Here is a 72089-nt window from a genome sequence, read left to right on the forward strand (position 1 = left end):
CAATGTTCAATAAACTCTCTATACAATTCTTACTGAGTATATCTGTAACAGCCTGTTGCATGCCAGTCAGGTTTGAATATAGTTCTTGACGAGTTTTTATTAAATTTAACTCAAATAGCTTTCTATAACATTCTTATTGAGTTTAGTCGTAACATCCTGTTGCGTATAAGTCAGGTTTGATAGAATTTCTGACCACTTTTTAGAACCTTTATGTCAATAAGCTTTCTATGAAATTCTTATTGAGTATGGCCATAACATCCAGCTGCATATGAGCTAAGCTTGAATAAAATTTAGAATGAGTTCTTGTTAGATTTATCTGAATTAGCTTTCTATAAAGTTTTTATTGAGTATAGTCGTAACATCCTGTTTCCTGTAAGTCAGGTTTTCTGGCGAGGTTTAACAGCGGCATTTCTTAGGGGCTGGAAATGTCCGACGGTAATGTCCATCACCCGAAGGGCTGCCTCTATTAAGTGCTCCCCAGACGAAGTGACGACCGTCCATCGCGCGATCTCAGGGTAATACGTTGGGACACGTGGCGCAATAGCACCACACATACAGTAGACTCCTGATAAACGGAACTTCAAGATACTGAAAAAATTAGTTCCGTTTGACAGGAGTTCTGTTATCTGAGATAGATGTGTGAAAGTGCAGAGTTATGTGCGTACACGCTCTTAATACCATTTCATGGAACTCTAAGCACTAGAAGGTGAATGCAGCTGATAGTTCTTCAGAATGCAAGAAAACTACAAGAGATTTAGGAACATCATCTACGAAGTTGAGTTGGCAACAATGGGTCGCTCTGCACTGCAAAACCCAATAATTACTTTTGTTTTAGTCCTTGCAACTGCATCTTCACGGAGGCTAGGGGCTTCAACTTCGCGAGTGCTTACGAGCCACCGAATTTAGAAGACGGCAATGCGGTAATGAAGCGCGAATAGCACCACGATGGCACGAACAAGGCGGCAGGAGCTGAGCCCCGTAACCTCGGCGTCTTGAATCGAGATCGAACGACTGGAACAAGAACTGCGATGCTGCATTCGTTGCGCTAACACGGCCGACCACTAACGAGACGAGGCTTACGAGTTGAACGAGGCTGAAAAAAAACATGGAGGGAGACAAAAACCAAAAATGAAACAGCCGGAACCGTAAACAGCTGATTGTCATGCCAATGGGTTTCACAAGAATTTACATTTTTGGTTCCGTTTACACGGTGACATGAAAATTTTAGTTCCGATTACCGAGAGTTTTTTTTTACATTATCTGAATACAAACCAACCAACAAACCGGGGCCCAATTCTCTAAAAAAACGGGCGTCCCTTTGAAACGACGCGGTAACGCCATGCAAATGTATGTGTTCTGGGGTCGGGGCCGTCGCTTTGAGCTGCTTCGGGATGGAGAATCCCTGCAGAGAAGCACTGTGGCAAGGGCACGAAGCGAGAAGCGAAGCGACGGGGGGCAGTGGGTGTCGCTTCGTGCCCTTGCCACAGTGCTTCTCTGCAGGGATTCTCCATCCCGAAGCAGCTCAAAGCGACGGCCCCGACCCCAGAACACATGCATTTGCATGGCGCTACCACGCCGTTTCAAAGCGACGCACCACCGTTTTAGAGAATTCGGCCCCAGGCTACTGTTTCGCTTAAGCGGCACTTCCGTTTCAGCGATTTCCGTTTATCGAGATTCTACTGTATATGCACCGATAAACTACTAGACCTCCATGGGTGAGCTGTAGAAACGCAATATCGAGTCTATTCAAACTCAACATACTGAAGGCAATAAAATGCTTTCTGCGTGTTCGCAATGAAATGTTTATTGCCTATCTGATGACCACAGTATGCCAACTAGCAGTTTGATTGACCCCATAGAAAGGCAATACAGAGTCTGCTAAAATTCAATATTGGCCGTGAGGGCCACCAGTGGGGAGGCCGGCGCTGCAATCGTTTTGATGTCACTTGTTGGATCCCCGTTCCTACCTTGCTGCGTAGTTGGATTGCAGCAACGTTACTAGATAGGTTCGTTGGATTGCAGCCCGTGACACTTCATTTAAGACGCGTTTCTAAGTGTATTTTCGTGTTATTTTCGGTGTTTGAAGTTACTTATCAGGGCGTGAAGCGTAATTTGACCTCATGGGGACTTCATAACCGTGTAAACTGTGTTTGCATATCCGCAAACGACTTGAGCGTGGTGGTGTATGCGGATGTATGCAACCGAACCCCGTGTAAGCGTAAGCTGCGGCTCGTTTCCCTGATCAACATTGTAGGCTACTATGATTGCCGAGCTAAATTTCTTGATTTCGCATTGTCGTTTGCAAGAAATGGAGGAAGCAGGAAATCATGATGTGTTTACTGCTCGCAGAAACGCTCCGCACACACGTCCGCCGTGACTGCCCGCCGTCGGCTCGAACCGATGCAGGTAGCGGCAGCAATACCTTAAAGGGGTTCTGAAATACCTTCCGCCGATGCGTGGATGTACATGTAACCAAATAAAGCAATGTATTAGCAATCTCCTCCCGCAATAATTTTGTTAAAGCGATGAGTATTAGCTGAGAAATCGTAAATCAAAAACCGCGCATTATCGTCGCGCCGCGTTTCCTCCTCCTTTCAACTTACTCTCCGCTGTTGACGGCGAGAGAGCCTTCCCTCCCATGATGCTGCGCTCCTCGGCGGTGACGTACTTCCGCTATTGCGCTGCTCGCACTGCCGTCCGCTACGGGCAAGCTTTGTTGACACCATGAATCCCGCACTCCGCTCAAGGCTTGAAAAGCGAACGAAAAATCTGGCCGCATGTGTGCGGCAGCCTGGCCTTGCCCTTTCGCGGTGTACTTGCTGGAGTTGCTATCGGCGGCACGTGACTTTTTATCGGCGGCGAACTCGCAGCCGCACGGGGGGATCGTGCGCTCGCTCCCTTGGATGCACAGCGCACTGTTTATCCAAAAAGCGCCGTATCAGATGTGGCCCCGCTGGTGCCTGGTCTTATATTGTGGCGGTGGTAATCCCTGCCGGCGGCATGTGAAAAAGACATTTTAAACCGATACAGAACCTGTGCACAAAACGCCATTTCAGCTTGGGGCGACGCGTGGTGGAGAGCGGCAACGGTGGCAAAACATGCTCCGGCGCGGTTCTGAGCTTTCTAGCGCTGGAGCGAGAGCCATTTCTTTGACAATATCAAACATCGGTTGCCCTGGCAACAAAGCACAAACCGCTCTAGAAGTCAGTTACGGTAGCGTGATCCCGGTTCAGTTTGGGGTCCCACCTCGCGACATGTGGGCACTGCAGGCATACTACTCACTCCCATTTGGAAGTGCGAGATGCGTTTGGCATTACAAGAGGCGATGGTGTGTGTGTTGTGGACGCCTTTGTTTCGCGATGAAATGCGACGTTGTGCTTCTGCGGGTGGATAGTGCTTCCCATGGTCTGGATTATCTTTCTCGAGCGGCCTACGACTCAACCTCGCATGGGGTATGTGCAGTGTGCGTGGCTGAAAGCCATCTCGGTTTGTGCGCCAGAATTAAGTGACTTGCTGTTCGTCCCCGCAAACCGCGCGCGAGGTGAGTGCCGAATTTACGAGGGGCAGGAGGAGGCAACCCATCATCTGTCAATCGCGGTTTGGACTTGCAACGCATGTTGTGACGTTGTGTTCGTTCGAAACGCATCTCTGGATTGTTTGGAAGTTGAATAAAATGTATGCGTCAAACCCGGGCATTCGGCTCAGGGCGTTCTGTGCGATTGCAAGAAAGAAGTGCCACGAGGCTTCAACGCTCTCTTTATAGTACGTACTCAAGTAAGAGAATATCCATGTCGTGTAATGGCCCTGTTGCATTCAATACAAACGGTTAAGCGTTTGTTTACACTTGTTTCGTTTGTCGTAAAATGTCCAAGCACTCCGGCACTCCGCTGGCAGATCAGCCGGCGAGCCGACGCTGAGCAGACGACTCATCTCTTTGCCGGAAGTGCGTGAAAAAGCCGCCCAATAGCAGGATGTCTAGCTCATGACGAACATCTGGGAATCGGTGACGTAGACATGTGAAGATGGCGGCGTCCAAAAACACGAAGGGAAGGGTGAGAAAAAAGCGACAAACTTTGCAACAAAAGTGTGAGCTTTCCGCTGCGCGTAAAAGAGTAATACTTGGCACAGATGATGTTGACGACCCAATCTAACGATTGCGCTAGTCAATTCAGTGTGCTCAAAACGCCTTTCAGGGCCCCTTTAATGCCGCTTTTTACAATCACAGTGATCGCGGAAAAGAAGTTCCACATTCGCGAAGGTGGAGACTAGTGCGGTGAAAAATTGTGCTAGGTGGTGTCGTCAGCTGTGATTTTCAAAGCGATGCTGAAATACCTGTCGCGATCTACGCCGTTCGGCCGCGGAGGTCGGTCCCGGCACCACGGACGTTGCGGCGAGCGGCCGAAGGATGACGATGCCTGGCGCGCAAGAACCGGCCGAGGCCGGGGCAGGAATCTTGATCATCGAACGCTTAAACGGCAATTACCGCGAATACAAGTTCGAAATACGAGAAAGGGGTGACAGTGTGGTGAAAAGTTGTGCTAGGGACTGTCATTCGCGACTGTAACAATAGCGGCGCTGAAATATCTGCCGCGACGCTAAGCCTTAAGTTTCCAACATCCGACTCCGCGCATACGAAGCTGGTTGCGAGATGTTGGAGAAGGCCCTCTTCTAAAACTCGCCGCGGACATGCCCGTTGCGTTTGGGTTCCCATAACTTCTTGAGAACCCCCAACGCTTGATTCCCTTATTCTAAAACTCCCCACCACGTGTTTCGCTTCGTACACAGCCGCGCCTTCTGTGAGCAGTTGTGAGTTCTCGAACTTGATGCTAGGAAAAGGCGGAGGCTCATTGTAAACAGACAAAATTCCGCTTTGCAATTATAAATTTCTACGGCGAGTTCCTAACCACAAGTAAACATAGGCATGTCTAACCGCACTCGAAGGCGTCGAAAACTCGCGTTAATACCATTCATACATTGCCGACAAGTTGTCCCGGAAAGTAAATATATCAACGGTACAGAATAGTGATCGTTAATTAAATCACGGCATAAATATAAAAACATTGGAGGGGAAATAGGCACTTCTTAAGACAAACGCCAGAACGTACCAGCACTTTTAGGAATGTGCGCCGAAGCAGCCCGCTCACCGTTCTAACGTAGGCATTCATTTACCAGGCAATGCGCGCAGTACGCGCCTTGAGATCACAACTGAGCGGCACGTTCCCGTCGCTGTTGCAAGATCTATTTTATTTGCACACACAGTATCGTACATGTCCCGTTGCAAGTATTTTATAATGAATTAACAGCGCATTTTTCTCAGGATGAGTTGCATCGTCCTTGGCGTTAGCTGGCTGCGTGCGATTTGTCGGTGGCGATGGTAGCAACTATAGACTCGGCTGTGTCGCTGGGAACAAGCGAGTCGCTGATTGCTTGCCCGGATTATTCGGTTTGTAGACAACTTTTTCTGTAGTTTGCATCAAACGAAGGCGGGGACGCATGGTGACCACAACAAAAAACACGCGGCCGCATACGTACAGGAAATGTGTTCTAGCAGACATCAACATAACCCGGCGTCCTACAAGTGACGTCACACTGCGTTTCTGCAATAAATAGTTTATTGAATTTTTATTCGCCGCAGCTTATTAGATGGGAGTTTTGGCTCACCCTATAGAAACGCAGTATGAAGTATATTAAAACTCAATCCCTTGAAGGCAACAGGATATTGGGTGAGTTTGTGCAATAAAAAGTTTATTGACTTTCTTATGACTTCAGTCTCTAAAGTATGAGTTTTAATTGACTTGTTAATAACTCTATAGAACCTCAATTCAAAATTTATTAAAACTCAAAGTCCATTTTCATGAGGGAGGCTGTAACGCAGAACACCGGTAAATAGCGCATTGCAATATCGAGGGAATAGAAACGCCTCACGTCTTTCCGGGCAGAAACTTTAGAAGCTGAACAATTCCAGTGAGCCGTTTTTATGGATGAGATTTGTGCAGTCGATAACAAGTCCCGATCGATGATTATTCCAAGAAAGCGGTGACTCTTTGCATAATAAATAGGGTGTCCGTTTGAAGAGATCCACTATTGCGACACTGTTTTCCGAGTAAATGCCACAACTTATCAAGTTGTGGCATTTCGAGTAAATGCCAAAAGTTATCTAATGCTGTTTTGAGGCCTTGTTGACGCAGAAACGCACATCGTCGGGTCGCAGCCTTCTAAAGGCGCGCCCGAACTTGAGGACATGAAACCCCTTATGCTCAGATGCCGATGTCGTCAGCTTATATGGGGACATGTACAGTGGTTGGTATAGCTTCTTTGCGTCCCATCAACGTGGATGTAGCAGTGTCGGAATAAGAACACTTCCTTGGTGGAAGTGCTGCGTAGTGCCGCGATGTTATGCCGGTGGTGGTCTCAACAAAAAAATGATCATCTAGATAGAAAACTTTGAATCCATCTGTAGATTTGGCGACTCACGCTCGCATACTCTGGGCTTTTCAGAACAGCGTCGCGTAGTGCGTTGTCGTACGCCTGTTTTATATCGAGAAATAGCGCTGCAGATAGACGTTTCAGTGATTTCTCGAGCTTCACCGGTGTCAGAAAGTCAGTAATATTGTCGAAGGAAGAACGACTTAGGCTTCGGAATCCAGCCCTAGCGTTTCGATAAAAATGGTGGTTATCAAGATGCCACTCCAGGCAGACCAAAACAATTTTTTCGATGAATTTTCCTATGCAGATAGCCAGGGCAATATATAGGGCGATATGACGGAAGGTCCAGCGGAGACTTGCCTTGTTTGATGACCGGAACAAGACGGTTAGATATACAGCTTGGCCGGGGCGATTCTGAGGAAAAAGTTCTCCGCAACATCAACTTCCCCGCGTGTCCCTAAAAATGTACGAACAGAAGCCGTGCCGCTCTTGACAAATCCTCCCAGGTGTTAGAAGCGTTATAAAATTCCGCCCTACACATAGAGTTTGGCGCATAGTGCTAAACCACGAATTTAATTTGACGTCATTGGGCGAATACTTTAGGCTACCTCTGCTGCGATAGTGGAATCCGGTGTATGTTGGCGCTAAAGGGTGGCTGTTTAGCCCTAGAACACCTTGTCGGGGCCACAAGATGCTTTGCGCTTCGCGCCGTTCGTCTACGTGGCAAAACACAGATGACCCAGGAGCTCTTCCTTTTACTTAGGTACGGAATTGCCAGCAACCCGCAGCCTTTTTAAAGCAAAGCTTTTTACCTCTACCCCCCAAGGGTTCTTTCGCGACCGTTGGTGTCACCAGAAAACTCCAGCGAACAAATAAAAGAATTTACTGGCATTGCCGGGAATCGAACCTGGAACTAATACACTAACCAAGCGAGAGCGCGTTGTCTTACCGATTAAGCTACGAGCCCACGCGAAGACGGAGAAGACAGGTGGTGTACTCACCAAGCACATCTACGGGTTTACCCCCTGCGTTCTCGCTGAATGCCACGTGAAAGCGTCACGCGACCACTCACGCCCGTCTAGCGGCCCTGTGCGCACCTTGCTCATGTGCTAAGAGTTACAAAAATTAAAGGAAGCTCACACCAATGCATAGCATCTCACTTCTAGTACGGCAATGTGCTAAAAACTGTGACCTCCAGTGTTCAGATAAAAAATCACAGTTTCTTGTCGTCCGCCCTGACGACAAATGAAGGAATACATTCAAATACTCCTTGATGGCCACGCCATCACCACAAGCACCAGCATCAAGATCCTGGGCCTACATCTGGAGGCTAACACCAAGAGTGACGTCTCCTTGCAGCGCCTCAAAAACAGCAATAATCAAATCATACACATGATCAGGCGAGATGCCACCAAGAAGCGAGGTCTAAAGGAATCCGGTACCTTTCGATTAATTGAAGCTTTTGTCCTCTCGAGAGTCACTAACGTCAACCCCCTGTCTTCTTCTCGACAAGGAAGACATAGACATGTGTGAGGCCGCGTGTTAAGCAGGCGGGTGTGAGGCTCGCGGAGGAGGATCAACGACAAGTGATGCCGTGGGCTCAGCACAAGTAAGAAACATATATTCTGGGAAGGACACACAAACACCCGAAGAAACAACACTAGGGATCTAACGGCAACAACAGAGAACAACACGCGGGCGACGCGGCGGAATGGCTAACACCAGTCCAAACCAAAGTTCGTGCGAAACGGAAAACGAGGGGACACGCTCACGTTCCCGTCTGCTCGACGCTGGGCGGGATTATGTCGATGGCATGTGTGGAACGTCGGGGGACCGTCGCCTGTTGAATCGCAGTGGTCGTCGGTCGGAACGCCGATGCTTGCGCTCGTGCCTGGCCCCTCTAGGCCTCGCCCCGAACCTCGGCCCGGATCACGCTTCGGGACCTCGCCAGCGGGAACAGGCAGCTCTCGTCGCGGCAGAGTAGTCCCGGAACAGCTCCCGAGACGGTTCTCCGAGCCCGGTGCACGAACGCTCCTGGCCTGCCTCGAACCGCCTCCCGAGAAGTACTGGCGCTGTCTCGTCCCTGGTTACCGCCGGCACACTCCCCTCTCGTGCTCTTCCCTCCGCGTGGACCCGCTAGTCGTCGTCTTCTTTTCGACGGCCCCCGTCGTTTCCTGGCGCACTCCCGTGGCCCGGGGATGGCAATCATCACACTCACCCCCCTTCCCGAGAGGTTTGTTTAGGAGAACAAAACTCGGCACAGAATGTCACAGAATGTCACTCGGCACAGAAAGTCTGAAACAGTCGCTAACACCAGAAAATGGAATCCAACGCGAGAAAGGAAAAGGGGAAAAAAAAAAAACTCACTCCGCTCAGATACGGCTCAAGTAGTCTGCACCTACATTTTCACTGCCCTTCACGTACTCTACTATAAAGTCGTACTCCATCATTGTGAGGCTCCAGCGAAGTACGCGGCTGTTAATGTGCCTGGCGGAGTGTATGTAAGCTAAAGGCTGGTGGTCACTCTGTAGGATGAACTGCTTCCCATATAGGTATATGTGGAACTTCTTAATCGCCCAGACTAACGCCAATGCCTCTCTCTCCACAGTGGAGTAGGATGCTTCTCGAGGTAAGAGACGACGGCTCGCGTAGGCCACTGGATGAAGAACCTCTGCATGCTGTTGCATGAGGACTGCGCCAATGCTTGTGGACGACGCATCCGTGCGGAGTACGAAAAGCTTGGAGAAGTCCGGCGCTTTCAGAATAGGTTCGGTTGACAACAGTTCCTTAAGAGTTTCAAACGCTGTTTGTTCCTTGTCACCCCAAATGAGCCTGTTGGGTGCCCGCTTGCGAGTCAGCTCCGTCAAGGGGTGACATACTTGAGCGTAGTTTGGCACGAACTGCCGGTAATAGCCCGTGAGGCCGAGGAAAGACCGCACCTGTCGCTTTGTCGTCGGTCGTGTGGCGTCGTGAACCTTTTGGAGCGTTTCTGCTTGCGGCCGTAGGAGGCCATGGCCAACGATGTGTCCCAGGAATTTTACTGAGGAGAAGCCGACTTCGCTTTTCTTAGGTCGAATCGTAAGTCCCGCCTTCTGCACCATCCTGAGGAATGTCTCGAGCGCTTCTAGGTGTTCCTCCCAAGTCTCGGTAGCGATGAGAACGTCATCGAAGTAATGGTAGATATGTGGAAGACCACCAACCACCTTACGCATAAGGCGTGTAAAAACCGCTGGGGCGGTCTTGATGCCGAATGGCATAAACCGAAACTGGTATAGCCCCGATGCAGAGGCGAAGGCAGTGAATGGCTTCGATTCCTCATCCATAGGCACTTGCCAATAGCCCTTAGTCAAGTCAAATTTTGAAAAGAACCGACTCTTTCCCAACTTTGCAAACATCACGTCAACCCTAGGTATGGGCTCATTGTCGGCGACAAGGACAAGGTTGAGTTGTCTGAAGTCAATGCAGAGCCTTATCGTTCCATCTTTTTTGTCTACTGGCAAGATGGGAAACTGGTACGGCGACTCTGAAGGCTCGATAATACCCATTCGCAGCATTTCCTGCACCTCCTTTTCCACGGGCTCTTGCATGGCAAATGGAATCGGGTACTGCCGCACTTGAACAGGTTGGTCTGTTGTAAGGCGCAGCTTGCAGTGGACCAGGTCTGTCTTCCCAGGGAGGTCTGAGAAGATCTTCTGGTAAGATGACAGAAGCGTACATGCCTGCGCGTGTTGTTCAGGAGTCATAGCCGCCGAAACGTCCACATCTTTGTAGGTCTCTTTTTGTCTTAGAGGGACACACGGTACGTCGCCTCCTTCATTTTCGTCGGATCTAAGGGCGACGGAAACATGTTGTGGATCTGGCTTAGACGGTTTTCGCTCTTCGTATCTCTTCAACATGTTGATGTGGAAAAGGCTCGTCCGGGTTCCAAGATCAATCACATAATCGACTTCGTTGCGCCTTTCCAAAACATTGAATGGACCTTTCCATGTGAGGATTAACTTATTATTGTCGGACGGGAGCAGAAGCAAAACTTTGTCACCAACGGCGAGGTAACGTGTCTTCGCTTTTCGGTTGTAATACTTTTTCTGCACCAACTTGGCCTTCCGGAGCTCTTCGTGCGCCAGTCGGCAAGTGTCTTCCAGGCGCTGGCGAAGCTCGACGACGTATGCATACGACGTTTTGACCTCAGGATTTACATTCTCTCCTGTCCAAAGTTCCTTCAGTATAGCCATCGGTCCTCGGACATGTCTGCCGTACAGGAGATCGAACGGTGCAAAACCCAAGCTAGATTGGGGCACCTCGCGGTATGCAAACAGCAGTGGTGCCAAGTAGCGGTCCCAGTTTTTAGGAGTTTCTTGGCACATCCGCCTTATCATTTGCTTTAGCGTGCCGTTAAATCGTTCAACCAGCCCGTTAGCCATTGGGTGGTACGGTGTCGTGGGCAGCTGTGCAACTGAAAGCAGACGGCTGAGCTCCTTCATAAGTCCAGATGTGAAGGACTTGCCCCGATCGCTGACGATCTCTCGAGGAAATCCCACTCGAGCAAACATTTCTAGGAGAGCTTCAGCGATCCTCTCGGTATCAATGCTTGGTAACGCCACGGCATCGGGGTAGCGGGTCGCGAAGTCCACCATCGTTAGCACATACCGGTTGCCGTTCTCTGTGGTGGGGGAGAGCGGCCCCACTATGTCGATGGCAACCCGCTGGAACGGTGTCTCGATCACAGGCATGTTTCCTAGTGGCACGCGGCCTACTAGATGTTTAGGTACAGTCCGCTGACAAATGTCGCAGGATTTCACAAATCTTGTTATGTCACCCTGCATGCCAGGCCAGTAGAATTCCTCACGCACGCGGTCCAGAGTTCGTTTAACTCCCTGGTGTCCAGCCAGGATTCCCTCGTGAGCCATTGTCAAAACAATGTCTCGAAGCTCGATTGGGACAACGAGCTGCTCTATTTCCTGTCTCGAGGGTAAACGGTACCGCCGGTATAGAACGCCATTTACCATTTCAAACTGGATAGCAGCCGAGTTCACCATTATCTTTTTCCCGACCTCACCGAAAAACTTTTGCAGCGTAGGATCATGTTGTTGCATTTGTCTTAATTCAGCAACGCTGATCGTAGAAGGGCTAACAGTAACCGCCGGTAGCCGCGGCGTTTTTCTCAACGCCTCGCGTCTTGCTGCACCCACGCGTGTTTCGGGCTTTGACTCCGCGTTCGTTGGTGGGCACGGCGGTTCGTTCCGGCTACACTGGACTTCTGGAACGACTGTTGGAACGCTTCCTGTTCCGTTCGCTGGGCCAATACTCGTCGGAAGAGATTCCGACTCCTGGGACTCCACCCATCTGTTTTCCGAGTAGCGGGTCGGCATGGATGCATCACGAGCGCCCTCGATGTTCCCTATGATAACGTCATAGAGAGGGTCCTCCATACAGGTGGCTAGTACTCGACCAGAGAAAAATGGAGACACGATCTCCACTTCCGCTTCCGGTAAAACGAGGCGGGTTCGGTCCAACAGATAGACAGTGCTGGTATTCCCCGTGAGCTTGGTATCGCGAACCAAGGACCGCTTCACGATTACGGAATTACAGCCCGTGTCGCGTAACAGTGTCACAGGTTGCCCTTCAAGTAATCCTTCGGCGGTCGGCATTTGCTCCCGGTTAACTCTCGGTTTCCTGTGTTTTGGATTCTGTTTCCCCTGCCTTGACAGTTCCGGCCAGGATGCGTGTCCAGTCAAGGAACAGGAAACTTGGCCCGTGTTTCCTGGTTGGTTGGGGCAAAGGTCAGATCGGTGTCCGTGTTTTCGGCACCGTCCGCAAAAGAGCGCCTTCTGGCTGGGCTGACTGGAACCCCGCGATTTACTCCAGCAGTCTGATGGCCGGTGCCCTAACTTATTGCATAAAAAGCAATGTGGCTTGGTCGTCTTGTGGTCCTGATGATCAGGAGCGCGAGGGAGTCCAGGGGGCTTGCTGCCCTCTTTCGTTTCCTCTCGGCCTTTACCCAAGTTGATTAAGCCCTGGGCTTCGAGGTATTGGTCAGCTGCTTCGACGAGCTGATCTAGGTTTTTGTAACCCCTCTCTTTGAGAAAAATGGCCAGCTTATTGTGGCACCTGTCGAGAAATTGCTCGGCCACCATTTTATCTCGGAGCGCGGCGTACGTCTGCTCCGTTTTGGCCAGCTCCTGCCAATTGTCAAAGTAGCCGCGTAGGCGGCCCACAAATTGACGGCCTGTCTCCGAGTTCTGCGGCTTGGACTCCCTAAATTTGCTCCTGTAGCCCTCCTCGGTGTACCTGAACCTCTGGAGCAGGGTCTTCTTTAATTTAGGGTAATCCATGGCATCGTCGGAAGACATGCGACCAACAGCACTGAGAGCTTCGCCAGTCAAGCACAAGTGTAGGGATAGCGCCCACTTGTCTGAGGGCCACCCTTGACTGGTTGCCACCCTCTCGAAACGTTGGATGTAGGCGTCAAGCTCATCCCGGTCCTCGTTGAAGGCAGGAATGAACTTGTGCGGGCTGTGGACGCCTTGTGCTGCATTAGGCGCGGGGTCACCTCCTACCTCGTTAGAACTCTGCGACCCTTCCTGAAGCCGCAGCTTAAGTTCTACCAGGGCGCGTTCCGCCTCAATGCGAGCTCTGGTCTCGGACTCTCTGTTCTGGGCTAGTATTGCCGCTTCTTTAGCCGCCTCGCGTTCAGTTGCGCGCCGGTCCCTTTCTTTTGTGCGTTCCTCGTCAATAAACTCTTTTAGAGCTGGTCCGGACAGTCCTAGCTCCTTCCCAATGGACATCAGCTTTTCGAGTTCCATTCTCGCTTGCCGCACCCGCTTGCCTGCTTAGTCTCAAGATGGAATTAGAGCACGCGTCCTGTCGCGGACGCCAGAAATTGTGAGGCCGCGTGTTAAGCAGGCGGGTGTGAGGCTCGCGGAGGAGGATCAACGACAAGTGATGCCGTGGGCTCAGCACAAGTAAGAAACATATATTCTGGGAAGGACACACAAACACCCGAAGAAACAACACTAGGGATCTAACGGCAACAACAGAGAACAACACGCGGGCGACGCGGCGGAATGGCTAACACCAGTCCAAACCAAAGTTCGTGCGAAACGGAAAACGAGGGGACACGCTCACGTTCCCGTCTGCTCGACGCTGGGCGGGATTATGTCGATGGCATGTGTGGAACGTCGGGGGACCGTCGCCTGTTGAATCACAGTGGTCGTCGGTCGGAACGCCGATGCTTGCGCTCGTGCCTGGCCCCTCTAGGCCTCGCCCCGAACCTCGGCCCGGATCACGCTTCGGGACCTCGCCAGCGGGAACAGGCAGCTCTCGTCGCGGCAGAGTAGTCCCGGAACAGCTCCCGAGACGGTTCTCCGAGCCCGGTGCACGAACGCTCCTGGCCTGCCTCGAACCGCCTCCCGAGAAGTACTGGCGCTGTCTCGTCCCTGGTTACCGCCGGCACACTCCCCTCTCGTGCTCTTCCCTCCGCGTGGACCCGCTAGTCGTCGTCTTCTTTTCGACGGCCCCCGTCGTTTCCTGGCGCACTCCCGTGGCCCGGGGATGGCAATCATCACAACATGCTTTATATAATGATTAGAAAGGCGGTCGAGCAGGCCATTGGTCTTCTCATGAGTATGTCCACACAGAGGCTCCTTAGCACGGGCCTCCACAACACGGTGGAAGAGCTGATAGAAGGCCATCTTTCTAACCAAAAGGTCCGACTCAGAACTGCCGTGCGTAACCACATGCTTCACCAGATGGACTGGGCAGCCCAGAATGTCACTCCGCTCGACGTACTCCCATACTCTTGGCGACTAAAACTAAAGGTGCCCCGTTTGCTTAAAAATATGAACCCCTCACATGACGAGGGTCACCGGAAAGCACGGGCTCAAGCGCTAAACACCACCCTCGGTGGGGATCATCCAATTATCTACACAGACGCTTCCAAACATCGAGGGCAGCAATACGCCATCATCGTGGCTACCTCCAGAACCGACCTCTTTGCGTGTACCTCGCTTAGGACCTAAGAAATAAAGGCAGCAGAAGAGGCAGCCATCACTTTGGCTCTCACTCAACCAGGGTTTCGGAGGGTAGTCACCAATTCCCAGCAAGACTACTGGAATTACCAGTCTGGTTGGGTGTCCTGACCTGCACTGCGCGTGCTAAAAAACCACTCCCCAGACGGTTCCATTCAGCTCATCTGGACACCCCCTCACGCTTCATTGGAGGGCAACAAATACACTCACCCAACAAGCCTGCGCTTTTACCTCCCGTGCTATGGGGCTGCACGAGCACAGTCACACGCTTGTCACGTTCAGGGAGATAACCCAGCATTATCACCTTGTGAGACAGACCGTACCTTCGCCTTACCCGGACCTTTCCAGAGAACAACAAACTACCCTACGGCTCATACAATCCGGGATTCTTCCCACAGCCTACGCGTCTTCACTTAAATCATCCGAATCGCTACGACGCTGAATGTAAATTTTGCTCAGAAATAGGAACACTCCGCCCCGTAATCGGTGTGTGCGACTTTAGCCCTGAGCATCCTCCTCTCTTTCCGTCAACTACCCAACAAGAGCAATGGGAGATGCTGCTGTCCAGGCCCTCTCTACCTACCCAGCTTCAGCTGGTGGACAGAACACAGGCCGCGCGGACTGCATACGGGCCCCACAGAAGAAGGAATCACTCCCGAGGGCTGCACTCTGGGCCGTTCAGAAATCTGAACAGAAGTATTTCTTCCTCCTCCACCTCCTTCTCTGCCACAAATCTCGTCGCCCCGTCGGGGGGGCAGAGACCGAGAAGTCAGATCGTCTAACAGCGGGTTGGAGCTTACTTTAACTTTATAAAAAAAGTTTCCACTCTTCTGCTACACCAATATACAACTCAACCAAACACCGTTCATGCATCATGCATTGATTTAACCTTACCAAGAATATCTCTTTGAAGTAATAAATGGTGTGGTTAAGTGCATTTCACTTCTCTCAGGTTTTAATTTTTGTAGAGCGATATGAGTGAATTTAGGTGACGTCGCATGGGTAATCGTTATGGGTGCCGTTTACAGCTTTGCTTTCCAGCCACATTCACAGGGTGGATTGGCGCGATTTTTTTTCTACCAGAGCTCCATACGAGGCATGTAGAAACTTACTCCGTGGCCAGCGCATCATTTCCGTCTGTAAACAACTGAAAAGACAGAGGCGTACTTAGCATGAGTCGCGACAGCTGCTACCCTTCAAACAAAACAGTGAGCGGTATAATGTGTCAAACACAGCACTTTACATAACTGAATAGAGCTATAGCTCAAGGACAGAGAAGAATCGCCTAGTACCAACTATATCTGTCTTATTGCACTGCTCGTTTTTGAAAACGAACTGCTTCGCGACACAGTGCATCAAACAAATTTTGGTTGTCAATATTCGGAGTCGCGAAGCAGTCGTTAATTAAGTTTGGCGGCCACTCACGACTATGTGAAGTTGCGTTACTGTACTCGATCTCATGTAAAACTGGCTTCGTACCATTTAAGGGAAAGGAGCACTGAATTTGTGGTTGCCGCACCGCCAGAGTGCCCAAAAAACGAAAGCTCTACTGCGCTCCGTGACTTCACTTCAGGAACGGGACCCAGAAACCTAGGAAGACACCGTATTTGCCGTCAACGGAAGCAATAAAAAAGTATTTTACGGAGATTCAAGACTCATTGCAGTATGCGATAACATGGGAAAGGAATTTATGAAAGACGCCTCTAGTCAATAAGAAGGAAATGGGAAGATGAGCCTGTGAAACAATGCAACTGCTATTTCACCTTTACGCAACGTTATTGATGGTGAATTTTGCTTGCGCAGACGATGAAGTTAAAGTTCAGGGGGAAATATGACCTATGCTAGAAAATTGCCACACAATGAGTCTAAAAGTCAAGTATTGAAGCGAAAGACGGGGGGCATTATTGACACCGAAAATTTCTGGTTGCTGCGGATGGCCTCGCCCAAGAGCGCTCAGAATGCAACAAAAAGCGCTACTAAAATGCTGCCCTGTGGCAAAGTATACCTTATGGTTTTTTTCGGTGTAAATTTTCAGTTTGAAACGCGATGCCAGTGATAAAAAATGTGCCCAAAACGGCCTTGAAATCGTGAAGATGAGCTTTTTTCGCAGAAAAGACAGCAATTAATTGTTAAAGCACCCAATTCGCGGAACAAGATCCCATTGTTTGAAGCGGAACGAAAAACACGGAGAACAGAATAGACAGGACAGGCGCTGATGGTTTAAAGATGGTTGCACGAGGTTGGCTCTGGCGTCAGAGCCACTGTGCGGTCCACATTTGCAAACAGCTGGCTCAAAACCGAGGTGACTAAGAACCGAGTCAACACTTTGCACGAACGTATGACTGGCATGTGATAGAACCCAGCAGTGGCGCAACATAAATTAAATTGGTAGACATTGCTCCCTTACAAATCTCCTCGATTAGGAGGCAAAAAAAGAGGTCAAAGTAAGGTTCGCGTAGCTAAGTCTACCACAGGTGGGGGCTCAACGACGCAGACACACCTGGCTGCGAGAATTAAAATACCGTAAATTTTTAGGCAATGAAAGATAGCGCATAATAGAGACAATTCCAGACATGCAGACAGATAGACAGGACGGAAGTCGCTACAACTGATTTTTTTGGGAGCCACATCTTCGATTATCCACCTAGAGCCGAGCATGCGCAGCACGTTTTGTGACGTGTACAGAACAAAAACACACACGCACAAAAATCTAAGTCATCTTTAAGAAAAGTTGAGAATACTAATTGCCAATACTAGCAACCAACTAGCTCAGCAGCAAATTATTGCCAGGGGGCTGTTTCACAACACATGCACGCACACACGCAAATCATTAGTCAGGGACATATTTCACTCCTGGTGAAAGTCTTATAAACAACATTGGCGCAGATTGCACTGGTAGTGAAAGGCTGGAGAAGCAGTAGAGCTGTGGCCCCTCTCCCTTCGTCGGAAACCCAGCTGTTGCGGCTCACATGGATTGGCGATCTTGCCGCTGAAAGTTCTTTATGACTGGCAGGCCCGGATCGTTCGGGCTGCATGCTTCCACATCTTTGCCAAGGTGGACCGCGTTAGCACGCGCTGGAACCCACGGCCAAGTCCAAATCCAAAGCCCGCGCTACAAATTCGAAGGAAATGCTGTGCGTCCGGAATGCGATGTTAGCTCATTCGGATAGACGGCGGTTTCCGAACGCGGGAACCCTGCAGGCTCGATTCCGACTACGGGAAGCGTTTTTTTTTCCCATTCCAGTTGGCTACGCATGTTATTGTTCTCCGCAGCTGCTAACACCGTACTCCTGGGACCAGCTAACCAGTGGTTAATTGCTGGTTTCACGACGTGAAGGTCTTGGGTTCGATTCCCGGCACCTCCGTAACCACATTCTCCCTTGAGGCACGCACTACCAATACCTGCTCGTGTTCTCCATGCCTCATCGACACTTTCGCTCCCACTTCTAGGTTTTTTGGGGCGACGGACAACGCGGCCTAAACTGCTGCGCTGTTAAAATGGCACGGTAAGCCTCCACGTGATGACCCCTAATGCTACAAAGAAGTACGTATTACAAGCTTCAGCGGAACGGCACGATCGCGTATCTGCGATTCCCTTCGCGAGAGCTGTTTCGTGAACAACGTTTTACTTCATGAATACAAGGAAATCATTTTTAGAGTCTATAGAGACATCCTATCAAGCAGTCTTTGTGTTAAGCGTTAATGAAAAAACAGCGTCATTCACGTATATCTGTGAACTCGGAGAAAGATAACGCGCGCAAAAAGAAGGCTTGGATGAATGATGGCACTACGCAGTCCTTTGAGGGCGCTTTTATGATGGCGCGGAAAAGCCAGGAGGACATCGTGCATAAATCTATTTCTAGAGGTTAGCACATCTTGACCCCTAGTAAACCAATGCCAGTTATCTTTCTTATGGCGTTGACAGGTCTGTTTAAGTTTTAAAAACTGTAAAACATTTATTACGTAATAGTAATAGTTCTTTTATTTATTTATTTATTTATTTATTTATTTATTTATTTATTTATTTATTTATTTATTTATTTATTTACATATACCGCAGTCTTAACCAGCAAGGAATGGTAAGAGGCATTGCTATGGGCAGCCGGTATGAATGTGACCCCGACGGGAGGTTGGGTATTCTTGGGGAAGCTGCTCTCGCGTGGCCAGAAAGGCAGCGCCCCTGAATAAGCCGGATACTGCAAGCCATACGTCATCTGTGCGCGGCACGATGTCTAATGCATACCTTAGGTCTCTGGAGTCCTTGGTTGCAATGACGATGAAAAAAAAAACAATAAAAAACTTCCAGGCGAATTCCGCTAAACACATTGCGCAAAATGTACCAAGAGCTGTGAATCTTGGAAACCAACCTAACGCAATTAAGAGCTCTGTTGAGTGGTGCTTGTCGACGCGTGCCCACTATTGCGGGATTTGCATTTCAAGTGAGATATAAAAACACTCGCCGTAGAGTTGCATTTGCTGAATTCTGGATACTTCAGTTGTCGCTCCAGGTGTTGCGCCAAGGAGATGAATGCCTTCACATAGCTTATTAAACGACAGGAACGTGCTATGTGGCCTAGTGTGTCCTCCGGTATGGTAAAAAAAACATTATTGTATTTTTCGGTCACTCCCATGCTAAAGGCAACTATGCAACCTCCACAACTATGGTCTATAGACTACACAGACATAATGCAATTTTTATAATGCAGGTTTTAAAATCTTCCTTACAAGGAAATAATTGCGGACTTCGTTAAAAAAAGAAAGCAGAAATTGAGTTCGATGAGATTGGACCCGGGCATAATTAAGACATGCCTCATCTATTGCGGACGCAATGAAAGCAAATGTCTACAAGAACGCTTAACAGCAGAACACCCCGGGCGCCTCTTTTGTGTTATGAGTTATGAGTTAGGCACTTGTAATGAGTTGTGAATGCGAAATCACTAATGTCCAATGGAGCGCGGCTGACTGCTGCCTGCCGTTTCACCCTACGAATAGTGTTTTCGAGTCTTTCTGTGGTGTATACCTGCAGTGTACTTTCGTGGACGGCCACTTTCGCCAATTTTCAGGATGCCGACAATGCAGATGTTTCGGCATTTACAACGGTGCTGCACACTACCGCGTATAGCGGTGTAGTTTGCTGGTGACTGTTGTGCCGCGGAGTGAGGGCGGTATGTGCTGCTTTGCGAACGTGTAAAGCTTTGCGAGTATTGGGATCCGCACGAAACGACGAATCGCGGGAAGGGGGGGGGGGGGGGGGAGTTAATGTTGGGCAATACACCTCTGCAGGCATGTGCTGTCGCAGTTTTGGCCTTATGTTAGGTAGCTTTAACATTCAGAGCAATTATGTGCCAAGTCGCGTTAAACTCCTACGTCAAGGTGCGGGTTCCTGTTAACGTTGTCAGGCCTCAAAGGGTAACGTTAGTCTTAAATGGCAGGAAAATATCCGGAAAGGGTATATGCTGCGCGTCGCAGCCAATGGGGGGTTTGATGCCCGTTTCGCTGCTACAGACTCTGGATGCTGGCTTTCTCGGTTAATGGGCAATTCAATCCTGTCGCACTCATAATGTCCAATGGCGCGTTTGTGGTGGATGGGATTGTGAACGCCACAGAACGTCCGTGCAGGCACCCGTATTCGGCCGAATTTGAGGCTCAGACGAAATGTTCCAGAACAGCCGCAAAATTATAACTACCATGGTTTCACAGCCAGTGCCTTGAGCGGTGCGCTAAAGGTACTTCGGCTCTGTGTTTTTTTAGACCTGGCCTAGGACTACGAAGTTTTAGTCACTGTAGTCGCCAGGCACCGGACAAGGCTTTGTTGGCGAATAATACGTTTGTTTGTAATTAGGTGGTAATGGTTGAATAATTTTAAGCTGCTTAGCTAATGGTAGCCCTTGTGGTTAGCCCATTTACGGCGAGTTCGCATGCTTTGGATGAAAAGTTACAAGGCAAACTGCGTTAAAAAGAGGTGTCTTTAGTCATGGCATGCCAATATTTTACATTACGAACAAGCACCTCGGGAATCATTGGAGAAATTGTTGCACCGACACTGTTTTTATTAATTTAGCCAAGTAATTTAGCCAAGTATAAATTTTTGCGCATCTTAAGTTGCGGCGAGCACATTCTGGACGCGTCTGTTAATGATAAAAATGGTTTTTATGCTTTTATTTGTAACCCAAAGATACGGAACACGAGTTTGACGAAGATTTGCGAGCTTTGTGACGCAAAGATTTCTAAAAAAAGTTCGAGGGTTCTGCGCTTCGGAATGCAAGTTTAAAAAGAGAACAGGCACGAAAAGTGACTGAGTTCAGCACTAACGTACGTAGGTGTAGTTTATTGAAGGAAAAAAAAAATCACTGCTCAGGCGGTTTTTCTTCCTTGGTCGTTACGTGAGCTTGCAGATCTTGCGAATTTCTTTCCTGGGCGTTTTCGGGTCCATGTAAGGCAGAATAAAGTTGTCCATAAAGTGGGAAACCTTGGCGAAGAAGAGGGGGTATTCGTCAGCGTCTCCGCACACCCACGGACCACCACTCACGAGGCCGAACAAGGTCCACGTGCCATTTCTCTGATGCACTACTGGGCCACCACTGTCACCCTTGAGGGAAAGAAAAAAAAAAGGAACTGCGTTATCTCATCAGTGAAGTTGCTATGATAACGTCAAAACCGAACTCCCAGGGGAATCGCGTAAGGGTGGTGGAGAAGTGATGTGGCATACACAGATTTCAACGCAGGTTTTGGTAGAGGGGTCATGAAGACAAAAAGAAAAGTTGGCTCAATTTGAAACAACTAACCTTTGGTAACTCACTCTGCTCTATTGCAGCCACTAAAGACGTTTTTTTAACCAAAAATTGGCCGCGTATGTGCTCCTTTCGTTGAAAATGTTGACAAAAGACGATAGTCTTTGTCGACATTTGCCAAGTAAATGCCTCCCTTCGCTTTCCCCTTCACCTTTCATGCTGTTTCTCTTCCGTCGTGCTCCTACCAAGGTAAACACGGTGAATGTTTGCTCAAGTCAATTTAAGTTTACCGCGTTCCACTGCTCCAGGCCGGGTGCCTCGATGCCAGCGCCGCCGTGCGGCGGAGACGCGCGTGAATCGAAGCGCCCTACTTCAACGTTTATAGAACCGCGTTTGCCGACTCCACGTGCGTTCCGAGCAGAACGTGTAACTTATTTAGTGGAACTTTTTGTGACTGTTGCAGTTTCATTTCTTGGAATGCCGTGAGAAGCTATAGTGGCGCGGGTGACAGCAGGCGACGGAGTGAATTTGTTTTCTGCCGTGGATGTAGTAATTCATTTCGCAAAAATCATGCATTTATGAATTTTTTTATAAAGGAACACTGTAAATATCGCTTATGTATTGTTTCTTTTGTCTTATACTTGCGTAATGTCTTGTTCTTGTTCAAAAATGTTGACAACTATTAACATTAATAATTGACACCAGACTTAGACATTTATATTTGGCTGTCGGTGTATAAGACTATCGAACAGCTTTTATTTCACTTTGGCCGGGTGGCTGAATCAAGTGACCGACGGACAGACGGACAGGAAGACAGAGAGACATATAGACAGACCAAAATGTCTGGGCTTAAATGCCTAAGGAAGACTATCGTCTTTAAAAACACACGAAATATTACAGGACTAAAATTTCGAGCTGCAGTGGCATATAAGGAGCAGGGGTAACGTAATATAAGTAAGCACTAAAAACCAGTGCTGACAGTCCGTTATCAGCGTGTTAACTGTGCGTTATCATTCAAGTGACGCGATTAAACGGCACCAGGGGCTCCACTGCATTGGCCCAGTCATGTTTCTTGGCCACTGCTGGCGCCGGCTGCCGGCAGTAGCACAAACGAGATTCTGTGGCGCCATCGAGAAATCGCCTGAAGTTGCTAGGGATTAGCCGCTGGTTCATACGTTTTCCGTAATATCTTCATTATGTCTTTGAAGTTGGCGATAAAATTAGTATCGGTTTTATCTAAACAAAAGTCGTTTTAATTAACCAAACTTGTATTTTGTCCTATTGTGTATTTTTCTTAAATGGCAGGTTTAAAGAATTTACTTTATTTCTTTAAAGACATAGTCAGTCCAAGTAATAAGGGCTATCTCTCTCTCTCTCTCTTCAAGTGAAAATTCCACAGAGCATTTGAGTCTGCTTAACCGCTTTGAATGCGAAAGCACGATGACTTCTCCTGGGGAGTGTGGCGCCATAAGGGGCAAGCGATCGTTTTAATCTTGTTTATCCCCTCGAAACCTTTTGGAAGCAGGCGCTACGGCACCAGGGGCGCTCGCCTGTTTGGCAGTTCAATTCTCCTTTTGGCACCCTTTCGTTCATATTTAAGTACATCGGGAACCGCGCTTCATGTGGCGACGTTGTGGAGTAGTGGGTAAGTGTTACCAAATGTAAGGTGTTGGGGATTACGACGACATCGAAGCGAAGAATCCAACTGACGTCGCACGGGTAGCGAGGCTCGTGACATCTTTAATGGCCGAATTACGCTACATATAAATGCTCGAAGGTCGCAATAAACCGGTGCCCGTCTAACCTGCGCCTGCTTCCTTGTCTTTGGTGGATTTGATTGCCGTCTCTGCGAAGTTAGGCGGCGGCGCGCGGCACGTGGCTATTTTTAGCCATACGACGTAAACAAACCGTTTTTTAATGACAAATGTATTGGTCTGCTCTTATGAAACATATTCTACATTGATCACGTTATGTCTGACTGAGGAATTCAGTCGTATTCTGGATGCCATTTTGAGATCTCTGGCTTCTGGGGTTCCATTTTTATAGCAGAACCGGTCCTTAATTTTCATTCCCTCTCACCCCTCCAGGATCAACAACTCTGTCTTGAAGATGCGGGGTGTCCTTACTATATTCAAGAAGTTATACGAGCAGCCTTGGTTAATTTGTGCTACGTTTGTGTGCAAAACCATTAACCTAAAAGAATCCCTTATTTCTGTTTACACCTTTAGGCTAACGACAAATGCTAGGTGTATACTCTGGTGTTACTTAGCAAGCTTGGAATATTAATGCGAGCTCATTAGAAGGTGTCTCGGCATGTAAAACAGCGGCAAATTTCCCTAGATGGGAATGGGTGCTTACACGAAGACAATTATTTAGCACCAGACAAATTAGTGCTAAACCCACAGCAACAATCGGAACTAACGATCGCAATACATTGCGGGTTTTATAAATTACCATATATAATAATAAAAAAAAGAGAAAACCTGATTACAGTTTCTGCCGGCTTCCGGTATTCACTGCGCAGATTTTTTGCTTATAAGACCATTGTTATTGTCGCATTGTTAACGCCCTGACTGAGATCCGGTGGACCAACAAGGAGTCCACCTATACTTCAAGATATCAAAGTAGCTTTCCTGAACATGGACCACAGCTACGCCATTTGGCTCCAGGTATGATGAGGGCTCTAGGCATGAAACGGTTCTATGTATGATGACCTTCAGTGACCCTGCAAGTGTCATGAAATGTCATGTACCACAAAAAAGATGGTAATGGTTTCTAGTTGGTTCTAGAGGGTTTCTAGTTGTTCCTTGTATGTGAGCACCCATCGAGTCTATTTCACTGTCAAAGCGTGTACTTTGCTGTGAAAAATACTGTTTCGATGGGCAGAAAGCTGCACTTGATAAGTGAGAATAATTATTAAAACGATTTCCTCCCATCACATGCGCGCTCCACGTCTTGTGGTTCTTAAGGTGACATTAACCACAAATTTAGCCTGTTCTGGATGTCGCAGTTATCCAGAAATGTACTCCACAGCAGCTTTTCAAATAAAAAAGCTTTACGCCTTAAGAATACGTCTGTGTGTTTTCTCGCTCGATATGTTATGGTTCAGAGCATACAAAAAAATACCCGCGTATCTCCTTGCTTTGTTGAAAATTTCGTCGAAACACGATAGTCTTGGGCTGCCCCTGCCATGTGACATTTTTTCCTCGATCCTCCTCTCCTCCCCCGCCCCCCCCCCCCCGCATTCGCATCTTCTCCCGTGTAGCCGTTCTCACTGTGAATACAATGGCGGTATTTTCGTGCAGCTGACAAGCTTGCAAAATTCAATTAATTTTTTCCCCATTGTCATCCAGATGTCACCTTTCTTTCCCACGTTCTTTTCTCCATATGCTATAGTGAAATGTAACCCAATGTGTATTCCTAATTAAAAGAACGCCGGTACTCTCAGTTGTGCTCTTACGTTTTGCTTCAATCAAGTCCGATGTATTTTTTGCGCTGAATGATGTGGAGATGTATAGTTATGGAAGCAGTTTAAGTAGTTTTGAACGCTCTTATTGATATATACATCCTGTTCGAGCATTGTATTGCTTGTATTTCTGGAGCGCGCAAGTGGCTGGATAGAGTGACCGGGAGACTGAAATTTTCGTGTTTATAGGTAGTCCGAGAAATACTCTTTTTGTTCGAAATGACCCGGAAGATGCTTCACCTTTACTCATGCTATCGATCTGCAACAAAAACAACAAAGTGCATATAGAAATGAGCCGGCCAACTTACAAAGCAGGAGGATCCGTATTCGTGGCTTCCACACATGACCTCAGGGATGGCGGAGGAGCAGTTTGCCCGAGGCAGTTCTTTAGTGAGCGCTTGCTTCAGTTCGTGCGACTTCTGGATCACCCTGCCGGCTGCGCGCAAAATGAACACACCAGTTATTTATTTCCCGCAGTACATGCACGTTTCTACTGAATATTGAAATACCCGACCGCTCGCGCTGCACCAGTTTGAATCATCGCTTAAATGCACAGACATTCCTAGTCAGGCAATTCTTCCCCTCCTGTTTTCAACCATAGACAGAGCGACGCTGTTCCAGATGGACAGGTGCAGCTGTCGCGGCCTATCCACGTTGGTTGGATCAGTTCTGTCAAATTTCGAACACCCACAGTGTATTGAAAGTGCAGCATCTCGGTGCTGTGTCTTTGGTAAAGGCTAGAAGGCTGCCCTAACATTGCCGATAACCCTTTTTACGAGTGAAAAATTGAGTTACATATATCAATAAAACAGAATTCTCATCAGAAGCCTCATACTTCACAAACGATTTTTGTCTACTACAGAAATTCCTTGTAGGTTATCCATTGTCACGTTTTAGGGTGGTGTAACTTCGTTCTTGAACTTGTCTAGCGCAGGTGGAGATGCCTAACAGGACATCGTGGCTTTGGAGGCTTGGGTGATAGGACAACCAATAAAAACGTCAATGGTTTTCACAGAACAGCTTGCAGCAAGGGACACGTGATTGAGTTGGGAATGTTACAGCCATGATTGCGTTCTACTGTTTTTCAACTCGCACCTGATGTGGTATTTATTAAGGTGTCAACTTGCATCGGTAACAAGGTGGAGGTAATACACAATAAAGAACTGCCATTTTAGAATGTCTCTCATGATGTGGAATTGGTGCCTTACGCACTGATATGCCGGGCAGAATATAGCATATCGTATTACGACTTACCAAATTACCAGATGGAGCTTCACACTGCGCATAGTGTATTTTGTTGCGAGGATTCGCGACTACGCCAAAATGCGCTACACACTGCCCCCTGAATTCAACGCGGTGATGGCGGGTGGAGTTGCTTCTAACAAAATAAGTGCCCGGATAAAATTCATACGTATTCTTTTCTCAGTGATTGAGATGCTCCGTTGAAATCGAATGCCATGGGTGTTCCGTTCATACGCATTCACAAGAGCGTCGAACAGATGCAGAGTAACCGGTAAACGCAATGAAATTGAAGACTTAATTTACCGTGTTGTAGAAGTGGGCCAAATATTCATTGATCCATTGCGAGAATTCCTACGCTCTTGGTTTCGGCTCCCGTTCAGTTGGGTAGTGTATATTTGACGCGTGCAGCAGATGCGCGTTTGGGGGTGACGTAAGGGTTTACTTAGCGTGGTCTTGCCCGAAAAGTGCTCGAGAAGTGAGAGTAAGGCATTCGCACGCGATTTCATGATGATGAAGGGTTACGTGTAGCGCTTCTTCATAGTCGTCGTCTTGGCTGCCTGGTTTTGAAGCAGAAGTTTATTCACACGCATGTTGTCTTGCCGATCTTCGATCTTTGCTGTTACAAGATCACGTGGCAATATTAGGTTCACAGGCAGCTACAGACATCACTGCTGGTGACTGTCGTTTTGGCTGGTAGCGTCAATGCTAATTACAGAACTTGAAACAACGACCAGCAGAAAACGTTTCTGAAGAATGTTAGCGCCGGTGATGTTACCGCTGGTTCTAACAATGTTGAAGCTGCCTCTTCTGGCTACATCTGATAAGCTGGCTTGGATTTTCTATGTTTAGCATTTGAAAGCATAAAACAGAAGACCCCAAAGGATCTTCGATAGGGAAGCATTAGAATATTGCTGACGTTCAATATTTCGTGGTAACTGGAAAAGCGGCACACGTAAAACCTATAAATGAGAAGGCAGGGGACATGTGTGTGCGTGTTTGTTCGTGTGTAACGCATGAGACGGGGTATAAGTGAGTTATATATATGCTCGTCTCACTTAGCTAAATCATGGCGCCCTATGTTACATGATAAAATGTCCGAAGTGCGCATCCCATGGCAGGACAATGAAGTCTCCCATTGGTTGAGGGCGGGAAGTAATGTCATACTTTCTTCGCGCATGCTATAGGGCTAGTCTTTAAAGGGACAGACAACCGATTTTTGTCAAGGGCATGTACTCCAGCTCATATGAAAGCCAGCGTTTTAAATATTAGGGTAAGCGCAAGGGATTTCTAAATAAACAGGCGGAAACAATTTTAATTTTGCACTGAAATTTCTGAAGTCTCAAAGGTGGCGACATGTAGTGTACAAACGTGGCACTACGCTATGTCGGTTACGTGTCCAAACAATGCCGCCGATTGCAACGCGTGATTCAAAAACCGCATGATGGAATAGGAAAGGTTGCAGCTTATTGTTTTTCTAGTAGGGGACAGGTTTTTAAACACCTCTTTCACGTCCAGTTAAAAGTATGTTGCCGCATGGCTCGCTGTCATGGTTCCCAGTATTCCTTTTGGCCGGACACGTATGGCCGGTAGATCTAAAAAATCCGATTTCAAAAGTTCTAAGGTGTTATCAGCAAAATAGTTTGAGGTTGAAGTGTTTTAAGTAATGCCCTTTCTTTTCGGACAGAAAAGAAATATAGTCTACAAGAATCGGTTGTCTGTGCATTTAAGCCAAGCGTTGCCTTCGCAGACTTGAAACACTTTCGCGCTTTCTCCCAAACCGCAAGCATTATAATAATCGACGGAAAAAATGTCCTCGAAATCAGAACGCGAATATGGATTCCCGGATTTTCAGAAGCTCGAATGTTTTTATTTTGCCTCGTGTACAAATTCTTCCGTATGCCGCAATTTTATTTCGAGCATCGATACCGAAGCTTGCCTTACCGTCTGTAGAGCCCCAGCCGGTGACATAGAGGAGGGATTCCGCTGGGAGTTCCTCATTGTGTTCGGGAAGGCAGACGGGGGATATTGTAGGCGCGAACTCGACGCTCTTTTGAAGCTTGAGGATGGCTATGTCGGTGTTTTTGAGCTGTTTCACGAAAGAACATGATTTAAATCCAATTAGGCACGCACAAAATAAAGTAGAGGCAGCTGCACGATAATGGCTAGGTGGTTAAGTTGGGTATAAAACGGCCTTCGTCTGTGCAGGTTGGTGCATATATGGAAGGGAAGCAGCAGAAACTTAGAGAAAACAGAAAAAAAAAATTAAGGAAGCTCACACTAACGCGTAAGACTTGAAGGTAGCGAAGCTGAACGCAACCTTCACGACCATCACGAAGGTTTAAGTCCATGATTGACGCTGATTTACTTCTTTTCACGGCCGCCACGACCCTTACTCCATCCATGTTGCTATAACTTTCAACTTCCTTCATTTTTTTAGAAGTGGTTATCATTGAACACCCCTTCGAGGGGCGTACGCTATGACTTGTCTTTCTCGTTACGACCGAGTGTTGCCAATATTACGGCGAACGTTGGAGTCTCCCGTTACGAGCACATGTGGCCAGGATTACGGCAAACGCTACGGTTGTCTTTTTTTGCCAATCTCCCTAAGTGGGTATGCTTGGCTTGACAAACGTGCGTTGGGGACGCTGGGCGGTCGTCGCGAGGTACACGCACACCAGAATAGAGTTTTATACCAATATATTCTAGAGGGAAATCTGGCGCTGCATTCCCGGGCCGCCGTGGGTGACGCCATTGCAGCTAGCGACGTTCCTCGCCTACTTGGATTGGTTAGGCGCATGGCTCCTTGTTTGTCTTGAAGCCGAAATCAACAAAAACGGGTAACACTGTTTTCATGTCCATCTTGCCTGAAGCTTCTAAATAATCCCTGACAAATAAACCTTTCTGGTGCTCTAATTTTATAATAATGAAACAAATGTGATTAATCTTCTGCAGTAATATTGTTGCTTTTTTTTTCAGCCAGAGGCAACTTTCCAGCCTGTTCGTGAGCCATGCCAAGGACAAGTGGAACGTGCCTGCCCGGTACATGACGGAACGCTCGCTGAAGCGCGGCTCCCCTAGACAGTGGCGCCAGATTTCCCTCTACTGTATATTAGTATGAAACTCTATGCACACCAGCAATCGGCATTTTCTTTGTTTTGATAACTGCCGTACGGTCGCCGGGACGCCCGCGCTCACGTGTGCACGCTCGGCAATTTTTGTTATTTTTAACTGCAGACACGAAAAATTACGATCTGCTAAGCAGATTCGCTGTTCAAACAATGTAGGATACCCTTCCTGACCCGCAGCGCGTGCTCTATTTTTTGCCTTCTACAATCGTCCAATTTAGAGCTGCTTCTCAACTGTGTATAACAAAAAAAGCATAATGGGAATAAGGCTTTGTCGGTTCTCATTTTTTGTATCACGCGTCAGTATAGAATATACCTGTCCAATTTCAGGCAACTCGTTGCGCAAGCAACACCCCCGTTTGGGACCCTCGTGTGTAGATTTAATGAAGTGTAGCTTGTCTACCACAAATAAACTCCTTCTCCAAAAAAAGTAGAGAGAGAGAGAGAGAGAGAGAGAGAGAGAGAGAGAGAGAGAGAGAGAGAGAGAGAGAGAGAGAGAGAGAGAGAGAGAGAGAGAGAGAGAGAGAGAGAGAGAGAGAGAGAGAGAGGCTTTCAGTGTTTGCGGCATTCCTAATGAGGACGTGTGTCGTGCAGATTTGTGTGTGCGTATGCGTCTGGAGCTGCAGCGGCATGTAGTACTTCCAGTGTTCCCATACCCTGTTGCTCCGAAATCTGGAAGCCATGAGCACTTATGTCTCGCTTACTTTGAATTAAAAGGAGGTCACAAAGCTCGCATACAAAATCCGCAGTGACAACTTATCAGCGTCGACTGCGGCCGAGTGCTCTTACTCTAACCTGAGGAGCAAAGGGGTGCGGGCTCGATATCCCTAACTTGCGGATAGGAATCAGCATTCCGGTTTTATAGCAAAGCTTGCTACCTCTACCAGCCAACGGTTCCTTCGTGGCGTGCGGGACAAGCAACTCCAACGCGGCTTGGGAGGGGGAGGGCGGTTTTCACCCACGGAGCACAGAGTAGATGGCGCGGCGAATTATTACCCAGCGTTCCCCGCGCTCAGGTGTCTTGCTCACAGCAGCGGGCGCATCGGCGGAACGGCTTTGTCGTCTGCTTTAGCGACAGTTGCTCTGGGCCTGTTTAGGCGCAGCTTTGCGTCCATTGGCGCTTCCTTCGCACGGCTGAATCAACTTGTTGGACAGCCCAGCCTGGGTAAACCGGACCCGACAAAATTAAGTGGTCGTACGGCAAAGATACGTTAGGAATTCGTTTTCAGGGTGGAAAAAACAAAATGTGGAGACCACATACAGACAGCCGCTAGAGAAACGCTACATTTGGCGCACTGCTTGCCAGGAATGGGACTCGTTTTCTAAATTGGTGAATACCAATTCGGTTGTGTTTTAAGAGGTATTACAAAAGAAGAAAGTAGTAGTTCGTTCTAATAAATAGAAATTATAAAAGTTCCCTCAGCTTTCTTGCCATTCTAAGAGGCGCTGGGCAGCTCCGACTTCACCACCCAAGAACTCTTGGTTGAACGACCTGCTTTAGTCGCCACCTGCCTGGTGGCCACCCTGTCTTCTTAAGCCATCTATTCCTAACAAAGTTTTCTCTTTCTCTCTCTCGACATTCTCAAACTTACTAAACTAACTAGTTTAAATCGGTATAAATGAGAATCACTAAGCTCACGTGCCGAATTGTTCCGGTGTCTGCGCTTGTGTCGCGCGATTCTGTAGCCTCGAGCTAAAGCGGCGGCGTCCGCCACTCTAGCCCGACCTTGGCCTACGCTTCTGCGTTCGGGACGCCGCCCACGCGAATTCCAAGTAACAGATGGCAGAATCGCTCGTTTTTAGAGCCACATGTGTAAATTCAAGTGATGACGCATGGCCAATTGTGGGTGTCGTTTAAAGTGTTGATTTCCAACCACCTTTCAAGCGTGGATTGGAGCCAATTTTTTAGATACGGGCTCGGTAGCACATGCGGCGTAATATAGCCCCCGTACATCCAATGGTGCACGCAAGGCTACAGCCACACAATTAATCGCATCCCCGCCACCCTATTCTTTGCGTGAAAAGATGAAATCTGATTGATTGTTGGGTTTAACGCGCCGATGCTCCACAGGCGCTGAGGCACGCAGTTGTGGAGGGCTTCGGAGTAATTTTGACCACCTGGGGATCTTTAACGTGCGCTGAAATCTTGAACACACGGGCGTTTTCGCTTTCGTCTCCATCAGAAAATCGCCCGCTGCGGCTGGGAATCGAACCCGCGTCCTTGGGATCAGCAGCGCAACGCCTTAGGCACTGAACCACAACGGCGGGTAAAGATAAAAAACAATGACAAAAGCAAGAAGAGCCGTTTACAGCAGATGTTTAAGCGCAATGTCTTCTTAGTTATAACTTGTAGAAGTTTTCTTCTTACCGACCTATACAAGGGAATACACAACTACTCGCCTTTACGCATAACGGTTTTGTGAACGCAATCTTGAATAAAATATTCCCTAATTTCTCCGGTTACGTAACATATAGGAACGTTTTAGAGCCGAAGTAATTCATTTGCTCCCAATTGTTTTTTATCCCCAGTAAAGTTCTTTCTAAACGTCAGAGCAACGGACGCTGTGTCACATATCAAACCTCTCCCATTATTTATTGAAGAAAGGTTGCCGTTTCTCTGAGAGCATTGAACTAGAACGTTCGTAACTGCGCCTCCTTACCGCACTGCCGGATGGCTTGTAGCGTGGATGGGCGCACACCTCCTCGACCTTGTAGACCACTTCCGTGTTGTCCACTGCTCGGCGGGCATAGGACCCCAAGTGCACCCTCACGCTTGTGGAGAGCTTGGGCCTGGAGCGAAATAGTGACGCGTGTAACTGCACGAAGGCACGAGGATGTGCACACTGTGGGCGTAACGTTCACCATGAGCCCTCCAATGTCTGGATAAAGGGTCAGGAAAAATAAATGCCACAGTGTGCAGGAGGGCCAGGACAAGACACCTGCATTTCCCATGCGCTAATACAATTGCGGTTACCTAGACGCACAACTAATTTATATTGGTTGTCATGGTTTATGCTTCCACTGTCGGTGCCTTTTTAAAATTCTGTCGCTGTATTCGCCGTCATTTATACCAACGGAACTATCAGGATTGCCGAGACCTACGATTACTATTATATTCTTTCTGGTTTGGTGGCTGTATCGAGAGAGAGAGAGAGAGAGAGAGAGAGAGAGAGAGAGAGAGAGAGAGAGAGAGAGAGAGAGAGAGAGAGAGAGAGAGAGAGAGAGAGAGAGAGAGAGAGAGAGCTTTACTCTGGAGGCGTGGGGTCAACGACGAGTGGTGACCAGCGCTTGGAGGGCGCCGGTGACCTGGGCTGCTCGTTCGACGAGTCCTTGCTGGACCCGCGGATCCTAGCTGACTAACGCCGCCTCCCACTGCTCTCCAGGTGGCTGCATCGAGCCATAATTTCTAACAGGTTTGAGCCTCACCTTGAGGTTAGTCCAACTGCTGTCATTATTGAGAGCGGGGTTTTGTTATTACGTATATACCACTTAGCTGCTTTTAATTTGTGGATTTTCTTTCGAAGGGAGCACTCCTCGAACGACACGTGTTATCCGAGAGTTTTTGTAAATAAACAAATAAATAAATAAATAAATAAATAAATAAATAAATAAATAAATAAATAAATAAATAAATAAATAAATAAATAAATAAATAAATAAAATTTATAACAGACACATCTATTCAATATTTTCTGAGTACCAGCTACCTACCTTAAAATCCCAATAAGAAAAATGTTTTAGTAGCTATCGTTAATAAAGATCGGTGTTTCGTAGGTGTCACATCCGCGTTAATGTATCATGACGAAACATAAAATATTATCAAATTTACCTAGACCGCAATTTTTGTCGATAAGCTTACTAGTATTAGTTTTGCTTTTGTACAGACAACTAACTGTTCCATGGATATCAAATTGAACATCGCATAGCTACATTGGTGCACGTATGTTCGTTCTAATAGTTTTTGCCTGCTCCCTTACACCCCGGCACTGCTAGGCGGTCCAATTTTCTTTGTATACTAACCGGTTGCGAAGGTCCCCTGCTACATAATACGTTGCTGCAGTGCAACGTATATTGAAGCATGACGGTTTTGACGCTGTACTACGCATGCCTTAATGCTACATTCGTACACTGGACTCACAGGTTATCGTAACTAGAAATAACCGGTGGGTTGAGGTAAATATACACCGATATTTCAACATACTCCTTTGCACGATAGTGTGCGATTGTGGGCTCCGTAAAATAAATCAAATGAGCAGCACTGGCCAAGTCGGTGGCAATGTATACAGAACTACACCGCAACATATCCTAAGCAGACGCTAAGCGTTTGGTGTTCCTACATACTATGAAACTGGCGTAAAACACTTTTGGTAGGCTTTCAGAAATTTGTTTATTCAAACCACGTGCCGTCGCGGCAGGCGATGTAAATTGGCGGTTGGTTCCAGAGGCTATTGTAACTACGGCGACGCCTGCGAGGTTGAAGAGACAATCGGAAATGTGCTTTCTTGTCGGATCCAGTATTCATAGGAAAGACGCGTTATGTCCACCGAGCTCAGCCGATTGGACATTCAACGGTTCAAAGTAGAGACTGTTCTACGACATCGACCCCTACAATGAACTTCGCAGAAGGCAACAAAAGCCCTTCTGATGAGAAAAGACACGGACGCCGACCACAAGTTCGCCCAGTTTAAAAGGAAATTAACGTTTCGGCTTTCACACGGAAGCGTTGGTCATAATAAAGTCTCGAAGGGACATAATCGCCTTATGTACGTTTCACAATGCTGCGAAGGCAACTTGCGTAGCTTGGCGGCAGGTTTCCGGCGTTCCCGGAAGCGCTGGAAGCCTGCCGGCAATCTACGCAAGTTGCCTGCGTAGAGTTGTGAAATGTATATAAGGCGATTATTTCCCTTCGGGATTTTATTGTGACCAAGGCTTCTGTGTGGAAGCCGAAACGTTAATTTCCTTTTAAACTGAACGAACTTGCGGTCAGCGTCCTTATCTTTCTTCATCAAAATGCATCCCGACCAGACGGGCTTCAGTCACATCCTTGACTCCAAAAGCCCTTCAGCGTTTCATGAAGGACACACGCTTGAATGAAAGACTATAGTGCTCACAAAGGGACTAAAGTGTGTGCGCGGCCCCGCTTCTATCCCCTCCTTTTCGCCTGCCCTCTCTACCTCCGCTGAACACCCGCTTCCCCAGTGCCGAGTAGCAATCCGGGCCCTAAGCCTGGATAAACTCGGGGCCTCTCCGTTCGCTTTTCTCCTCCTCCTCACATACAGTTTGTATCACTGCGCTAGTAGTGGTTTGACTCCAGAACGTACAATTTTTGTTTCTGTAGCCGTACAGGAATAACGCGTGTGCCGAAATACATCCTTGAATAATTAAAGTTATGCGCATAGTGTCATTCAATTGCCTTATAGTATTCCACGAACATCACTTGAACAGAATATACTGTATGCCTTTCGGCGCCAAAAAGCAAAAAAAGTTATTCATTCGCCACGATGGCAAACGCAACCATTTAGGTGACAATGTGCACTCGTGCTACCTGATAACGATAAAGACCGCGTGAGAATTGTCTGCTCTTTGCACTGGCTGTGATGCCACCACCTGTGGCCACTGGGCTTTCCCACTAGAGAGACAACAAGGGGGGAAGATAAAAACCAGCATGTCCGCCTCTTGGAGATGTTATCGTTGTGACATTTATAAGGCGATCCTTCGTGAAGTCGATCACTCAGACGGCCAATGTCCACCGGAAAGGTTGGCGACATCTTCCACTATGTCCTGCTCTCATTGCTTGGAGAAAAAAAATTCTTGAAAGTGGTACACAAGCGTTGGAGTTGGACAACCTGAATGAAAGCGAGCGTTTCCAAAAAAAAAAATTAAAGCAGTTCCACTCAACGTGACAGCTGTTAAGGGCACAGGGTAAGGCGAAATAAAAAAAACATGTTTCTTTTTTCGCAATTAGGGAAGTTCAGTTCTTTGTGCACATTTTACATATTCACACTTGCCTTAAAAAGTCTTATTTCTCGCTAAAAGAACAGTTTTCCCGTAAGCAAGTAGTAAGTGCCCCCATCCTCTTTAAGAATGTTCTCAGTATTTATTGTCTTTTTTTCATCAAAAAACCCTCAGTTCAAGATCAACAAGCTTTTCTGGAACCAGCTGTATTACGACATTTGTTAGCAACCATTGCATAGCTGATTTTTCAGCGAGGGCAATCCAAAGACCCCGTTGCACGTTTTATCCACATTTGCCCTTCGAAGCCGCGCACGAAAAAACATCTTTTCTGGGCTTCACACTGTCATGATTGCAAAATTTAATGCTGTTCTTTCATTAAATGATGATAGCAACGCATGAGCCACCATTTTAAAATCATTCAGACCAAATCATTCAGACCACCACCATCAAGTGGCTTAAAGATGTTGGCCACAAGCGAAATACTCTGTGAACAGATATGTGCGATAGTGCACAAAAATAGTCAAGGAAGGACAGACGACCGACTGAAAAGCAAAAAAATGACTTCGAGTGTGATTACGAAGCTGGAGCTTTTTAAATAAATGTCTCCAGTGGTATTTCTGGCAAAAAAGTATTGTTTTTAACCTCTTTTTTTACTTTAAACTCGAATATCTCAAAACAAAGTTTTTTATTAGATAGGTAACATTATTTCCTATATCTTCCAGGACAACGAGCTGATTTTTTTCCCTGTCATCTACATAACTTGTCACACCTGCTGTACTAGAATTCAAAATATGCACGCAACAGTTTTTTTGTTACATAACTTTTAATACTAAAATAATGCCAAAATTTGGGTACTAACGGACAAAAAATTATAAAGAACTGAAGTTTTTAAGGATGTTCATAATTCTAGTTCAGTTAACAGAGCAAAAAATTTAAAAGAAAATTATATATACGTTATTTAGATACCTTTGTTAGATGCCGAGAAAAATGTGCCTCAAAATGACCACAAATAATTATAGGGCTCAACTCGTGCCCTGAAGTCCGGAGCAGTGATTCGCCAGAGGGGCTGTGGCGCCGTTCTCCGTTCTTTGTTACCACGCCTCACGCTATCCCGCTCCATTTCACACTTGATGAATTGAACAGAGGTTTGTTCAATGCAATTCGAATCTCCCGCCTTCGCGGTGCTCACGCGCCTTCTCCTGGTATAGATCGCATCCTTTTCTCTATCTTTGTTTCTTGTTTTTCCTGGAACAGCACGATCGGGAAGTCTGTTCTTTTTGTGCTTGCTTTCATCTCGCGTTTCCTGGAGCCATTCTGCACTTTTTTTAACGTGTCATCTTTTTTTTTTTTTGTTGTGCGGTCACTTTTTTTCGCGTACTATGGTAGAAAGCAACCAACGCAGCATTCCTAAGTGAAGGCGGGGACGGCCGGTTATAAGCGTATACATTTTGCCTCAAATGAACCCGCAGTTTTCTTTGCGATAAATAATGGGGACATGTATGAATTGTGCCAGGGGTTCCAAGAGTTTTGAACGGTTCTGCGTATATAAACTTCTTGTTCTAGCATTCTCTGAACTTTTGGCGCGGAGGTTGAACAGAGGAACAAACGGTTATGTTTTCGAAGCCCGTTTGGGCGCGTGACGCCGCGGGAGAGCTACGACGGCGAGCCGGGCACGTAAAGTGCTCCGTACTTCATAAATCGTGAACATAGGAGGAGCACTCCTAATCTGTGGCTGCTTAAAGTAAAATGAACGCTTCAAAACAGTCAAACCTTTAACAACCTTTCAAAACCTTTAACAGTTATTTTTCTGAAGCAAATGCAATTTTCAGGACCCTCAATGTACTACCATTACACAACCTTTTCCAGCAAAAGCTGACAACAATTATTTACCGCGTAGTTAACAACAAAATATCTATTGGTACTTTAACACAATCTAACCTGCTCAACCTAAACACCACGAGATTCTCTGAAAATAACAATCTGCTATTACCCAAAGTTAAAACTAACTATGGAAAATGTGCGGTGTATTTTATGGGAATTACGTTCTGGAATCAACTACCTACTAACATCAAAACATCTACTTCATCTTATTCATTCATAAAACATGTCAAACACCACCTAGTTACCACAATTAATTCATCAATGGCATGAAGGCTGCCTAAATAAATAAGTACCTATTGCTTATGTCGCTGTTGTTTATAATAATGATGTAAATAATAGCAGTGTGTTTTGATGATCCTTTGCGTTGCACAATTTGTTTTTTGCAGTACATTTATTTAGTCAATTTCTTTTTTTGTGTCTTTTATTCTCACTCATATTGTGTAAGCATGCTTTAAGACTTGAATTTACTTTGATGTATTAATGCATTATAACCACTGCCTGTAAATTTGTACTTTTCATCTGTTTTATGTATTAATAGGAGGTCCCCCTAACAGTTTTGTAACTTTGGAACCTCCTTCTGTATTAAATGTCGTTGCAATGTTAAATGTTGTTGCAGTGTTAAAAAACAGTAAGGAGCATGCAAAACGCTGTTTCTTTGGTCTACCCTTTATTTTCCACCGTTGCACAGGTGCAACAACCCAAAAATTTTTGTTCTCCAGCGCTTTGTGGTTCTTTGAAAATGTAACGCCATCTGTTGACAGACGAAGATATCCGGACCTTAAAAATTGTGAAAAATAGAGGGCTGTGCGAGATAAAAACCCGACTTGTTTATGCGCGTGGACTCGCAGCAAGTCCGGTGGCTCCATGGGCGTGTGACAGGTAAGTGAAACTTGGCAGTTTTATTTTATTGCTATTACGAATTACAACAATACAAACTTTAGGTTTATGGCCTGGACCTGTACCATAAAATGAGCGTGTATACACGCTGTTCAAGGCAGCGTTCTTCTTCAGCTAATATATGGAGCAGCAAGTACCCGGCTTTGCTCAGGGGAAACACCTCATTGTGTCAGTCCTAATTTGGTTGGTTGGGGAAAACTATATTGATGGGCCGGCAGAGCTCTCGCCGACCGGGCCTTGGGTCTCCTACTTGAGCGCGTCGAGGCCTTGCCTGTCCGCCGCCTCGCGGGGCTGCTCGACACCCCATTCGTCCTATTAAACCTAATTTATTTTCTAACTTCATATTTGTGATGTTTAGAGTCCTTCTAGGTCATTAAAAATGTTTTAGCGATCTTAAACAAAAAATAAAGTTTTGGGCATCAAACAACAAACAACGCGACCTTTCAGAATTATTTACTTGTGTAAGGTCACTAAGCTACGATGACAGCCGGATGTACATCCCGAACGTAAAATATATCAAACAGCTTCTCTTTCAACACTGCCCAACTTGGACCCTACAGTGCCCTGTGGAGTTAATTTTGAACCTTAACGTGTAAATCTGGAATACTTGCGGCTAGTCTAACTGCCATAATTTAAAGCAGAGGTGCCAGCTTCGTGCATTACGCTGTAGGTGATGCTTTCTACAAGTTATTTCAGCACATTGAGGTGATGGACACTTAATATGCAGTTTGCGTGTCTGTGGTAATTAGGAGACCCGAAAAAAGTTTGTTTCCTTCATAATTGCACCCCTAAAATGCCCAGCGTGGCCACGGACGTCGCTAAGCCCCTTCCAAGCCGCCCACGCTACTCCGCGCTACGCCATCGCAGAAGTCTCTAGAGCCCTCTACTTCACTGAGAATCCAGAGCATCATAAAACACCCAACTGTGCTTTGTAACCCAGGGCGAGACGAGGTTTTGTTCCCCGGTGGATACCTCTCCTCTTCCTACACGCACCCAGCGATACCTACTGTATCACTTCAAACACTTTTGCAATAGTTTTCAACGACGGCGAAAAGAACTAAATAACCACGCTATTAGGGCTCGGTAGCCCAAGGGACCGAATAGCGGTTCTTAGCACGAACGTCCTGGGTTCGAGCCCCAACAGAGAATTTTTTTTGCAATACTCAAAATTGTTTTTACTGTAAAATGTTTTCTTGGCTCAAGTATAATTCTGCGTATTGTTTTCGTAAATAATTGTGGTTATGGCATCGTATAGGTCGGGTAAGGAGCTGAAAGCGGCATATTAGCACGTTTATTGACGTTTTCCATCGCACCGAGCGCCTGGCTTTCGTATCGTGGAACGAATCTCGCCTGCTCGAGCACATGCAAAGAGTGCGTTCACATGAGTTAAAAATGTATTTGTCTTGATTTAGAAACCGGGCACTTGGTAAAGCTAGCTAGGAAGCTCGAAGCTCTCTGAAAAATAAAAGAAACAAACGCGGGATATTCAAATTAATCTGGGATTATAAATCATGAAGACATCTTCTCAGACCCTGACAGTGGATGGACGGATCGGTGACAGTCTTTTAGGGTTGAAATGCAGCTTTAGAAGTTCCTATTTTTTGGATTCGCGGATTTCGCTAGCATATTTATATGGTGAATAGTTTCTTGTTATGTTCAATGAATTTGTTAGCTGAATCGTAAGACAAAATCTGACCATTCATTTTTATTTAAAAAGGATTTTACGATTATTTTATCAGGAGACTTTACAGCAAACAAGCTTTAGCACTCAAGCAAAGTTCCATGCCTTCATGGCTTATTGAGATGAAGGCTGTAGCGTCGGAAAAAAATAAAGCAATTGGCATCGTGAAATGCTTTTTTGGAGCGTCTACAACAAAATCAGGCCGTGGCCGGACGTAAGCAGCCAACCGAAGTTTCCCAGGAACGGTTTCGTGGCGTCGACACAACCACGCTGGCCATAAACTCTGGTGACTATGTAAGCATCGATTGCTTATGGTGGTCTCAGACCTTGTGAATCTCGGAGCAGGTGTGAAACACAGGTCGGCAGATTGCGACAACGGCGCTACCGTTGTGTGTGCGGCGACGTCCACTGAAGTTAGAGGACATTTCGTGAACTCTTTAATGAATGCTTGTTAATGCATAAATGTGGTCTAGTTGGTGAGAACTGTGAAACGTGTTAAATTAGCGGGATAGAGAGGGGGCGACAAAGAATAGATTACACAGGACTAGCTCTGGGTCGAGCGCAAGTGCTTTGTAGTCTCGTAATTGTCGCCCCGTATCCACCGCCCTTTTTTAACATGTTTCCAGAATGAAATAGAAGAGGCGGTCACTGCTGTGACGACTTTTGTAGCTAGTGTAAAAACTTCGTTTACAACACGTACGCCAGGCGAAGGAACGCAAATTTACACGATTGAAAACCCTCATAAGTGAAAGAAATTGTTATTCGTACGCCTTTGTGCTTTTTCGACGTTATGAATTCACGAAAGCTGCTGCAGTCATTTACTCTCTAAAATAGTTTTGAAGAGCGTATGTTTTTTATGCTTGCAAGTCCTACGCACACCAAAACTAATTTTGACCCGAGTTGTGCTCAGACCCGCTTAAAAAATATACTCTGAGCTACATTGGGGTCATGGTTGAGCGCTCGGACCGGGTTGAGTTTTTAGGAATGAGGATAATTCATCACGACGTATCCTGCCGCCTGTTGCTACTGTAGCGCATTGTCGACGGGGTTGAATGTACATTACATAAAAACGCATACGTTATGCCAGCAGTGCCCGCAACACATGCGATTCATTACAAAACAGTGTCTTTACAAACAAAACAAATTTCTTTTTGGAGCAGGAATTGGGTACGCTTAAATATTCAATTTTAGAGTCTAGAAACGAAAATTGGTTCTTAAAACCCGCGATGTGGCTGAGATTGTAGTAAGGAACATCATTCCCAAATATGATCAATTTTATCATGGTGTATAGTGACTGATATGACCGATAATGTGCAACTTTATACCATGGTGCAGCCCAGAGTACGCGTTCGTCTATTCCATTTTTGTCATAGACAAAAAAGGTGTTGATAAAAACGGTGAAGTATAGTTGTGTTTGCAGAAAAAAGCATCTAAAAAGAATCATCCATCCCACTCATTAAGATTGGGTGACCAATGTAGCCGAAGTGACAGTGATATTTGAACAAAAGAGTGAACTCAGGGTGACGGTAGGTTTTTTTCTGCTACGGAAGTAGCAGTGGTGGGACGACCCGAACCTTATTGTAGCCTACGGGCCATACTTGTGCGAAAATTAGTGTCGAAGACAACGCTAACGGTGCGGCGCCGTCGTCGCGTGCTCGGCCGGCAGAGTTAGTTATGCTCTAATGAGCGCCTTCTTCGGCAACACTGAATCAATCAATCAATCAATCAATCAATCAATCAATCAATCAATCAATCAATCAATCAATCAATCAATCAATCAATCAATCAATCAATCAATCAATCAATCAATCAATCATGCTCTAATGAACGCCTTTTTCGGTAACACTCAATAAATAAATAAACAAATAAATAAATAAATAAATAAATAAATAAATAAATAAACAAATAAATAAATAAATAAGTCAAACAAAGAAGTGAGCAAGCTAGCAAACAAACACCAACAAACAACAAAGCAAGCAAGCAAGCAAACAAACAAACGAACGCACCTGCCCGCTCAAAGCGTGAAAATCTTGCCAACAGTAGGCACCCTCCAACACACAATACTGGAATTCGTACACAGCCCAGCCTTGCCTCCCCTTTCCCTCGCACCTCCCCTGACCTGTAAGAGACACTGTTACTATCATTCGACTGGAGGACAAGACTCCCCTGGTGACCCAAGCGAAGACGGTTAGGGCAACACAGATTCTCGGACTAGGGCTTCACTTCACTACAGAGGTCATATAAATGTTTTTTTCTCTCTCTTTCTTTCTCCAAGATACGTGGAAGCTTGGTATCGTGATCCAGCGTGGCCGACTGGCGCCACCTCTGGGGAGTTGGAGGAAACTATGCACGCGCGTGATAGGAGCGCGAACAATGAAAGGACGATCGTTGTTTTTCTTGACGCGGAAGAAAAATGCATGGAACCCTAGGAGTAAACAGCTTCGCTGTAAAACGGAGCGGAAAGGCTGGGATTGGTACGTTACCAGACGCAGTGCGCCGCCGTGAGCACGTATCGGTCGTTGATGAGCGCCCCTCCGCAGAAATGGGAGTAGCGGTGCGTGTAGATGCCAGCCTGCCACGGCCAGCTACCCGGAACGGCCAGTTGGCCGCCGTAGATCCTGTCCTCCGGGTCGAGCTGGGGTTGAATGGCCGGCGTACCGCACTGGGATGGGCAGCGCGGGCCAGGGCAGCCGGACTGCGCTGGTGGAAGGCGCGAACGTGGGATGTACACTATTCAAGCTGAACCTGATTTAATGCCTGCGGCCCATGAACACGCTGAACGCCATACCAATGCTAATAATCAAAACGTTGTAATGACAACTTGAAGAACGGTCTTTTAAGTGAGCAGCAGAAAACGTATGGAAATATCTCACATATAATATGATCACATCCGCAAATTAGGGAGAGAGTAAGGTTGCCAATAAAAATGTGAAGAAATGCGTTGCGTAGTGAGTATTACAGGAAATAAGATTACAGTATATGATACTTGTAAGGATCGCTATATTATCAAGTTTTAAAAGCAGAAGTGATGCAACAGTTTACCATGCGAAGATATGATGTCATTTGCCCTTGTATATGAAAACTGGATATAGCATGATCGAAGTAGTTCACCGGAACAAACTATGGGCTATTTTTATCTACCTCACTCGTTAAACACGGAAAGGTCGAACTGTGGGTTCTCTGTATTAAAGGCCAGGTCACTTTATAATGAACTTGCATATTGCAGCGTGAAACCCCAATTCATTCGCACGCATTCGCACGCGTTCATTCCCAGAACATTCGCAGAGTGAAGCATACTTGGAGTGTGATCCCCGAAAAAACTTAGAATGATCGTTTCTTCGAGCAAGCGGCGGTGGTTGAGCCGTCGGCTGAGTGATGTTCAGTGGTTGATACTTAGCTTTTATAAAAGTACTAGATCTAGGGTAAGTCGTAGTCATTCCAGATCACTATACTCTGGGAAATAATATCCGTCACTTGCAAACAAGACAATCAGTAATGATAAAAAGTCAGAAATTGTTACATACCAGTACCGTGGGGGAAGGCTGCAACGCATAGCGCTGCGGAGAGCAGAGCGAGTAGCTTCAACATAATAATTTGACTAATGTGTTAGAAGGCAAAAGTTGCCCTCAAGTCTTGATGCTAAGTGGCCGTGTGGTGACCAGATGATTCGTGGAAAACAAAAGCACTTCGTTTTCGGAACGTGAAGGAAGCTGCGTGCGCCAGAAGCAATGGCCGCCGCAGTATCTTCTTATCGATAACCTGCGTACGACAGTTTGAATCTGCTTGGAAAATGAGTTTTATCACTCTTCGATAACCTGCCTATTGTCCTACCGGATTCTCATTGTTCCGTTGTGCTGACGTACGTCCAAGCGCTATTGTGATGACGTTTTGCGATATTGCTGTCGGCGGAATTATGTGTTCAAAGTAATAGCTTTCATGAAATTAGGTTTCGTGAAAATAACGCTGATGCTGGAGGCCGGCATTCCGCAAATGAGAATTTGATATCAATTCCGTTTATTGCGACGGGTGTCAATAGTTTATTACGAGCACAATTTTTTTTAGTGCTCTTTCATTCGAAGTGCCGCTTCGTGCGGGGCGGTAGTGATACGTCACGTGTCTGTTACCGTGGGTCCGTAGTCACCGGTATCATGGAAGATGCGCTTTTTAGAAAAATTCTCAAATGCAAAATGGGTTGCCACGTAACAGTTTGAAGGGATGAACCCAGGCCCCTGTGCTTCTGATGCCGGAATCGGCCACTGAGTCACGAGTATTTGATTATTACACACTAAAAGCTCGTTAATACGAACTGCAAGGAGACGCCATCTCAGTCCGAATTAATCGAAGTTCGAGCTCGTGAAAGGGAAGAATAACAAGAGCGCACTGCGATCGGGAAGCAGTAGGACAATCCAACTATTTTATGCCTGAAAAAGTTTGGCGTTACAGTCTGCTTTTGTCCTTAAAGGCGACAGCCAGCCCTTTTTGCCCAACGACCGAATGTAACGGAAGGCCTCCTTCTCGCGTATATTCTAAAGCAAAAGAGACGAGCGGCATTCCATCCGGTCATTACTTCCGAGCGATGGCAGCACTGGTGCTTCGTCCGACTCCTCCTCGTAGTCACTGCTAGCGACAGGTTCTGCGCATCGAACCAAACATACGAAGCCAATGCTACCCGTCAGCACACTCCTCACGTTGAACTCGCAGCAACGTAGTCCCCAAAGAAACTTCTTCCAAAACGTCCGCCATGGGGTGTTATGGTTGCTTTTACCCAACTGAAATTCTTTCTCTGTGTTTCTCCTCTTTCAAACCTCGTGTGCAGGCAGCGGGACTGTTTCGCTGGCCGTAGGCTAGGCTTTTAGCTGTCGGCGTAGTGCGGCGTAGTTCGAATTACCTGTGGCCGAGGCCACTCGCGTTCGATTTAACGGGCTTTTCTATACACAGACTTATATATGGAGCCGGGAAGGACAAAATGTCGCAGTTATTTATCCATAAATTTGAATGATTGAATTTCAAATTAACGAGCTTTTTTAGAACGTACAGGGACCAATGCTGTTTACTGGAACTGTGTAAGAAGAATGCCTTGAGTGCTAGTGGAAAGGAAAAGCCGAAAAACAAGGGGAACACCATGAACAATAATATGCGAACATGCAAAAAGAGGATGTGGCTATGAACACTCTCACAGGAGAGCATACCGCATGTAGCTTAGAGTGACTTTGGTCACAACATATCTTCTAGGTGTATAAGGATTTCGGTGGAGTGTGATTTTGAAGAAGTCGCTGGTTAGGGATTTTAATCTTATATGCAGGTGTTCTGTGGGCTATGCAGGGCTATGAAAAACATGAAAAGCACGTCGTCGTGTTTCTGAGTAACAAGACAACGCAACACAATGACGGTTCATCCAAACTTCTTTGACAGCTCTCTAGTGGACGTCTCAAACAAATACATCGTCTTCACAAGTTGTGTAACCATGTTTTGTAGCTCCCGGAGCACCGCACAAGTGACAGCTCACTGAAGCAACGAATACATCCCTTTTTGGTAGTAATGTTTTAGAGGGGATGGTCTCCGTCTGTAATAAAAATACTTTCATGGGTGGTTGGGAGCCGTATTTTCCGAACACCGGCTACGCATCCAGCCTAGGCAGCCAAATAAACAGACATAAAGAACGGTTCTGGGAAGAGCAATGATGTGTGTAAGATACGACGTTTTTAAAGATTAACACGACACATGGTATTATTAGTTGCAGAGAAGGCGTGCCAAAAATGTTCTGCGACGTAGATTGCATACACAAACCCCCTAAATGATGCTGCGAAAATATAAAAGTCTGCAAATATTAGGGCAAGGTGAAACCCTAGAGATTAACTTGCAAGAACAAGCGACGAAAGGGGCTAGTTGAATGGCGAGAATGCAAGACGCGCGAAACAACTTCTTGCACGAGGAGGTGCGTTAAGGATAGCCAACGTCACTGACAGGCCTGAAGAGGATGGGCGCCAAGGTAGAAGACTCCACAAAAGTTTCATGTAGCTGCTGAAACAGTTCGAATGTGAACCTGAACGAAATGCGGAATTTCCATTACGCACACCAATTAACCAGTAATAAATTGCTTAAGATTGCGACAATCCCTAGATCGAAGTTTGGGAGCAGTTGGTGTGTTGATATTGAAATTTATTGACCCCGAGAATTTTAGACTTAAATGTAGGTTTACTTACAAAGCACTCTGTCGCCATCTCTTAAACAAAGTAAACAGACCTCCAGACAGGGCCTTGGTTTCTCCGGCCATCGAGACGGCCCGGTCAAGAGGCATCCTGGACTAGGGACGCTTCGCCAACACCCTTTTCCTTTCCTTTTTGCTCTAATAAACGGTTTCTACTACTGCTACTCCAGTCATGCAGCAGTTTTTTCAATTAGAGTGTCGGTGGGTGCCTTCACCGCACGCTTTCTGGATGAGGCCATGAGGAAATGGTTTACTACGCACTACTTGGTCGCCATCTTTTAGCGGGATACCCCAGTTCAGCACGTCTTATGCTTCACTCCTGTTTCCTCCCCACTGTATAGTTGTCCTGTGCTCCACCGCTTTCATCCGCGCGATTCCGGTGCACGTTCCTCCGCTTTACTCACATTCCTCTCTTCGCTATCACCGTCATTCATTCTCCGTGGCTGTCTACGTTCTCACTCCTCTGTCCTCCCCAGTGGTCTTCGCAGGTTACCCTAACGGCGACGCCGACGTCACTCAGCTCCCGAACGGGCGTTTAATTGGGAACTGCTCTCTAAAAAATATATAGCGCGCCTCGAGCTGGCCAAAATACAGAGATGGTGCGGTAAAAACTTCTGGGCCTAAGGGCGAGAATTGCCAGAGCGTGCTCACCAATACCGCGGTCTGTTCCTGCTCGAGTCTGGTGGGGCGTCAAGCTACTTAGTGGTACAGAGAAAAATCAATGCCAGAGCATCGATCCGGAGCAAGCGCCCACGAGTAAAAAAAAACCAGCAACCAGAGCTCTAGAAAAAGTTGGTCTTATCCTCGGAAACTAATCCTAATTGATAGGTTTACGCGATAATTTTGGAACACTATTCTTATCCACAAAAATGCCAAATTATGAGCGTAGGCTGACACTTTCAATTCAGTGCTTCAAACATTCAAACATACACTCAAACTAACGAAAACTCATGCATAAAAGTTGTAAAGTACGAATTTTAATGAAAAAACGACCAGCCCGGTTTTGCAGAAGCATTTATGGCCACAGGCTACAGGCTGACAGGTAGTAACCAATTGCGCAGGCCTATTGGTGTAGCAAAGACGCACACCCTGAATTATGACCATAGCAATATTTACATGCTTCCTCAATGACAACAAAGGGTAATAGTGAAAGCAATAAAATGATCTTGAAAGGTATATGTGCAGCTGTGCGAGCTGCTCATGAGAGTGGGTTCACAACTGAAGAGCCGTGCTGTAAGGTGCAAATTTGTCTTTATGGAGCGGCGGCGTAGGCCCATGTGTGATGTGGGGTCCATATGCAATCTTCTATACCTACAAAATGAAGTGGCCGATTGAATAAATGATTCATCAAAGCCAAGCCTAAACAACTGGACCTAGGGACTTGAACCTTCCGGAATACGTTTCTACGAAGGCGTAGGGGCTCACTAAAGCGGGATAATCAAAAATTAGGCCCTAAGGGAGGGGGACATTGTGCTTTCGCAAATGCATGATAATCTCGCTCACCCCTTGATATTTTGAAGATCCTTTTGCTGATATATGTAGCCCTTAAAAATCTCTAAAAGGCTAGCTTTACGGTTCTGTCTTATCCAACGGTACTGGAGCGAATCTGCATTTCCGAGCAAATTGGGTGTTTTTTAACATTTCCCAATGTATGCTCCACTGTTTGATACATCCAATTGGTTTTTGCTCATCAATGCGAAGTATACAGATGGACAAAAGCTGTTTTCAGGATTTATCCCAGTGGCGGGGCTAAATTCGTGAGACGGATTTCTTGAAATCGAACCCTTGACGGGCTGAAAAACACTAACAGGGGATGTCGACGCACAGACAAACCACTGATTCAAGAAGATTCAAGTTTCAGTACTACGTGCATATTATGGTGTTGCAGCTCGACGGGGCTGAGGGGTTTTTAAGTTACACCCCTGAGAGAAAGAAAAGCGATAAGTAGTTTTTGTACAATTTTTTTAATCGCAGGCCCTTTGAGACATTGAACAGGTGTTTGTTAATGTAGATAATGTATACAAGTATCTAAAAACTGTATTAAAAGCCACCTGATAGGAAGAAGCAGGATTTTAGAAAGATAGTGCGTTTTTACAGATTGCTCAATAACTATTAACCCCGTTGGCAGATTCAAATCGTTTTTACTTACAAATGCTGGCAGTTGAAACCTCCGAAAACCCTTTTCACGATTTTGTCCTCGGAAGCAAAGAGAAAACGAGCAGGATTTATAAATCTACACCCCTCAGGAAGTGTAATTCAAAGGAATTTTCGCGTCTTAGATAATGACGCGTTTTCTCTAGAGTTTCTTTAACCACAAGCCTCCCGTAGGAGTCCATGCTATTTTTTTATAGAAGTGTGAGTCATGTTTATTCATCATAACTACTGCGATGACCCTTGCCATGGGTAGAGAGAGATAGCAATAACTTGTATTGACGCCGAGGATTAGGGCAACCAAAAGGATCTCTACATCTTCAGCCGCTCGAGTAATGAACTTCTTCTGTAGCTGGGATCCGAGCGATCAAATGCCTCCATTTGCTATCCCGGGGAACTAATAGAACGGATGGAGCGTCTGCTAAAGTCAATATCTGGTGTGGGACCATGACCCTTTTAGCGCAGTGGCATGGGTACACAGTCGTTTAAGGAGACTATCTCGGAACAATTTAGTTCAGGGTAGTTTTATTATAACACGAGCTCTAGACGTTTCCCACAAAGCCCAGGTCAAACCCCCCACAGCAGGTGGTGGTTCGGAATTGTGTAGAGCGCCACGGTGAACTACCTCTAAGTAATAAATAACTCAACCGTGTATGTATCACTGAGTAAGGCTGCGGCGAAGGACTTGTTATAAACATTCGACAATGTGGTTTGTCATAATATGTGAATGAAGCGCAGTTTTTGTCTCCACCTCGGGGAGATCTGCTGCGTGGTTCTTAAGTTGAGGACCACAAACGGGGACTTATGTGAAAGGTAAAACGAAGATATATGAATCCGAAGTGGGTACGAATGGGATCTAAATGTCTTATAAAACCCCTGAAAGTCCATCCGGCCGCGGTGTCTTACAGGCTGAAAGGTAGTCTGACACAGTCTTTTTCTGCGCTATAGCAATCAAAAATTACAAAATGAAATAATTATTAGAAGTATTTATTACCGATTACCAAGTTACTATCATCAAAATCTCAAAAGAGATTATCCCATGATGTCAAGCAGCATGCGGAGCACACAAAGCAGGTAAGATTCCAGGGAAAACGGTTAGGCTCCTCCTTCAATCCCCCCGAAGGATTACGTCAAAATCCCATGGATAACCGGCGCAGAATCCGTAAGGGTAGTGGGCTCAGTGGACGCCCTAACATCGCAGAAATATCTTAAAAAAATTGACGTCAAGGGCTGTCCCAAGTATTCTTAGCTTTATGGTTGAAAACTTTACCAATAAAATAAAACTGCCCAAAGGGTCAATATCATTCCAGCCGGAGCCGATGCCTGATGAAGCTTCGTAACCATTACCGTGATAAGGCGGTATAATTGGGGTTTCTATATCCTACACTCTAAAGTTTTTCTCACTTTGCAAGCGTGAGTGTCGGTGATTTGTTGCACGCTTGGTCCAAGCGTGATGTGCTTTCACGCTTGCCACGATTCTGCACGCCGCTACCATTCTCGCGCTTGCGGCAAGCTTTGCGGAATCGCCCGGTGTATAAGAAAGCTGCCTAGGACAGGTAGCAATGTCCCTGGGAACGGCCGGATCACGGGCGCCTCGGTGTCGGGGAGATTCAAACTCCGGTGACTGCAATCGCGGCGTGTTGAGACGTGACCCGGCGAGGCGGACTCCGCAACCGAGATCTCATCTCCCCCTCTCTCAGGCTCAGCGTCCGCCACTACTCCGGCCCCTCAAGAACTCTAAATAGAGTGTCCTGTGTGTCTGTACTGTGTTCGTGCCATGTGCACAAAAGCTTTGGGAAAAGCCGCGGAGGCGTCACGGCGATTGTTTAAAACCCGCCCTTTCGGCGGATAGTTCATTCGTTCTGTAGCAGCGAAACAATGCTGTCGCTCTGCTCGTGTCCTGTACTGTAACCTCGCCCGGAATGACATAGTTGTTGTATTGCTTCGGCTAATCTCTTGCCATGCAGTAAACCAGTTAAGTTGGCCTTCGGCTTCTTGTCGTCGTCACCAAGACCGCAACCCTTGCTGGCCTGACGGAGGTGACGGAACCAGGTTTCGGGAGGCCTTCCTGAATGTAAGAACTGGTTGCCAGTGGTCGAATAGCAACTTCGTAACACGCTGAAAAATCCCGCTTCCTAAGCCTGACTCGCGGGATGAGTAACACTTGCAAAACGTGAGTAAAGGATATTTTTTGCACGCTTGTTTCAGTCGTGGTGAACTACCACGCTAAGCGCTCACGCTTGCCATCCGTGACTGGCGGCTTTCCTAACGCTTAGTGAACGTGAAAAAAAGGGTTTGTCCTTACTCGATCCGGCATTCTCCAGCTGTGTTTAAGACGCCTCTCTGACAGTCAGAAATAATTTAATAAGAAAGCTGAAAGAACACAATAGTTTCTGCGCCAAATTTAAGGCCTGGGTAGCTTGGAGCACCCACCAGTCCATTAAATACGGCAAAACAAACGTTTTCTTCTTCCAGCTTTTTAAAATGATTTCTGACAGTCAGAGAGGCGTCTTATACACAGATGGAGAATGCCGCATCGGGTAAGGGAAAATCCTCTTTTTCACGTTCACTAAGCGTTAGAAAGGCCGCCAGTCACGGATCGATACGCCTCGCATTGCGAATGCAGCGTTGAATCTTTGTTATGCACTGCCCCAATGTTAGTAGTATTAGCAGAACAAGGGGGTTTATGATTGTGTCTGAATTTCGGTTGGGATAAACCCAAGCGCCGTTGAAGGCCATTCAAGACAAACGTTCGTAAATCATCTTCAACAAGGGGACCTGGCGAATCTCATATAATTAAGCCTGGGATGTGCATCCTCTCGGCGCCATTGCCTCTACATTTCTTATAAAAGCATTAGGTGAAGACGTCTGTGAGAATTGCGGCAAAGACTGAGATTTTGAATTAAAGGAACAACACCGAACAAAAAATATAAACACAATTTAAATTTGAGTGAATCTTTTTATTCAAAATAACTTACCAGAATACTTCCATACAGACAAATACGAGAAAGAACGGCAGGAAATTTAAAATAGGCTCCAGATTAACTCTTGATGCTGCTTTAAAGCAACCCGTGTACTTTGCTATGAAGTTAACTCAGACGTAGTGTAGTCTCATCAACAATTCTCGGAGCATTTTGAGGACCCGTGGAATTTCCTCGATGCCATCACGTGTAACTACTACCCGAACGATTCCTAGCAACTGCCCGAATAAAGACGGATACGTAACGTCCTACATGTAACTCACACACAAACATAGCACTAAGGCTTTTTTTCAGTGGCGCGTCCAGTTGGAACTTCACAATTTCTATGGGTTCTGTCACATACCAGCTGCTTTACGTCGCCTCATATAGTGCACCGGCAAACGACATCCACGTGGGAAACGTGGCAAAGGTAAAACGTGGCTTCAATAAAATACTTATAGTGATGCGTTCGCGCTCTCATACAACACGCAAACTGCTGCTGCGATGTGCAGCACAAACGCACACATTCGGATTGCGGCCTTAGAGTGGCGGCTAAATGTGCGCGTCCACTGTGTGATTTTGCAATATTTGTACAGTATTTTGAGTCATTTTCGAGGTGATCTGCGGAGGACGGAAAGAGCAGGCGGCTCCTTCACCGGCGTTGTTGCGCCTCCTCACCCGACAACGGCTAACGACGCGAACCGTGAGCACGGCGGCGATATTTACCGTCAACGAACCAAAGATGCCGAGCGCATGACGCCGAGCCCGAAGGAAACCGGACAGCGAAAGAGAGAAACGACTCCCAGCCACTACAACAAGAAACTCACTCCTTCCTTTTTTCTTGTCATCTTTCCCGGTCGACCACATGACCCGTGTCAAAAAAAAAAGAGAACCAGCCCGGGCAGTAATACGAATGTCATGTGTCAAGGGCACCTCCGGAGAGGGGATGCACCAAAACCCCCCAAAAAGAAAAAAAAGAACAAAGTAATGGAAATTTGAAGTGTGCGCCAGGAGTGCACCAGTTAGAGAATGCCAGGGCTTAAACCCCGAGGCATCATGGTAAAATATGGCAGCACACTGGTCATCCAATCTGAGAAGGCCGCGCTGGAGACCAGTGGCGTGATGGCCATACATGGACATGCAAAAGGCAAGGAGCCAATGAGAGTGCGCCACGCGAGATCCCAGAGGGGCTACAAGCGAGGCGCACAAAGAGAACAGAGAGGAAAGAAACCGAAGGAACCAGGAGGCGGTAGGAGCACGTGAGCTTCAAGAAGCGAGCCAGGGGGACGTGGCCAGGCCGTCGACCATGCCATCTGAGCCTGGGCAGGAGCGGGCCGACTTCGCTTCGGCACCGTCATCCTAGATGCACCACGAACCTGTGCCTTCGTGGCCCCAGCGGCATCGGTCGGGAACCAGCGGCCAACGTCCACGCTCCGTCAACGTTCGTCTCGACGGCCCCGAAGGGCTACGTTCGTGCCGAGCCTACCTGGGACCTCCAGCGGCAGCGGCTACCAGGTGGTAGCCACCGAGGAAGCACGCCGCCCAAGGGATGACCGCGCGCGTCGAACGCCGGCATCAAGGACCTCCAGCGGGAGCGGCCACCGGGGGGTAGCCACTGAGGAAACAAGTCAGGACGCGCGGAGCCCACGCTGTCCAAGGAGTGACCGCGCGCATCGAACGCCGGCAGCGAAGCGAGACGAGGACGGCTACCACCAAGTCGCGGCCACGGAAGGGTGCGGCACGTCGGCGCCGACGACCTGGTAGGCCAGTCCATTAGGGACACAGTCATAGGACACAACTAGGGAGTTGTGGAGGGAAAGTCATTAACTAGGACTTGATGTAATGAACGGATATGAACTAACTGTGTAGGACTGTATTGTAGGTGTACTTTTGGGGCTTGATTTGAATTGTATTTCGGTATTTTGAGTTTGAGGTTTGATTGTTCTCGGGTGTGTACTATTGATTTCTTAAGTGGTTTCCTTTAGGGTTTTCCAAAGCTGCATTAAATGTGTGTTTTGTTAGAACTGTCAACGGCTTCCCTGCGTCCATGTCTGAGCTGGTAAAGGGAACCTCCCTATCGGTTCACGTGACAACGGAGTTCCGAGGACAATAAGAAGAGCTACACAATACACTGACAACGTCATTATTCGGAAAATAGTTCTAAAATATATAATGAGCAAAGACATTAGGAAATAAATTTGCTTATCTGGATATTCCAAGTGATGGTGCATGACAGCTGACTACCCACTGTAAGAACGCCACCCGGCCGGAAAAGTTAACGGTGTCGTGTCTTGCGAGAATTTCCGGCAGACGACACTCGGTCTTCTCGCACCTACTACGCGGCACACCACGCGGGCGGTTGATGTCAAATTACTGATCAGGTTGTTCTTTCTTCGCCAATTTTTTACCACAAGAAAGATGGCACTCCGCACACCACACACTTCAATGGCAGGCAGACACGACTCACGAAGCTCCTGCTTCAGTCAATGCCTCTAACAACTCGAACTTCATTTTCCCGCCAAAGACGCCTTTCAATGCCTTCGCGTGAAAAAAAAAGAAGAAAAGAAGCGAAGTCACAGCAGCATGCAGCAAGACGTCGCATGACTCCCTAGGGGATATGGATCATGGTATGTATATGCGTGGTGAAGATAGGCGTGATAGACGGCACGGGAGTTTTCTAAGCGTGAGTTTTCCGGTTCACACGCGTGCAATCTTGCATTAGGTTTTTTTTAAAAAAAAGCCAACGGGTTTTTTTTTTCGACCCGCTTCATGTTTGGATGGAAGAAAACAACGAGTATTTTGAGTCACATGGTGCTCAAAGCGAAGTTCACGACTCGAAGGAGCGTGTTTCACGCTTACTACGCGTGAGAAGTTTTAGAGTGTAGTGGCTCGGCCTGTTATGAAACCTTGAGCATAGCAAAACTCCATCATAGGTTGTAGATTTCGGTACCACTAGAGATGGGAGCAGCGAAAGTTGCGGGTTCCACCAACGCCCACATGATTCATAACGCACATACCAACAGAGTGTAGGCCTGTACCGGTGTATGCACCGGTATGAGTTGTGATGACTCGTACGACTTGTGATGGCTCTTTTGGGCATGCACAGGTATGCACCGGCATGCGTGCTAGCAAGTGGCTGCAGCAGAAAACTTAGCCGCACGCATTGCAAGCCACGTTTGTCAAAACTTCCATTTCATAACTGTGGAAGGATAATGTTACTTGGGAGATTTTCGAAGCATTTGCCAAGTTGTCGGGCGCGAAGGAGAGCCTGTCAGCTTCCCGTCTAGTGCGCTTACCACACGTAAAATGCGGTTTTTGGAAGAATCGTTTCAAATGCAGCACTTACAAATGGCATGAACATTTCCCAAGTATTCGGCATATTTGAGTTAATTCCATTTGTTATACCCTTAATTGTTCGAGGTATAAGGAATAAGAGACTAGAAAACAATGTTTGCAGGGGTAAAATTGAACAGAAATACTAATGAAAACCTGACACCACAAAATATACGACCACGACAATGACAAATAAAAACAACTAAAGGTACTACAATGCATTAACGCGTTTCAGCAACAGATACTAAACAAACATATTTGAAACACAATGATGCACCACACCGTCTAACAACGACGAAGATTGAACGCGAAGCTTTCTCGTGACGAATTCTTTCGTTTTTGCGCGGTGGGCTGCAGGATTTTGCGGTCTAATTTTGCCCGTTCATGCACCCCTCTCCAAATCAAAGCCGCTTCGGCCATGTCGAAATGAAGCAATCGGATGGACGCCGGCGTCATAACGCGAGGGGCCCAGGTTCGATTCCGCCAACGGGGGTCGTTTTTTCCTTCACTTCACCCATGATCCTTCATCATCATCTTCAGAAAAATTGGGCCTTCCTGTAGGGCGTATTGGCGTTACAGACGCCATCAGTAAAAAGACTAAGGCTTCGCTTTATAAAAAAACAACAACGTTGAAACAAGAATAGCAGCCTGCAGTAACAATAGTGGTGATTCAAGGCTGATGTTAAGAGTGATTTTTGAAATAGTTTTCCAGTTTGTTTCCAAACAAATATTTCTGGGGCACGTGGCTATTTCTTCGGGTAACGAGGTACATTCTGTTAAGTATTTAGGAAAAAAACAACGATGACCTGAACGATGACGCTCTGGCGGTTTTGGTGCTATTGGATGACTGGGATTTAAAAGCAAGGTGAGATCTTGGGAGGAGGCCTTAGTAACGCATGCCTTGTTTGGGGCCAGTGAATAAAATTGTGAATAAGACATAAACGGACATGACGCTCCGTGAATGAACAACCGGGAAGGAGATAGTTTGAGGCTGGGGAAACTGACATACTTTGAGTACTGCGACGTGGTAAAGAGTGCGGTTGCGGGTTTGAATGACTGATTTGAAAATTTGGGTATAATTGTGATAGATGATACATGGCTGAGGCGTATTGCAGTATTGCACTCTAGAAGGTATGATAAGCTGGTCTTTTGATTCCGTGATAACAAAGTTTTGGATTGCGGTCAAGGTACCTAAGTGCGCGGGATGCCTCAGAACAAATGAAATTGATTAGCGTTACCGATATTAGCAATGAGGTCAAGAGCTCTTCGAGATATTTGAAAGACGTGACAGAACTTATCGGAACAGAGTTGATGCAATTGGTGCGCTGAGAAGGAATTGTTCCCGCAAAAATGACAGTGATAGGAATTTTTTTAGGTTCAATGCTCGATGCCAGTTGTTAGACGACGTTTATTGGCAAGTTATAATGATCATCGGTGGCACAAATGGATCCGCAGAAAAAGCAGCTGCCTGCACAAAGTGAGTTTTATTGTAATGCTATCTGGCAAGTCACCAGATGTTTTGTTGGTTAAATAAGACTTCTGATGTTTAGGAAAGCTATATTGTGTACGTACTTTTAGGAAATGTTCGACCATAAAATTAGGAAAGATAGTTCTGAAGTTTTTAGGAAAGATAGTTTCGGAATGGGTTTAGGAAAGAAGTGTTTAGGAACGATCGTTCTACGAGTCAGTGGTTATGTGGTTATGACTTACACGACTAAAGGCTTCGCACCCAGCTTGCTACGATTGTTTAAATACTAGGTGTAGAATCTGGCTTAACAAATTTTTAGCTCTCGTTAACAGTTTACTGTTAACGTTGTCACAGCCTGCCTGTGATAACAGCTTAAGTATAACAGTTAGATTAGATATTAGTCCCTTCAGCTCTTACTATATTGCCGAAATTTTCGTGTTCTTGCATTTCTTTTACTTATGGTATTACATCATTCACACGAAACAGTTGTCAGTGCGCGGCTTTTACAAATGTACGTTTTTCCTTTCGGAACCGTACCTATGTCTCTAGCATAGGATGGCCGAACAGAAAGACCTCACTCAAACTCAATCAAATATGTTCCTTCACGCTGTGCTCACTCAAACTCAGAGTCAAGAAGTTCGTCCGCGCACAAAATCACCCAGTCTCATTCTTCACATACCCATTTGCAATCGTACGCACCAGTACTCAAACTCATATGCCCTTACAAGCACTCGTACTCATTCGTACTCAACTCATCTGTACTCACTTGCAACCCCCGCGACTTCTTACAGCCTGTCTAGAGGGCGTGTTCAGAAAGCTTAGGTGGAGGGAAACCGGGGTTCAAATCAATGAGGAATATTTGAGCGACCTAAGGTTTCCAGACGACATTGTCTTGTTCAGTCAAAGTGGCCGGAAGTCGCAGTGCATGCTTTGCCAATTGTGCAGGGAAAGTATGGCTACATGCTTAAAATAAATACAAATCGATGGTAATATTCGGTCAGCATGTCAAGAGACGTGCCCTCAAGGTAGACAATAAGGTCTTGGAAACAAGCGATTACGCCTTCTTTACGCAAGTCATAGGTTTTGAGCTTAACAATGAAAAGGAAGTTGCGTGATGAATATGCATGGGGTGGGCTGCTTTGGTAAGAATTCTGATATCCTGGCTAGTAAGCTTCCTCTGTCATTCAAAAAACTTGTATTTAATCAATGTATTCTTCCAGTAACGACGTGCGGGGCATAAACTTAAGGTCTCACTAAATGACTTGAAAGGAAACGTAGATCGGCCCAACGGGCTATGGAAAGGAAAATGCTAGGGGTCACGCTGAGAAAAAGTAAAATTGCCGTGTGGGTTAAGGAACTCGCCCAGGTGGAAGACATTGCAGGTCAAATTAAGCGAAGAGAATGGGCATGGGCGGGCCACGTCATACCCATAAGGAACAGCAGGGGGACCACCCGTTTAACAGAGTGGCTGCAAATAAACCATAAATGCAGTAGGTGTCGGCCAAGGAGTCGATGGAGAAATGAGCTACGAAAATTTGGAGGAAAGCAGGGACTGAACTGGCACTAGATGGACGTCGGTGGTGATCTTCGAGACAGGCTTTCCTCTGCAGTGGACACAGTCTGATCACGACTCACTTGTACTCGTACTCAATCTGTACTTCCTTGTAATCGCACCCAATGTGTACTTACTTGGACTCGTACTCAATCTGCACTCGCTTGTAATAATAAATAATAATCAATCAATCAATCAATCAATCAATCAATCAATCAATCAATCAATCAATCAATCAATCAATCAATCAATCAATCAATCAATCAACCTTTATTTTTGGTGCCCAGGAACAACCCTAGGGTCTTGGTACTGGTACACCATATACAAGCATTCATAAAAACAAACTAAAATCAAGACAACACGACACATAAAACCATATATAATATTAATAATAATAATAATAATAATAATAATCAATCAATCAATCAATCAATCAATCAATAAATCATGTTTATTTACGTGCCCAGGAACAGCCAGAGGCCTGAGTGCTGGCGCACGGATAGTTACATGAAAACAAAATACAAGAAACATATTGCAAGAAACAAACAAGCGACACGACACACACATATTGAAGTAGCGAAAATTACAAAAATAAAGCACAGGCGGAGCCTGGGTGAAGATGCCTTTGTGGTTCAGCTTATTGATGCTGAAGATGCCTTTGTGGTTCAGCTTATTGTAATGAATACACAACAAGCAGAGAACAAAGTTTGACAGTAAGACGACAAAAACAATGACAAGAGTATAAGACAAGCATGATAAGTCAACAGTTTCAAAAACAGGCAACTATATTGGTTAAACAGAACCGCAGAGAAACCAAATTTCAACAATAAAAAAAAGAAAAACGAACGACAGAGATATCATAGATGTTTAACATACTGTGTTCAACAGCGCAGTACGGTAAATTGTAAAGGAGCTTTGAAAGATGTCAAGGCGTTCAGAGAAGCGGTTGTAGCAATTCTGTATTCTGCGCACTGGAGAATGATTGGAGTTGCGCGCAGCGGTCAAGAAAGGGCGATGCGGCCTGGTGGGCCTCTGTGGAACACTAAACTCTAAACAGTTAAGCAGGTCCGCGCAAGAAAGGTCACCATGAACGATTTTGTGAAGAAATGTAAGGCCTGCACGCATACGTCTGCAGGTCAACGAAGGGATGGAAGTAACTATGGGTAAGTCAGAATCAGGATGAAAACTGTGATTGTGATGACGGTGCTTAAATATGGATAAAAACTTCTTCTGCACACGTTCTATTAATTCACTACTAGATTTGCAGATGCCGTTCCAGGCAACAGAAGCATATTCTAACTGGGCGATACATATTGAATTGTATAGCATTAGAAATGAATCTGGAGAAGAGAATTCCTTTGTAATCCGACACACATTTCCAAGACTTCGGAGCGCTCGCCGGGTGATGTGCCTAATATGAGAAGAAAAAGAGAGGGTACTGTCGAAAAGAACTCCGAGGTCCCTAATCTCCTCAACCCTTTGCAAAGGAGCTCCCTCTATACTGTAGGAAAACAGTAGACGATGGGTTTTCCAGCTGTACGTGACAACCTTTGTTTTAGCTGGATTTAAAATTAGACAGTTTTTGCTGCACCAGACCGATAATTCTGACACATCCCTCTGCAAGGCACAGCAGTCCTGAAAACTGCTAATGTGCCTAAATAGTTTTACATCATCATCATAGAGAAGAAATGAAGATTTTGTTAACACTGTTGACACATCATTGATAAAGATAGAAAACAATAGTGGACCCAGCACAGAACCCTGAGGTACACCACTCGTTGCAGTGTAAACACTAGACGTTTTGAAGTTTACATCTACGTAAAAGGACCGGTCAAGGAGATAGTTGGACAACAAGGCAACAAGGCTTGCATCAACACCGGACATAGTAAGCTTGTTAATAATTTATGGTTCACTACATCAAACGCCTTACTGAGGTCAAACTAGATAACATCCAACTGGCCGTTTTCACAAACTGCAGCCTAAGCCTGAGACATGAAGCTTGCAAGATTTGTAACCGTCGATCGACCCGAGAAAAAGCCGTGCTGATTTGGTATCAGAACGTTCTTGACGCAGGCAGCAAGAACGTTGTGCAGAGCTGACTCAAAGAGTTTTGAGGCGGCACAAAGGAGTGAGATTGGGCGATAGTTGGTAACGGCTGACTTATCACCAGACTTAAATATTGGAAAAATTCGAGCAATCTTCCATGCACGAGGAAATTTGCCGAAAAGTAAACAGTTATTATAAATGGAAGTTAAGACAGGCACAAAAATGTTGCCGTAAGCCTTCATGAGGGCTGCTGGAATTCCGTCTGTACCACAGGAAAATGACGGTTTCATCCGTTTAAGGCTATCATTGACAAGTTTTTCATCTAACATAAGTGTACTAAAATTAGACATATTATTAAACGATAGGCGTTCGTCGTGACCATCTGGCAGTTGAAAGACAGAATGAAAGTACTGAGCAAAGCTAGTGGCGACATCCTCAACCTGTTACCCATCGGAATTAAGCAGGCTAATGTGTTCTTTAGACTCCTTAGAACGGCCGCTTACATACCTCCAGAAGTCAGCCGGTTTCTGAGACGCAGAAGCCTCTAACGACTCTATATAGAGCTGGTGGTCACGCCGGTAGAGGCTTTTACAAAGTGAGCGATACCGACTAAACTCCGCTTTCCACTTGTCAAGCCCAGAACGCTTGGCCTTTTTGTGGGCGCTGTCCTTAAGTTTAAGCGAACTTCGAAGTTCTTTAGAGAACCAATGGGGAAATTTGGAATGAACAGGCTTATAACAAGGGATGTACTTTTCCATGCCACTCCTGACAATTTCGGTAAAACGTCGAACCTGTTCGTCAACATCATTGACATCAAAAACACTAGACCATTCAGCAGATGAATAAAAGTGATAGAGCCCAACATAATCTCCACGCTTGAAAGCATATCGCGGGACTGCACAATCGTCAACACCACCATAGCAATGCTGGGCAGCGACAGAGACAGAGACAATAAGAGGGGGGTGAAACTTGTCGGGGTGTACAAGAGATATTTCGGAGGCACACACTTGTACGTTTTTCAAGTTCGAGAAGCACACATCTAGGACATTACCACAGAAGTTTTCTATGTGGCAGAACTGCTGCAAGGAGGCGAATGATTGAAAATCTAATAACATGGTGCATTTCTGCGCTTCCTAAATGGTTTTTATGCTGAAATGAAAGATTGTTCCAGTGAATACCTGGGGTGTTGAAGTCCCCAAGTATAATTAGCTTATGGTTGGAGTGTGAATTAATAATAATAATCAATCAATCAATCAATCAATCAATCAATCAATCAATCAATCAATCAATCAATCAATGTTTATTATAGTGCCCAGGAACAGCGGAGGCCTTCGTGCTGGAGCACTCAGAGGGGAAAATGCAGCACTGTAGTACATCAACAATTTGCTAATAAACACTCAGTGAGCAAAAAAAAAAAGAAATGAGAAAAAAAGACAGAAAGACTTACAAAAAACGGCAAAGAAGATTAGTAATAAAATAGTGCAATCCAACCGACTTTACACAATCAAGTCATGCTGGCGCACAGAAAAGGTATAAGACAGCAATGAAATGCATCAACAGCTGGCAAAAGAACAGTGAGCGAGCAAAAAATACGAAGAAGCTACAACTTCAAAGAAGAATAAAAATACCATAGTGTAATTTTAGGCAACATTACACAATCAATAGAAACTGTAATGTCTGGTCAATTGCAAGAAGACATCTTACAATAAGCGTAACTATACGGAAGGGTGAGTGAAAAGAAGAAAGTTTTTACAAGATTCGGGAAGCGTACATTTTCAGTTTCAAATGGACGCATGAAGTGAATATGGCAACTTTTAATGATAAAAGTGGCAGAAAAAGAAAAATTCTACGATAATTACAGTCGCAGTATCAGCACAATACACGAATAACAGGAACAAGAACAAGCTCGGTGAAGTCAATGCACACGTCAGGACGATAAGTGAAGAAAAAGAGCACTGCCAAGATGAACCTAGTGTGTCAGAGCTGACAACCCGGCCAAAAACTCCCGAAGAGGACGCTGAAAGATATCGAGCTTCTCGGAGTGAACATTATGCAGATGCTGCATCCTTTGAAGAGGAGAACGTGTTCTGAGAGCTCCAGCTGCTTTAAAAGGGTGGGCGAGCCTTGTAGCTTTTTGTGGAACGCGAAAACTGATTGATTCAAGTAGTTCCGGGCATAAAATAATACCATGAAGCAATTTCTACATGAAAAGAAGGTCTGAGTGGGTCCGCCGGGAACTTAGAGAAACCGTTATAGGGATAGGCTCCGAAGGAAAACGATGCCTAAATATTGATGCAAATTTGGTTTGTACACGCTCTATACGTTGACAGTTGGAACTACAGGTTCCATTCCAAACGACAGAAGCATATTCTAGTTGCGGAATACAAAGCGTTCTGAATAGTTTTAGGAATGAAGAAGGAAACCGGAATTCTCGGGAAAACCTGCAAACAGCCCCAAGAGAGCGTAGCGCCCGCCTAGTAAGTTGAGTGACATGAGGTGAGAAAGTTAAGGCACTGTCGAAAAGCACGCCGAGGTCTCTGATCTCTTCAACTCTAGACAAGTAACCGCCGTTAATACTGTAGCAAAATAAAGTGCGGTTCGTTTTCCAGCTATAAGACATGACCTTTGTTTTTGTAGAGTTAAGATTTAATCTATTGTCTGAGCACCACTTGGAAAATGAGGATATATCTTGCTCCAGGGCAATGCAGTCATTAATGGACTCAATCCGTCTGAATATTTTAATGTCGTCAGCGTAAAGAAGGAAAGAAGACATCTTAATTGCGGCTGACACATCATTAACAAAAATGGAGAACAAGAGAGGCCCCAACACGGAGCCTTGAGGCACACCGCTTGTTGATCTGTACAGAGCAGACGTCTGCCCGTTAACGCTAACGAAACTGAACCGGTTATCTAGATAACTACCCAACAATGCCACGAGTGGTGTATCAATTCCTACCTGTAAAAGCTTTTTAAGTAACAGCGTGTGGCAAACAACGTCAAATGCTTTGCTCAGATCACAGTAGACAACGTCGAGCTGGCCCCTCTCAGAAATGGCTGCCGAGGCCTGCTCCATGAAGCAGGAGAGATTAGTCGTTGTCGACCTTCCTGATATAAAGCCGTGCTGTTTACTTACAAGAAGATTCTGTACATAACTTGACAGTAATTTGTACAGCGCTGTCTCAAACAGCTTGGAACAAGCACAAAGGAGAGAAATTGCTCTGTAGTTTGTTGCATCCGATTTGGAGCCTGACTTGAAAATAGGACGCACTCGAGAAATTTTCCACGCGAGAGGAAACACGTTTGTTTTTAGACACTGGTTAAATATCACCGTCAAAACAGGTACAAAAATGCTGCCGTATGTTTTTAGAATAATAATAATAATAATATTAATAATAATAATAATAATAATAATAATAATAATAATAATAATAATAATAATCTGTTTATTGCCATTCACATGAGAAAATACATAGTGTTCGGGCCCGTCAAAGCCAATGGGAGGCTTGAGGGACTGGGCCCGGCAATCGGCGAGTCAAACAATGGCCGAAGAAAAAAAAACAACAGAGACACAGACTAAGGAACATCAACGAACACTGTGAATGCTGCTTTTTAGCACTCTTTAAAAAAAAAAACTTTAACGAAGGGATTGTAACAGTTTCTGCAGTTGTCGTCTTGAGGTCGCAGTAAAAAAATCTTCAGATAATTGATTAAAACAAACAGGCACATATACATTTCTTGTTGCTTTACCGTATCTGGTAGAGCACCGGGGTACTGAAAAACGAAACTCGTTTCTTAACACTCTTGAAACATTGGGTTGAACCTTGAAATCACAGCTCCAGAAATGCTTGAGAATGACAGTCTCAAGAAACAAAGAATGAAACGACGGCAGTTTAACAGCTGTGAACAAATTATCAGAAACAGATACGGAAGAATTGTAAACGATACTTTTTAACATGTTCTTCAGTAGGCTATCAATTCGATCCTTCCAGTTGGAAGAACAATGTGCATAAACTGTGATACCATATCTAAGGACACTGTACGCCAGGGCATGCATAACCATTTTTTTCACCGGTAGTGGCACCAAAGATTTCATGTTAAACAGTGCGCACGCAGCCCCGCGCAGTCTACCGCAAACAAAAGCTAAGTGACTGTTCCACGATAAGTCACTGTCAAAATAGACACCCAAGTATTTTATCGAATTTACGTAATCCAACGGAACACATTGACACTGGAAGCAGTTCTGCTCATGCAAAAAAATTGGCACGTTTAGGTTTACCCTTTTCAACGGATTACGGAAGCATAACAGTTCAGTTTTTTTCATGTTAACTAACAAACCATTTTCCGCGAACCACTTCATTGACCTGCAAACATTGCTTTGCAATAAACATGCTGCTGTCGTGAATGACAAATGTGAAGTCAGTAAAACTGTATCGTCTGCATATTGGAAAACGGAACATTTTGAGGTAACAGCAGGAAGTTCGTTCATATAAATATTAAATAATAACGGAGACAGTGTCGATACTTGCGGAACACCAGCTTTTATGGGAAGTTTGCCGCTGAATATACCTGGACCATCGACAGAGACAACTTGAAAACGCTCACATAAAAAATTATGAAGTATAGCATGGAACGGTCCACGAAAACCCACAAGATACAACTTTTGGAGCAGAATATTATGGTCTAGTGTGTCAAATGCCTTTGAAAGGTCGAAAAACAGTGCACAGCTAACTAGGTTTTTTTCAAATGCAGAATTGATCTCATCAGCAAACTCTTCCAGTAATGCCACAGTCCCTCTGCCAGCCATAAACCCGAACTGTCTATCAGAAATCACCTTAAATCTAAGCAAAAATGACATCATGCACTGGAGTAAAAACTTCTCCAAAATTTGCGAACGAATGGGTAGTATAGATATAGGTCGGTAGTTTTCGAACATGTCTTTCTTTCCTTTTTTATACAGAGGCTTTACTACCGCCGTCTTTAGGGTCTGAGGTATTATGGCTGTTTCGAGGAAGCCATTCAACAGGTAAAGTAAGATACCGGAAAGGGCCTGGAAGTTACGTTGAAGTAACGCTATTGATAGTCCATCTATTCCCGGGGGCTTGTTTTTCCGAAAGCTAAAAATGAGCCCCGTAAGGTCATCCAAAGGTATAGATTGGAGAAAAGCCGACGCAGGCGTTGCATTGGTTAGTGTACAATTAACAAGGTTTCTATTAGAAGTGGTTGCTGATGCACGCGTAAAATACTCATTGAATAAGTTTGCTGTTTCTACCGGATCATCAGAAAAATTCTGGGAGAGGGGAGGGCGTTCATTATTTTTACATCGAAGGGTGTTAATGAGGGACCAGGTTTTCCTCGGGTTTTTTGCCGATTGCTTGAATTGTTGTTCGAAGTATCTCCTTTTGGCTGCACGAATAAGAGCTACAGTTCTATTTCTAGCTGATCTGTACTCCAGTCTGAGGGAAACATTTTTTGGAGCATGCTTTGAACGATGCCATAACCAGTCCCTGTGTGAAATAGCCTGCATAACTTCAGAAGTGAGCCAATTATGCTCTTTTCTTCGCTTCGAGACGACGAGGCGCTGACATTGTGTACGGAAAATGTCTAATTGTTTTACGAAATCTTCGTAAACTACTTGTGGCGGATTAGAGTTGATTAGAAGCGACCAATTATGATCCCTGATCATCTTGTCTAATTTTATTTCGTTAGTTACCTTAACCACAAGTTTCATGTGATCAGCCTGGACACGAGAATTGGAAAGGAGCGAAACAGAACTGCCAGTGATTCGACAGGCAGTGAAATAGTGATCCGCTATCTGTTGTGAAATAATGCAAGAAACTACTTTGTGGTTGGGAGCTCGAACATTTATGTGATCCAGGCAAGAGCTGACTAATTTACCGTTAAGGTAGCTTTCACGCGTAGGGGCGTTTATGGTGCAATCTATGCCATAACAAGAAAGAGCAGATAAATAGTCTGACGCCGTTTTGTTTGTAGTCGATAAAGTATCAATGTTTAAGTCACCTGCCAAGATAAATTGTTCTTTCGAGCTATGTCGCCGTAAAACATCTTCTAATTCAATCACGAAACGACTTTTGCTGTTGCACGGAGGGCGGTACACACCCAGCAGGGTTAAGGAACTATGCGTGCAGCTTAGATTTAGTGATAGGCTTTCTGCGTGGGAAAAACTGTTTTCCAAACGCGTCACTTCATATTTATCTAACACAAAAACTGCAATGCCGCCTCCACTCCGCCTAGGACGCGTAATGGAATGGCAGTGGTAACCTCGTAGTGCAACAGAAGACAGCCAATGTTGAGGCACATTTATCTCAGTTAAAATAAATGCATCAACAAACTTTCCCGCCGATTCAGCCAACAACTTAAACTCGTCCCAGTATTTCCGGAGGCTTCGAATATTCAGGTTTACAATTGTGAAGCTGTTATTTTGGCTTGGTCCAAAATTAACCTTGAAACTTTCAAAGTTAGGGAATGAGGTTTCTGAAGGCGTTTTCATTCTTGGATTTTTAGACATTAGCCTCGCTTTCCGATACAGAAGGAGGGCTTGCGTCCCTAGTTATCCTGCAGATGTCTGCCTCGGTGATCACTCGGATAAGTGGAGCGTCTTCGAACTTCTTAACGAAGATTCTGCCGCCTCTCACCCAAGCAAACTTGTAGCCATTTGCCTTAGCAGTTACCCTAGCCAGCCAAAATAGCCGTCGATTTGCTCGCGTCAAGTTTTCATTGAAGAATAACTTTGGAATGACGTCAGAGTCGTGCAGCTCGCGAATAATAATAATAATAATAATAATAATCAATCAATCAATCAATCAATCAATCAATCAACCTTTATTTTCGGTGCCCAGGAACAACCCTAGGGTCTTGGTACTGGTACACCATACAAAAAAAAAAAAAAAAACACTACAATTAAGGCAAGACAACACACAAAAACTATATGTATGACATAAACAATAAAGTAAAAATAGTTACAGAAATCTTAGAAAGCAAAAAAGGAAAAAAAAAAGAACAGAAAGTCAAAAAAGAAAAGGCAGGCTTAGTGTTGCAAGCCATGCCACTCGGCCAGCGAAACGTTCAGTAGATGTGAAAAATAGGAACTATACAAGCAAATATTGAATCAACATGACATAGAGTATACGTATGTAACCAAGGTTTTCTAACAACATATTAGGAAGTTCCAAAAAAAAAAAAAAAAAAAGGGGGAAAAGCTTCAGCATTACCAACACTGACACTAAAACGTACAAATATTCAAGCAACACAAAACAAGAAAAAGTGAAAAGCAAGCAAGAACAGTTTGCACATAATACATAGGGTATATAAATTTGGAATGACATAAAGGACTTAAGCTACAACAGTTTTCAACTCATTAGAGAACAAAGTAAAGGAGCTCTGGAATATATCAAGCCGAACGGAATATTCATTATATGCACATTGTATTCGGCAGATGGACGAGCGTCGGCTATTTAAAGCAACTGGTCTGAAAGCTGGAAATTTTCTGAAAAGTTTATTTGGCAGATTGACATTGATAAGTGTAACCAAATCGTCACACAAAATATTACCATGAAGAAGTTTATAGAGAAAGATAATATCAGCTCGCATTCGTCGACACCGAAGGGAAGGAATGCTTTTCAGAAGAGACATGATGCCGTTTGCGTCGTCTTGCACATGACGGAAGCGGTGCTTAAAGATAGAAAGGAACTTATTTTGAACCCTTTCGATACGGTCACTATTGGACTTGCAAAATAATAATAATAATAATAATAATAATAATAATAATAATAATAATAATAATAATAATAATAATAATAATAATTATAATCAATCAATCAATCAATCAATCAATCAATCAATCAATCATGTTTATTTACGTGCCCAGGAACAGCCAGAGGCCTGGGTGCTGGCGCACGGATAGTTACATGAAAACAAAATACAAGAAACATATTGAAAGAAATAAACAAGCGACAACACACACAAATTGAAGTAGCGAAAATTACAGAAATAAAGCACAGGCGGAGCCTGGGTACAGGTAAAAAAGAAAAAGAAGATGCCTTTGTGGCTCAGCTTATTATAATGAATACACAACAAGCAGAGAACAAAGTTTAACAGTAAGACGACAAGAACAATGACAAAGTATAGAGACAAATGATAAGACAACCATGATAAGTAAACAGTTTCAAAAACAGGCAACTATAGTGGTTAAACAGAACCACAGAGAAACCAAATTTCAGCAATAAAAAAAAGAAAAACGAACGACAGAGATATCATAGATGTTTAACATACTGTGTTCAACAAAGCAGTACGGTAAATTGTAAAGGAGCTTTGAAAGATGTCAAGGCGTTCAGAGAAGCGGTTGTAGCAATTCTGTATTCTGCGCACAGGAGAATGATTGGAGTTGCGCGCAGCGGTCAAGAAAGGGCGATGCGACCTGGTGGGCCTCTGTGGAACACTAAACTCTAAACAGTTAAGCAGGTCTGCGCAAGAAAGGTCACCATGAACAATTTTGTGAAGAAATGTAAGGTCTGCACGCATACGTCTGCAGGTCAACGAAGGAATGGAAGGAACTATGGGTAAGTCAGAATCAGGACCCGAACTGTGATTGTGATGACGGTGCTTAAATATGGATAAAAACTTCTTCTGCACACGTTCTATTAATTCACTACTAGATTTGGAGATGCCGTTCCAGGCAACAGAAGCATATTCTAACTGGGGGATACATATTGCATTGTATAGCATTAGAAATGGATCTGGAGAAGAGAATTCCTTTGTAATCCGACACACATTTCCAAGACTTCGGAGTGCTCGCCGGGTGATGAGCCTAATATGAGAAGAAAAAGAGAGGGTACTGTCGAAAAGAACCCCGAGGTCCCTAATCTCCTCAACCCTTTGCAACGGAGCTCCCGCTATACTGTAGGAAAACAGTAGACGATGGGTTTTCCGGCTGTACGTGACAACCTTTGTTTTAGCTGGATTTAAAATTAGACAGTTTTTGCTGCACCAGACCGATAATTCCGACACATCCCTCTGCAAGGCACAGCAGTCCTGAAAACTGCTAATGTGCCTAAATAGTTTGACATCATCAGCATAGAGAAGAAATGAAGATTTTGCTAATACTGTTGACACATCATTGATAAAGATAGAAAACAATAGTGGACCCAGCACAGAACCCTGAGGTACACCACTCGTTGCAGTGTAAACACTAGACCTTTTGAAGTTTACATCTACGTAAAAGGACCGGTCAAGGAGATAGTTGGACAACAAGGCAACAAGACTTGCATCAACACCGGAGATAGTAAGCTTGTTAATTAATAATTTATGGTTCACTACATCAAACGCCTTACTGAGGTCAAAATAAATTACATCCAACTGGCCGTTTTCACAAACTGCAGCCGAAGCCTGAGTCATGAAGCTTGCAAGATTTGTAACCGTCGATCGACCCGAGAAAAAGCCGTGCTGATTTGGTATCAGAACGTTCTTGACGCAGGCAGCAAGAATGTTGTGCAGAGCTGACTCAAAGAGTTTTGAGGCGACACAAAGGAGTGAGATTGGGCGATAGTTGGTAACGGCTGACTTATCACCAGACTTAAATATTGGAAAAATTCGAGCAATCTTCCATGCACGAGGAAATTTACCGAAAAGCAAACAGTTATTATAAATGGAAGTTAAGACAGGCACAAAAATGTTGCCGTAAGCCTTCATGAGGGCTGCTGGAATTCCGTCTGCACCACAGGAAAATGACGGTTTCATCCGTTTAAGGCTATCATTGACAAGTTTTTCATCGAACATAAGTGTACTAAAATTAGACATATTATTAAACGATAGGCGTTCGTCGGGACCATCTGGCAGTTGAAAGACAGAATGAAAGTACTGAGCAAAGCTCGTGGCGACATCCTCAACCTGTTCCCCATCGGAATTAATCAGACTAATGTGTTCTTTAGACGCCTTAGAACGGCCGCGTACATACCTCCAGAAGTCAGCCGGTTTCTGAGACGCAGAAGCCTCTAACGACTCTATATAGAGCTGGTGGTCACGCCGGTAGAGGCTTTTACAAAGTGAATGAGGTGAATAATGAGTAAAGGTGAATAAAGGTGAATGAATAAAGGTGAATAAATGAATAAAGGTGAATGAAGTGAATAATAATAATAATAATAATAATAATAATAATAATCACCACCATCATCATCAGCCTATCTACGCCCACTGCAGGGCAAAAGCCTCTCCCATTATTCTCCAATTATCCCGGTCCTATGGTAACTGTGACCAATTTATCCCCGCAAACTTTTTGATCTTATGTGCCCATCTAACATTCTGCCACCCCCTGCAACGCTTGCCTTCTCTAGGGATCCACTATATTACCGCTAATGACCAACGGTTATCTTGCATTCGCATTACGTGCCCTGCCCACGTCCATTCCTTCTTCTTAATTTTTACTAATATGTCCTTAACACGCGTTTGTTCCCTGACACACTCCGCTGTCTTCTTGACCCTTAATGTTACACCTATCATCTTCCGTTCGATTTCTCGCTGAGTCGTCCTCAATTTAAGTTTAACCCTCTTAGTGAGCCCCCAAGTTTCTGCCGCGTAGGTGAGTACCGGTAAGATGCAGCTGTCATACACTTTCTTTTTCAGGGTCAATGGTAGGCTGCCATTCATTATCTTAGAATATCTGGCGTATGCACTCCACCCCATTCTTATCCTTCTAATTATATCTGCCTCAAGGTTGGGATCCAGGGTCACAGCTTGGCCTAAGTAGATATATTCGCTTACCACTTCCACTGCCTCGCCACCTATCTCAAACCGCTGTGCTGTCCCAAGGTTATTGATCATTACTTTAGTTTTCTGCATATTAATTTTCAGGCCCGCGGTTCTACACTGTTTGTCCAGTGCGGAAAGCATGCTTTGCAATTCGTCCCCCAAGTTACTTAGCAAGGCAACGTCATGAGCAAAAGCAAAAATGCCCGTGTGTACGAGATTTCGGCGCACGATAAAGATCCCCAGGTGGTCAAAATTAATCCGGAGCCCTCCACTACGGCGCGCCTCATCGCCTGCGTTGCGTCGGCGCGTTAAACCCCACAATCCATCCAACGTCATGAGCAAATCTGAGGTTACTGAAATATTCTTCATTAACCCTAACTCCCACCTGTTCCCAATCCAATGTTCTGAATACTTCTTGTAAACATCCTGTAAATAACACTGGAGAGATTGTGTCTCCTTGTCTGACACCCTCATTTATAGGTATTTTACTGCTCTCCTTATGGAGGATGATGGTAGCTGTCAACCCATTGTAGATATCCTATAGTATTCTGGTTCCGTAATGTCTGAATGACTGCTGAGGTTTGGACCAAGTCAAATGCTTTCTCATAATCTATAAAGCCTATGTATAGGGGTTTAGTATACTCAGCGCACTTCTCTATCACCTGATTGATCGTGATTGATTGATATCACTAACTTGCACTCGTACTCAGTTTGCACTCGCTCGTACTTACCTGTTCTCTAACTCAATCGGTACTCACTTGTACTTGTACTCAACCTGGATTCGAACAGAACCACCAGTCATTCCCCAGTAAATCGGCACGTACGTACTGAGCGTTAGTACGCAACGATGACGGCAGGTTGCAGTAACATGACGAGCTTAGCTGGGAAATCAATTGACAACTGATAAAATTACACTATTGTTATGGTCAAACAAACACAGTCTACTGTTAGAGACGCAGCTGTCGCTTTCTGATTGTTTTGAGTGGGTAAATTCCTAACGCGGCTGGTGGTTCGCCGGTAACTGGCAATAAAGGGAACTTTCAGATGCGTGTGTGCATCCTTTTGCTGGTGAGGGACAGAGAGAAGGCACCTTGTTTTGCCCCGCAGTGGTAGACGGAAAGGGCGAAAGGGTATGAGTCCTCTGGCCCTCCCTGTTAGACGGCGGGCATGAGCCCGTGGGCTCTGGCGGTATCGTCGGCCAGTTGGACAAGTGGTCGCTGTGAGTCAGTGTGATAGCTAAGCAAAGCGGCCTCCCGTTTCTCTTGTGCCCTGATGCTTCATAAGCCAGCACGCCCGCGAGAGTTGTGTGGGCATGCTCATATAATGCTTGTTGTTTGCGCATGCGCTTTCGAAACAAGGATCTCTTGTCTGTTGCTTTAAATATTTTTTTTCCGTTTATGCGCTTTCGGTGTAAAGGCTAGCCGCCGGTTTGTTTTCTCGTCACATGGAAAGTGCCGGTGTTGGTATGTGAAGTATACACAGTTTATAGAGCGGCAGCCCCGGTGCAGCCATGTTGAATGTCTTGATATCACTCGCCATTGCTGGCATTCAAGAACGCGTTTCTCGCCGTGGCCTTCCATGGGGCCGGGGTGCCTCGGCGAGTGCGGAGCGGCTCTATGGGCGAATTTTGCAATTTTTTTCCAGTGTCGCTGAGCATGGGCATTTATCGGATGATGAGATATTGTGTGTTAACCTTCAGAGGCTACGTAGTTCCAAAAAATAACCAGTAAAGCTTTTTCAAGCGTTGATATGATTGGCACCCATCGCCTGAGCTCCTGTTCACGCGTTTCATAGCTATTTGGCGGCATTTTTTGTATTTATACCTGCACAGCAACCATGTGTAACAGGGGTCGGAAACCTGGGGCCCGCGGGGGAAGAATAATGCAGTTCCCCGCACGACGTCAGAACCCCCTCCCCCCTCTTGTCACGTCCTATCTGAAGGCAGACATGGCAATTTTAACATCAACTTGGGTTAGAATGGAACAAAGCAAGATCGATTCCAGTTGGCATTGCCACCCATATTCAAACTTAGCCACATGACGTTTTCACTTCCTGTGTTTGCACCGGCACACCCCCCCCCCCCCCCCATCCCCCCTCTGCCCCGACTGACCATCCAGCCTTTGCCGTGTCGGCGTCATGGAACTCAGCCCTCCACTTCGTAAGGTTGCCGACCCGTGAT

General features: G+C 45.7%; 1 protein-coding gene across 1 annotated transcript; it reads right to left on the reverse strand.

Moving 5' to 3' along the window:
* Positions 1-20769: 20769 nt before the first annotated feature.
* On the reverse strand, positions 20770-43176 carry LOC144147321 (chymotrypsinogen B-like). The gene is made up of 6 exons (XM_077679437.1): positions 42956-43176; positions 41915-42131; positions 31678-31807; positions 27834-27978; positions 24959-25086; positions 20770-21042 (listed from the first exon to the last, which is right to left on the reverse strand). The coding sequence occupies exons 1-6, from the start codon at positions 43017-43019 to the stop codon at positions 20833-20835; spliced, it is 894 nt and encodes a 297-aa protein (XP_077535563.1). The 5' UTR covers positions 43020-43176; the 3' UTR covers positions 20770-20832.
* Positions 43177-72089: the final 28913 nt, after the last annotated feature.

The sequence above is a fragment of the Haemaphysalis longicornis genome, unplaced genomic scaffold (genome assembly GCF_048455015.1).
Source record: "Haemaphysalis longicornis isolate Haplotype H1 unplaced genomic scaffold, Haemaphysalis longicornis Haplotype H1 scaffold_7, whole genome shotgun sequence".
Classification (NCBI taxonomy): Eukaryota; Metazoa; Arthropoda; class Arachnida; order Ixodida; family Ixodidae; genus Haemaphysalis; species Haemaphysalis longicornis.

Excerpts from the sequence above, each read along its gene's own strand:
- LOC144147321 (XM_077679437.1), bottom strand. The coding sequence starts at position 43,019 with ATGTTGAAGCTACTCGCTCTGCTCTCCGCAGCGCTATGCGTTGCAGCC. Across the intron at positions 31,808-41,914 it reads ACGGCGGCGCACTGCGTCTG|GCCCAAGCTCTCCACAAGCG; the intron begins GTAACGTACCAA and ends ATTTCGCTCCAG. Across the intron at positions 21,043-24,958 it reads AATACGGATCCTCCTGCTTT|GGTGACAGTGGTGGCCCAGT; the intron begins GTAAGTTGGCCG and ends CTTTCCCTCAAG.